This window comes from Telmatherina bonti (genome assembly GCF_933228915.1).
Source record: "Telmatherina bonti genome assembly, chromosome: 22".
NCBI lineage: Eukaryota > Metazoa > Chordata > Actinopteri > Atheriniformes > Telmatherinidae > Telmatherina > Telmatherina bonti.
This window is the reverse complement of record NC_136631.1, coordinates 207256-279344: the sequence shown is the minus strand read 5'-3', so window position 1 is coordinate 279344 and position 72089 is coordinate 207256. Positions and strand designations below refer to the sequence as shown.

Here is a 72089-nt window from a genome sequence, read left to right as displayed (position 1 = left end):
CACATCCAAGTTAGAACCAGAACCAGGTTCTGGTCCTGGTCCAAGCTACAACCAGGTCCTGGTCCTGGTCCAAGCTAGAAAAAGAACCAGGTCCTGGTCCAAGCTAAAACCAGAACGAGGTCCTGGTCCTGGTCCAAGCTAGAACCAGGTCCTGGTCAAAGCTAAAACCAGAACGAGGTCCTGGTCCAAGCTAAAACCAGAACTACGTCCAAGTTAGAACCAGAACCAGGTGCTGGTCCAAGCTAAAACCAGGTCCTGGTCCAAGCGAGAACCAGAACTACATGCAAGTTAGAACCAGAACCAGGTTGTTCTCCTGGTCCAAGCTAGAACCAAGTCCTGGTCCTGGACCAAGCTAAAACCAGAAATAGGTCCTGGTCCAAGCTAGAACCTGAACCAGGTTCCGGTCCAAGCTAAAACCAGGTCCTGGTCAAAGCTAGAAACAGAGCCATATCCAAGTTAGAACCAGAACATGGTTCTTGTACTGGTCCAGCTAGAACCAAGTCCTGGTCCTGGTCCAAGCTAAAACCAGAACCAGATACTGGTCCAAGCTAGAACCGAAACCAGGTCCTGGTCCAAGCTAAAACCAGGTCCTGGTCCTGGTCCAAGCTAGAAAAAGAACCAGGTCCTGGTCCAAGCTAATACCAGAACGAGGTCCTGGTCCAAGCTAGAACCAGAACCAGGTACTGGTCCAATCTAAAACCAGAACTACGTCCAAGCTAGAACCAGAACCAGGTGCTGGTCCAAGCTAAAACCAGGTCCTGGTCTAAGCTAGAACCAGAACGACATGCAAGTTTGAACCACAACCAGGTTCTTGTCCTGGTCCAAGCTAGAACCAAGTCCTGGTCCTGGTTAAAGCTAAAACCAGAAGCAGGTCCTAGTCCAAGCAAGAACCAGAACCAGGTTCCGGTCCAAGCTAAAACCAGGTCCTGGTCCAAGCTAGAACCAGAGCCACATCCAAGTTAGAAACAGAACCAGGTTCTTGTCCTGGTCCAAGCTAGAACCAGAACCAGGTCCTGGTTCAAGCTAAAAGCAGAACCACGTCCAAGTTAGAACCACAACCAGGTGCTGGTCCAAGCGAAAACCAAGTCCTAGTCCAAGCTAGAACCAGAACGACATGCAGGTTAGAACCAGAACCATGTTGTTTTCCTGGTCCAAGCTAGTACCAAGTCCTGGTCCTGGTCCAATCGAAAACCAGAACCAGGTACTGGTCCAAGCAAGAACCAGAACCAGGTTCTGGTCCAAGCTAAAACCAGGTCCTGGTCCAAGCTAGAACCAGAGCCACATCCAAGTTAGAACCAGAACCAAGTTCTTGTCCTGGTCCAAGCTAGAATCAGAACCACATCCAAGTTAGAACCAGAACCAGGTCCTGGTCCAAGCTTGAACCAGAACCAGGTCCTTGTCTAAACTATAACCAGAACCAAGTCCTGGTCCAAGCTAGAACCAGAACCACATCCAAGTTAGAACAATAACCAGGTTCTTGTCCTGGTCCAAGCTAAAACCAGATCCAGATCCTGATCCAAGCTATAACCAGAACCAGGATCCGGTCCGAGCTAAAACCAGGTACTGGTCCTGGTCAAAGCTAGAACATCAACAAGAGTCAGGTCCAAGCTATAACCAGAAACAGGTCCTGGTCCATCTAAATCCAGAACTACGTCCAAAATAGAACCAGAGCCAGGTCCTGGTCCAAGCTTGAACCAGAACCAGGTCCTTGTCTAAACTATAACCAGAACCAAGTCCTGGTCCAAGCTAGAACCAGAACCACATCCAAGTTAGAACCATAACCAGGTTCTTGTCCTGGTCCAAGCTAAAACCAGAACCAGATCCTGATCCAAGCTATAACCAGAACCAGGATCCGGTCCGAGCTAAAACCAGGTCCTGGTCCTGGTTCAAGCTAGAACCAGGTTCTTGTCCTGGTCCAAGCTAGAACAAGAACCAGGTCCTGGTCCAAGCTAAAAGCAGAACCACGTCCAAGTTAGAACCAGAACCAGGTGCTGGTCCAAGCTAAAACCAGGTCCTAGTCCAAGCTAGAACCAGAACGACATGCAGGTTAGAACCAGAACCATGTTGTTTTCCTGGTCCAAGCTAGAACCAAGTCCTGGTCCTGGTCCAAGCCAAAACCAGGTACTGGTCCAAGCAAGAACCAGAACCAGGTTCTGGTCCAAGCTAAAACCAGGTCCTGGTCCAAGCTAGAACCAGAGCCACATCCAAGTTAGAACCAGAACCAGGTTCTTGTCCTGGTCCAAGCTAGAATCAGAACCACATCCAAGTAAGAACCAGAACCAGGTCCTGGTCCAAGCTTGAACCAGAACCAGGTCCTTGTCTAAACTATAACCAGAACCAAGTCCTGGTCCAAGCTAGAACCAGAACCACATCCAAGTTAGAACCATAACCAGGTTCTTGTCCTGGTCCAAGCTAAAACCAGAACCAGATCCTGATCCAAGCTATAACCAGAACCAGGATCCGGTCCGAGCTAAAACCAGGTCCTGGTCCTGGTCAAAGCTAGAACAACAACAAGAATCAGGTCCAGGCTATAACCAGAAACAGGACCTTGTCCAAGCTCAATCCAGAACTACGTCCAACTTAGAACCAGAGCCAAGTCCTGGTCAAAGCTAGAACCAGAACCAGAACCAGGTCCAAGTTAGAACCAGAACCAAGTCCTGGTCCAAGCTAGAACCAGAACCACATCCAAGTTAGAACAAGAACCAGTTTCTGGTCCTGGTCCAAGCTAGAACCAGGTCCTGGTCCTGGTCCAAGCTAGAAAAAGAACCAGGTCCCGGTCCAAGCTAGAACCAGAACCAGGGTCCTTCCAAGCTAAAACCAGGTCCTGGTCCTGGTCCAAGCTAAAACCAGAACCAGGTTCCGTCCAAGCTAAAACCAGGTCCTGGTCCTGGTCCAAGCTAGAAAAAGAACCAGGTCCTGGTCCAGGCTAAAACCAGAACGAGGGCCTGGTCCAAGCTAGAACCAGAACCAGGTCCTGGTCCAAGCTAAAACAAGAATTACGTCCAAGTTAGAACCAGAACCAGGTGCTGGTCCAAGCTAAAACCAGGTCCTGGTCAAAGCTAGAACCAGGTCCTGTTCCTGGTCCAAGCTAGAAAAAGAACCAGGTCCTGGTCCAAGCTAAAACCAGGTCCTGAACCAGAACAACATGCAGGTTAGAACCAGAACCAGGTTGTTGTCCTGGTCCAAGCTAGAACCAAGTCCTGTTCCTGGTCCAAGCTAAAACCAGAACCAGGTCCTGGTCCAAGCTAGAACCAGAACCAGGTTCTGGTCCAAGCTAAAACCAGGTCCTGGTCCAAGCTGGAACCAGAGCCACATCTAAGTTAGAACCAGAACCAGGTTCTTGTCTTGGTCCAAGCTAAAACCAGGTCCGGGTCCTGGTCCAAGCTAGAACCATAACCAGGTCCTGTTCAAAGCTAGAACCAGAACCAGGTACAAGCTAGAACCAGAGCCAGTTCCTGGTCCAAGCTAGAACCAGAACCACATCCAAGTTAGAACCAGAACCAGGTCCTGGTCCAAGCTTGAACCAGAACCAGGTCCTTGTCTAAGCTATAACCAGAACCAAGTCCTGGTCCAAGCTAGAACCAGAACCACATCCAAGTTAGAACCATAACCACGTTCTCTTGCTGGTCCAAGCTAAAACCAAAAACAGATCCTGGTCCAAGCTAAAACCAGAACCAGATCCTGGTCCAAGCTATAACCAGAACCAGGTTCCGGTCCGAGCTAAAAACCAGGTCCTGGTCCTGGTCAAACCTAGAACAACAACAAGAATCAGGTCCAAGCTATAACCAGAAACAGGTCCTGGTCCAAGCAAAATCTAGAACTACGTCCAACCTAGAACCAGAGCCAGGTCCTGGTCAAAGCTAGAACCAGAACCAAGAGCAGGTCCAAGTTAGAAACAGAACCAAGTCCTGGTCCAAGCAAGAACCAGAACCACATCCAAGTTAGAACCAGAACCAGGTTCAGGTTCTGGTCCAAGATAGAACCGGGTCCTGGTCCTGGTCCAAGCTAGAAAACGAACCAGGTCCTGGTCCAGGCTAAAACCAGGTCCGGGTCCAAGCTAAAACCAGAGCTACATCCAAGTTAGAACCAGAACCAGGTTCTTGTCCTGTTCCAGGCCAGAACCAAGTCCTGGTCCTGGTCCAAGCTAAAACCAGAACCAGGTCCTGGTCCAAGCTAGAAAAAGAACCAGGTCCTGGTCCAAGCTAGAACCAGAGCCACATCCAAGTTAGAACCAGAAGCAGGTTCTTGTCTTGGTCCAAGCTAGAACCAGAACCAGGTCCCGGTCCAAGCTAAAACCAGAACTACGTCCAAGTTAGAACCAGAACCAGGTGCTGGTCCAAGCTAAAACCAGGTCCTGGTACTGGACCAAGCTAAAACCAGAACCAGATCCTGGTCCAAAAAAGAACCAGAACCAGGTTCCGGTCCAAGCTAAAACCAGGTCCTGGTCCAAGCTAGAACCAGAGCCACATCCAAGTTAGAACCAGAACCAGGTCCTGGTCATGGTCAGAGCTAGAACAAGAACCAGGTCCTGGTCTAAGCTAAAACGAGATCCAAGTCCTGGTACAAGTTAGAACCAGAACCAGGTTCTGGTCCTGGTCCAAGCTAGAACCAGGTCCTGGTCCTGGTCCAAGCTAGAAAAAGAATCAGGTCCTGGTCCAAGCTAAAACCAGGTCCTGGTCCAAGCTAGAACCAGAGCCACATCCAAGTCAGAACCAGAACCAGGTTGTTGTCCTGGTCCAAGCTAGAACCAGGTCCTAGTCCTGGATCAACCTAGAACCAGGTCCAGGTCCTGGTCCAAGCTTGAACCAGAACCAGGTACTGGTCCAAGCAAGAACCAGAACCAGGTTCTGGTCCAAGCTAAAACCAGGTCCTGGTCCAAGCTAGAACCAGAGCCACATCCAAGTTAGAACCAGAACCAAGTTCTTGTCCTGGTCCAAGCTAGAATCAGAACCACATCCAAGTTAGAACCAGAACCAGGTCCTGGTCCAAGCTTGAACCAGAACCAGGTCCTTGTCTAAACTATAACCAGAACCAAGTCCTGGTCCAAGCTAGAACCAGAACCACATCCAAGTTAGAACAATAACCAGGTTCTTGTCCTGGTCCAAGCTAAAACCAGATCCAGATCCTGATCCAAGCTATAACCAGAACCAGGATCCGGTCCGAGCTAAAACCAGGTACTGGTCCTGGTCAAAGCTAGAACATCAACAAGAGTCAGGTCCAAGCTATAACCAGAAACAGGTCCTGGTCCATCTAAATCCAGAACTACGTCCAAAATAGAACCAGAGCCAGGTCCTGGTCCAAGCTTGAACCAGAACCAGGTCCTTGTCTAAACTATAACCAGAACCAAGTCCTGGTCCAAGCTAGAACCAGAACCACATCCAAGTTAGAACCATAACCAGGTTCTTGTCCTGGTCCAAGCTAAAACCAGAACCAGATCCTGATCCAAGCTATAACCAGAACCAGGATCCGGTCCGAGCTAAAACCAGGTCCTGGTCCTGGTTCAAGCTAGAACCAGGTTCTTGTCCTGGTCCAAGCTAGAACAAGAACCAGGTCCTGGTCCAAGCTAAAAGCAGAACCACGTCCAAGTTAGAACCAGAACCAGGTGCTGGTCCAAGCTAAAACCAGGTCCTAGTCCAAGCTAGAACCAGAACGACATGCAGGTTAGAACCAGAACCATGTTGTTTTCCTGGTCCAAGCTAGAACCAAGTCCTGGTCCTGGTCCAAGCCAAAAACAGGTACTGGTCCAAGCAAGAACCAGAACCAGGTTCTGGTCCAAGCTAAAACCAGGTCCTGGTCCAAGCTAGAACCAGAGCCACATCCAAGTTAGAACCAGAACCAGGTTCTTGTCCTGGTCCAAGCTAGAATCAGAACCACATCCAAGTAAGAACCAGAACCAGGTTCTGGTCCAAGCTAAAACCAGGTCCTGGTCCAAGCTAGAACCAGAGCCACATCCAAGTTAGAACCAGAACCAGGTTCAGGTTCTGGTCCAAGATAGAACCGGGTCCTGGTCCTGGTCCAAGCTAGAAAACGAACCAGGTCCTGGTCCAGGCTAAAACCAGGTCCGGGTCCAAGCTAAAACCAGAGCTACATCCAAGTTAGAACCAGAACCAGGTTCTTGTCCTGTTCCAGGCCAGAACCAAGTCCTGGTCCTGGTCCAAGCTAAAACCAGAACCAGGTCCTGGTCCAAGCTAGAAAAAGAACCAGGTCCTGGTCCAAGCTAGAACCAGAGCCACATCCAAGTTAGAACCAGAAGCAGGTTCTTGTCTTGGTCCAAGCTAGAACCAGAACCAGGTCCCGGTCCAAGCTAAAACCAGAACTACGTCCAAGTTAGAACCAGAACCAGGTGCTGGTCCAAGCTAAAACCAGGTCCTGGTACTGGACCAAGCTAAAACCAGAACCAGATCCTGGTCCAAAAAAGAACCAGAACCAGGTTCCGGTCCAAGCTAAAACCAGGTCCTGGTCCAAGCTAGAACCAGAGCCACATCCAAGTTAGAACCAGAACCAGGTCCTGGTCATGGTCAGAGCTAGAACAAGAACCAGGTCCTGGTCTAAGCTAAAACGAGATCCAAGTCCTGGTACAAGTTAGAACCAGAACCAGGTTCTGGTCCTGGTCCAAGCTAGAACCAGGTCCTGGTCCTGGTCCAAGCTAGAAAAAGAATCAGGTCCTGGTCCAAGCTAAAACCAGGTCCTGGTCCAAGCTAGAACCAGAGCCACATCCAAGTCAGAACCAGAACCAGGTTGTTGTCCTGGTCCAAGCTAGAACCAGGTCCTAGTCCTGGATCAACCTAGAACCAGGTCCAGGTCCTGGTCCAAGCTTGAACCAGAACCAGATCCTTCTCTAAGCTATAACCAGAACCAAGTCCTGGTCCAAGCTAGAACCAGAACCACATCCAAGTTAGAACCATAACCAGGTTCTTGTTCTGGTTCAAGCTAAAACCAGGTCCTAGTCCTGGTTCAACCTAGAACCAGGTCCTGGTCCTGGTCCAAGCTAGAAAAAGAACCAGGTCCTGGTCCAAGCTAGAACCAGAACCAGGTTCCGGTCCAAGCTAAAACCAGGTCCTGGTCAAAGCTATAACCAGTGCCACATCTAAGTTAGAACCAGAAACAGGTTCTTGTCTTGGTCCAAGCTAGAACCAGGTCCTGGTCCTGGTCCAAGCTAGAACCATAACCAGGTCCTAGTCAAAGTTAGAACCAGAACCAGGTCCAAGCTAGAACCAGAACCAGTTCCTGGTCCAAGCTAGAACCAGAACCACATCCAAGTCAGAACCAGAACCAGGTCCTGGTCCAAGCTTGAACCAGAACCAGGTCCTTGTCTAAGCTATAACCAGAACCATGTCCTGGTCCAAGCTAGAACTAGAACCACATCCAAGTTAGAACCATAACCAGGTTCTTGTCCTGGTCCAAGCTAAAACCAGAACCAGATCCTGGTCCAAGCTATAACCAGAACCAGGTTCCGGTCCGAGCTAAAACCAGGTCCTGGTCCTGGTCAAAGCTAGAACAACAACAAGAATCAGGTCCAAGCTATAACCAGAAATAGGTCCTGGTCCAAGCTCAATCCAAAACTACGTCCAAAATAGAACCAGAGCCAGGTCCTGGTCAAAGCTAGAACCAGAACCAGAACCAGAACCAGGTCCAAGTTAGAAACAGAACCAAGTCCTGGTCCAAGCTAGAACCAGAACCACATCCAAGTTAGAACCAGAACCAGGTTCTGGTCCTGGTCCAAGCTACAACCAGGTCCTGGTCCTGGTCCAAGCTAGAAAAAGAACCAGGTCCTGGTCCAAGCTAAAACCAGAACGAGGTCCTGGTCCTGGTCCAAGCTAGAACCAGGTCCTGGTCAAAGCTAAAACCAGAACGAGGTCCTGGTCCAAGCTAAAACCAGAACTACGTCCAAGTTAGAACCAGAACCAGGTGCTGGTCCAAGCTAAAACCAGGTCCTGGTCCAAGCGAGAACCAGAACTACATGCAAGTTAGAACCAGAACCAGGTTGTTCTCCTGGTCCAAGCTAGAACCAAGTCCTGGTCCTGGACCAAGCTAAAACCAGAAATAGGTCCTGGTCCAAGCTAGAACCTGAACCAGGTTCCGGTCCAAGCTAAAACCAGGTCCTGGTCAAAGCTAGAAACAGAGCCATATCCAAGTTAGAACCAGAACATGGTTCTTGTACTGGTCCAGCTAGAACCAAGTCCTGGTCCTGGTCCAAGCTAAAACCAGAACCAGATACTGGTCCAAGCTAGAACCGAAACCAGGTCCTGGTCCAAGCTAAAACCAGGTCCTGGTCCTGGTCCAAGCTAGAAAAAGAACCAGGTCCTGGTCCAAGCTAATACCAGAACGAGGTCCTGGTCCAAGCTAGAACCAGAACCAGGTACTGGTCCAATCTAAAACCAGAACTACGTCCAAGTTAGAACCAGAACCAGGTGCTGGTCCAAGCTAAAACCAGGTCCTGGTCTAAGCTAGAACCAGAACGACATGCAAGTTTGAACCACAACCAGGTTCTTGTCCTGGTCCAAGCTAGAACCAAGTCCTGGTCCTGGTTAAAGCTAAAACCAGAAGCAGGTCCTGGTCCAAGCAAGAACCAGAACCAGGTTCCGGTCCAAGCTAAAACCAGGTCCTGGTCCAAGCTAGAACCAGAGCCACATCCAAGTTAGAAACAGAACCAGGTTCTTGTCCTGGTCCAAGCTAGAACCAGAACCAGGTCCTGGTCCAAGCTAAAAGCAGAACCACGTCCAAGTTAGAACCACAACCAGGTGCTGGTCCAAGCGAAAACCAGGTCCTAGTCCAAGCTAGAACCAGAACGACATGCAGGTTAGAACCAGAACCATGTTGTTTTCCTGGTCCAAGCTAGTACCAAGTCCTGGTCCTGGTCCAATCGAAAACCAGAACCAGGTACTGGTCCAAGCAAGAACCAGAACCAGGTTCTGGTCCAAGCTAAAACCAGGTCCTGGTCCAAGCTAGAACCAGAGCCACATCCAAGTTAGAACCAGAACCAGGTTCTTGTCCTGGTCCAAGCTAGAATCAGAACCACATCCAAGTTAGAACCAGAACCAGGTCCTGGTACAAGCTTGAACCAGAACCAGGTCCTTGTCTAAACTATAACCAGAACCAAGTCCTGGTCCAAGCTAGAACCAGAACCACATCCAAGTTAGAACCATAACCAGGTTCTTGTCCTGGTCCAAGCTAAAACCAGATCCAGATCCTGATCCAAGCTATAACCAGAACCAGGATCCGGTCCGAGCTAAAACCAGGTACTGGTCCTGGTCAAAGCTAGAACATCAACAAGAGTCAGGTCCAAGCTATAACCAGAAACAGGTCCTGGTCCATCTAAATCCAGAACTACGTCCAAAATAGAACCAGAGCCAGGTCCTGGTCCAAGCTTGAACCAGAACCAGGTCCTTGTCTAAACTATAACCAGAACCAAGTCCTGGTCCAAGCTAGAACCAGAACCACATCCAAGTTAGAACCATAACCAGGTTCTTGTCCTGGTCCAAGCTAAAACCAGAACCAGATCCTGATCCAAGCTATAACCAGAACCAGGATCCGGTCCGAGCTAAAACCAGGTCCTGGTCCTGGTCAAAGCTAGAACGACAACAAGAATCAGGTCCAGGCTATAACCAGAAACAGGACCTTGTCCAAGCTCAATCCAGAACTACGTCCAACCTAGAACCAGAGCCAGGTCCTGGTCAAAGCTAGAACCAGAACCAGAACCAGGTCCAAGTTAGAACCAGAACCAAGTCCTGGTCAAAGCTAGAACCAGAACCACATCCAAGTTAGAACAAGAACCAGTTTCTGGTCCTGGTCCAAGCTAGAACCAGGTCCTGGTCCTGGTCCAAGCTAGAGAAAGAACCAGGTCCCGGTCCAAGCTAGAACCAGAACCAGGTTCCTTCCAAGGTAAAACCAGGTCCTGGTCCTGGTCCAAGCTAAAACCAGAACCAGGTTCCGTCCAAGCTAAAACCAGGTCCTGGTCCTGGTCCAAGCTAGAAAAAGAACCAGGTCCTGGTCCAGGCTAAAACCAGAACGAGGGCCTGGTCCAAGCTAGAACCAGAACCAGGTCCTGGTCCAAGCTAAAACAAGAACTACGTCCAAGTTAGAACCAGAACCAGGTGCTGGTCCAAGCTAAAACCAGGTCCTGGTCAAAGCTAGAACCAGAACGACATGCAAGTTAGAACCAGAACCAGGTCCTGTTCCTGGTCCAAGCTAGAAAAAGAACCAGGTCCTGGTCCAAGCTAGAACCAGAACCAGGTTCTAGTCCAAGCTAAAACCAGGCCCTGGTCTAAGCTAGAACCAGAGCAACATCCAAGTTAGAAACAGAACCAGGTCCTGGTCCTGGTTCAAGCTAGAACCAGGTTCTTGTCCTGGTCCAAGCTAGAACAAGAACCAGGTCCTGGTCCAAGCTAAAAGCAGAACCACGTCCAAGTTAGAACCAGAACCAGGTGCTGGTCCAAGCTAAAACCAGGTCCTAGTCCAAGCTAGAACCAGAACGACATGCAGGTTAGAACCAGAACCATGTTGTTTTCCTGGTCCAAGCTAGAACCAAGTCCTAGTCCTGGTCCAAGCCAAAACCAGGTACTGGTCCAAGCAAGAACCAGAACCAGGTTCTGGTCCAAGCTAAAACCAGGTCCTGGTCCAAGCTAGAACCAGTGCCACATCCAAGTTAGAACCAGAACCAGGTTCTTGTCCTGGTCCAAGCTAGAATCAGAACCACATCCAAGTAAGAACCAGAACCAGGTCCTGGTCCAAGCTTGAACCAGAACCAGGTCCTTGTCTAAACTATAACCAGAACCAAGTCCTGGTCCAAGCTAGAACCAGAACCACATCCAAGTTAGAACCATAACCAGGTTCTTGTCCTGGTCCAAGCTAAAACCAGAACCAGATCCTGATCCAAGCTATAACCAGAACCAGGATCCGGTCCGAGCTAAAACCAGGTCCTGGTCCTGGTCAAAGCTAGAACAACAACAAGAATCAGGTCCAGGCTATAACCAGAAACAGGACCTTGTCCAAGCTCAATCCAGAACTACGTCCAACTTAGAACCAGAGCCAAGTCCTGGTCAAAGCTAGAACCAGAACCAGAACCAGGTCCAAGTTAGAACCAGAACCAAGTCCTGGTCCAAGCTAGAACCAGAACCACATCCAAGTTAGAACAAGAACCAGTTTCTGGTCCTGGTCCAAGCTAGAACCAGGTCCTGGTCCTGGTCCAAGCTAGAAAAAGAACCAGGTCCCGGTCCAAGCTAGAACCAGAACCAGGGTCCTTCCAAGCTAAAACCAGGTCCTGGTCCTGGTCCAAGCTAAAACCAGAACCAGGTTCCGTCCAAGCTAAAACCAGGTCCTGGTCCTGGTCCAAGCTAGAAAAAGAACCAGGTCCTGGTCCAGGCTAAAACCAGAACGAGGGCCTGGTCCAAGCTAGAACCAGAACCAGGTCCTGGTCCAAGCTAAAACAAGAATTACGTCCAAGTTAGAACCAGAACCAGGTGCTGGTCCAAGCTAAAACCAGGTCCTGGTCAAAGCTAGAACCAGGTCCTGTTCCTGGTCCAAGCTAGAAAAAGAACCAGGTCCTGGTCCAAGCTAAAACCAGGTCCTGAACCAGAACAACATGCAGGTTAGAACCAGAACCAGGTTGTTGTCCTGGTCCAAGCTAGAACCAAGTCCTGGTCCTGGTCCAAGCTAAAACCAGAACCAGGTCCTGGTCCAAGTTAGAACCAGAACCAGGTTCTTGTCTTGGTCCAAGCTAAAACCAGGTCCTGGTCCTGGTCCAAGCTAGAACCATAACCAGGTCCTGTTCAAAGCTAGAACCAGAACCAGGTACAAGCCAGAACCAGAGCCAGTTCCTGGTCCAAGCTAGAACCAGAACCACATCCAAGTAAGAACCAGAACCAGGTCCTTGTCTAAGCTATAACCAGAACCAAGTCCTGGTCCAAGCTAGAACCAGAACCACATCCAAGTTAGAACCATAACCAGGTTCTCTTGCTGGTCCAAGCTAAAACCAAAAACAGATCCTGGTCCAAGCTAAAACCAGAACCAGATCCTGGTCCAAGCTATAACCAGAACCAGGTTCCGGTCCGAGCTAAAACCAGGTCCTGGTCCTGGTCAAAGCTAGAACGACAACAAGAATCAGGTCCAGGCTATAACCAGAAACAGGACCTTGTCCAAGCTCAATCCAGAACTACGTCCAACCTAGAACCAGAGCCAGGTCCTGGTCAAAGCTAGAACCAGAACCAGAACCAGGTCCAAGTTAGAACCAGAACCAAGTCCTGGTCAAAGCTAGAACCAGAACCACATCCAAGTTAGAACAAGAACCAGTTTCTGGTCCTGGTCCAAGCTAGAACCAGGTCCTGGTCCTGGTCCAAGCTAGAGAAAGAACCAGGTCCCGGTCCAAGCTAGAACCAGAACCAGGTTCCTTCCAAGGTAAAACCAGGTCCTGGTCCTGGTCCAAGCTAAAACCAGAACCAGGTTCCGTCCAAGCTAAAACCAGGTCCTGGTCCTGGTCCAAGCTAGAAAAAGAACCAGGTCCTGGTCCAGGCTAAAACCAGAACGAGGGCCTGGTCCAAGCTAGAACCAGAACCAGGTCCTGGTCCAAGCTAAAACAAGAACTACGTCCAAGTTAGAACCAGAACCAGGTGCTGGTCCAAGCTAAAACCAGGTCCTGGTCTAAGCTAGAACCAGAACGACATGCAAGTTAGAACCAGAACCAGGTCCTGTTCCTGGTCCAAGCTAGAAAAAGAACCAGGTTCTGGTCAAAGCTAAAACCAGGTCCTGGTCCAAGATAGAACCAGAGCCACATCCAAGTTAGAACCAGAACCAGGTTCTTGTCCTGGTCCAAGCTAGAATCAGAACCACATCCAAGTAAGAACCAGAACCAGGTCCTGGTCCAAGCTTGAACCAGAACCAGGTCCTTGTCTAAACTATAACCAGAACCAAGTCCTGGTCCAAGCTAGAACCAGAACCACATCCAAGTTAGAACCATAACCAGGTTCTTGTCCTGGTCCAAGCTAAAACCAGAACCAGATCCTGATCCAAGCTATAACCAGAACCAGGATCCGGTCCGAGCTAAAACCAGGTCCTGGTCCTGGTCAAAGCTAGAACAACAAGAAGAATCAGGTCCAGGCTATAACCAGAAACAGGACCTTGTCCAAGCTCAATCCAGAACTACGTCCAACTTAGAACCAGAGCCAAGTCCTGGTCAAAGCTAGAACCAGAACCAGAACCAGGTCCAAGTTAGAACCAGAACCAAGTCCTGGTCCAAGCTAGAACCAGAACCACATCCAAGTTAGAACAAGAACCAGTTTCTGGTCCTGGTCCAAGCTAGAACCAGGTCCTGGTCCTGGTCCAAGCTAGAAAAAGAACCAGGTCCCGGTCCAAGCTAGAACCAGAACCAGGGTCCTTCCAAGCTAAAACCAGGTCCTGGTCCTGGTCCAAGCTAAAACCAGAACCAGGTTCCGTCCAAGCTAAAACCAGGTCCTGGTCCTGGTCCAAGCTAGAAAAAGAACCAGGTCCTGGTCCAGGCTAAAACCAGAACGAGGGCCTGGTCCAAGCTAGAACCAGAACCAGGTCCTGGTCCAAGCTAAAACAAGAATTACATCCAAGTTAGAACCAGAACCAGGTGCTGGTCCAAGCTAAAACCAGGTCCTGGTCAAAGCTAGAACCAGGTCCTGTTCCTGGTCCAAGCTAGAAAAAGAACCAGGTCCTGGTCCAAGCTAAAACCAGGTCCTGAACCAGAACAACATGCAGGTTAGAACCAGAACCAGGTTGTTGTCCTGGTCCAAGCTAGAACCAAGTCCTGGTCCTGGTCCAAGCTAAAACCAGAACCAGGTCCTGGTCCAAGTTAGAACCAGAACCAGGTTCTTGTCTTGGTCCAAGCTAAAACCAGGTCCTGGTCCTGGTCCAAGCTAGAACCATAACCAGGTCCTGTTCAAAGCTAGAACCAGAACCAGGTACAAGCCAGAACCAGAGCCAGTTCCTGGTCCAAGCTAGAACCAGAACCACATCCAAGTAAGAACCAGAACCAGGTCCTGGTCCAAGCTTGAACCAGAACCAGGTCCTTGTCTAAGCTATAACCAGAACCAAGTCCTGGTCCAAGCTAGAACCAGAACCACATCCAAGTTAGAACCATAACCAGGTTCTCTTGCTGGTCCAAGCTAAAACCAAAAACAGATCCTGGTCCAAGCTAAAACCAGAACCAGATCCTGGTCCAAGCTATAACCAGAACCAGGTTCCGGTCCGAGCTAAAACCAGGTCCTGGTCCTGGTCAAAGCTAGAACGACAACAAGAATCAGGTCCAGGCTATAACCAGAAACAGGACCTTGTCCAAGCTCAATCCAGAACTACGTCCAACCTAGAACCAGAGCCAGGTCCTGGTCAAAGCTAGAACCAGAACCAGAACCAGGTCCAAGTTAGAACCAGAACCAAGTCCTGGTCAAAGCTAGAACCAGAACCACATCCAAGTTAGAACAAGAACCAGTTTCTGGTCCTGGTCCAAGCTAGAACCAGGTCCTGGTCCTGGTCCAAGCTAGAGAAAGAACCAGGTCCCGGTCCAAGCTAGAACCAGAACCAGGTTCCTTCCAAGGTAAAACCAGGTCCTGGTCCTGGTCCAAGCTAAAACCAGAACCAGGTTCCGTCCAAGCTAAAACCAGGTCCTGGTCCTGGTCCAAGCTAGAAAAAGAACCAGGTCCTGGTCCAGGCTAAAACCAGAACGAGGGCCTGGTCCAAGCTAGAACCAGAACCAGGTCCTGGTCCAAGCTAAAACAAGAACTACGTCCAAGTTAGAACCAGAACCAGGTGCTGGTCCAAGCTAAAACCAGGTCCTGGTCTAAGCTAGAACCAGAACGACATGCAAGTTAGAACCAGAACCAGGTCCTGTTCCTGGTCCAAGCTAGAAAAAGAACCAGGTCCTGGTCCAAGCTATAACCAGAACCAGGTTCCGGTCCGAGCTAAAACCAGGTCCTGGTCCTGGTCAAAGCTAGAACGACAACAAGAATCAGGTCCAGGCTATAACCAGAAACAGGACCTTGTCCAAGCTCAATCCAGAACTACGTCCAACCTAGAACCAGAGCCAGGTCCTGGTCAAAGCTAGAACCAGAACCAGAACCAGGTCCAAGTTAGAACCAGAACCAAGTCCTGGTCAAAGCTAGAACCAGAACCACATCCAAGTTAGAACAAGAACCAGTTTCTGGTCCTGGTCCAAGCTAGAACCAGGTCCTGGTCCTGGTCCAAGCTAGAGAAAGAACCAGGTCCCGGTCCAAGCTAGAACCAGAACCAGGTTCCTTCCAAGGTAAAACCAGGTCCTGGTCCTGGTCCAAGCTAAAACCAGAACCAGGTTCCGTCCAAGCTAAAACCAGGTCCTGGTCCTGGTCCAAGCTAGAAAAAGAACCAGGTCCTGGTCCAGGCTAAAACCAGAACGAGGGCCTGGTCCAAGCTAGAACCAGAACCAGGTCCTGGTCCAAGCTAAAACAAGAACTACGTCCAAGTTAGAACCAGAACCAGGTGCTGGTCCAAGCTAAAACCAGGTCCTGGTCTAAGCTAGAACCAGAACGACATGCAAGTTAGAACCAGAACCAGGTCCTGTTCCTGGTCCAAGCTAGAAAAAGAACCAGGTCCTGGTCCAAGCTAGAACCAGAACCAGGTTCTAGTCCAAGCTAAAACCAGGCCCTGGTCTAAGCTAGAACCAGAGCCACATCCAAGTTAGAAACAGAACCAGGTCCTGGTCCTGGTTCAAGCTAGAACCAGGTTCTTGTCCTGGTCCAAGCTAGAACAAGAACCAGGTCCTGGTCCAAGCTAAAAGCAGAACCACGTCCAAGTTAGAACCAGAACCAGGTGCTGGTCCAAGCTAAAACCAGGTCCTAGTCCAAGCTAGAACCAGAACGACATGCAGGTTAGAACCAGAACCATGTTGTTTTCCTGGTCCAAGCTAGAACCAAGTCCTAGTCCTGGTCCAAGCCAAAACCAGGTACTGGTCCAAGCAAGAACCAGAACCAGGTTCTGGTCCAAGCTAAAACCAGGTCCTGGTCCAAGATAGAACCAGAGCCACATCCAAGTTAGAACCAGAACCAGGTTCTTGTCCTGGTCCAAGCTAGAATCAGAACCACATCCAAGTAAGAACCAGAACCAGGTCCTGGTCCAAGCTTGAACCAGAACCAGGTCCTTGTCTAAACTATAACCAGAACCAAGTCCTGGTCCAAGCTAGAACCAGAACCACATCCAAGTTAGAACCATAACCAGGTTCTTGTCCTGGTCCAAGCTAAAACCAGAACCAGATCCTGATCCAAGCTATAACCAGAACCAGGATCCGGTCCGAGCTAAAACCAGGTCCTGGTCCTGGTCAAAGCTAGAACAACAACAAGAATCAGGTCCAGGCTATAACCAGAAACAGGACCTTGTCCAAGCTCAATCCAGAACTACGTCCAACTTAGAACCAGAGCCAAGTCCTGGTCAAAGCTAGAACCAGAACCAGAACCAGGTCCAAGTTAGAACCAGAACCAAGTCCTGGTCCAAGCTAGAACCAGAACCACATCCAAGTTAGAACAAGAACCAGTTTCTGGTCCTGGTCCAAGCTAGAACCAGGTCCTGGTCCTGGTCCAAGCTAGAAAAAGAACCAGGTCCCGGTCCAAGCTAGAACCAGAACCAGGGTCCTTCCAAGCTAAAACCAGGTCCTGGTCCTGGTCCAAGCTAAAACCAGAACCAGGTTCCGTCCAAGCTAAAACCAGGTCCTGGTCCTGGTCCAAGCTAGAAAAAGAACCAGGTCCTGGTCCAGGCTAAAACCAGAACGAGGGCCTGGTCCAAGCTAGAACCAGAACCAGGTCCTGGTCCAAGCTAAAACAAGAATTACGTCCAAGTTAGAACCAGAACCAGGTGCTGGTCCAAGCTAAAACCAGGTCCTGGTCAAAGCTAGAACCAGGTCCTGTTCCTGGTCCAAGCTAGAAAAAGAACCAGGTCCTGGTCCAAGCTAAAACCAGGTCCTGAACCAGAACAACATGCAGGTTAGAACCAGAACCAGGTTGTTGTCCTGGTCCAAGCTAGAACCAAGTCCTGGTCCTGGTCCAAGCTAAAACCAGAACCAGGTCCTGGTCCAAGCTAGAACCAGAACCAGGTTCTGGTCCAAGCTAAAACCAGGTCCTGGTCCAAGCTGGAACCAGAGCCACATCTAAGTTAGAACCAGAACCAGGTTCTTGTCTTGGTCCAAGCTAAAACCAGGTCCTGGTCCTGGTCCAAGCTAGAACCATAACCAGGTCCTGTTCAAAGCTAGAACCAGAACCAGGTACAAGCTAGAACCAGAGCCAGTTCCTGGTCCAAGCTAGAACCAGAACCACATCCAAGTAAGAACCAGAACCAGGTCCTGGTCGAAGCTTGAACCAGAACCAGGTCCTTGTCTAAGCTATAACCAGAACCAAGTCCTGGTCCAAGCTAGAACCAGAACCACATCCAAGTTAGAACCATAACCAGGTTCTCTTGCTGGTCCAAGCTAAAACCAAAAACAGATCCTGGTCCAAGCTAAAACCAGAACCAGATCCTGGTCCAAGCTATAACCAGAACCAGGTTCCGGTCCGAGCTAAAACCAGGTCCTGGTCCTGGTCAAAGCTAGAACGACAACAAGAATCAGGTCCAGGCTATAACCAGAAACAGGACCTTGTCCAAGCTCAATCCAGAACTACGTCCAACCTAGAACCAGAGCCAGGTCCTGGTCAAAGCTAGAACCAGAACCAGGTCCAAGTTAGAACCAGAACCAAGTCCTGGTCAAAGCTAGAACCAGAACCACATCCAAGTTAGAACAAGAACCAGTTTCTGGTCCTGGTCCAAGCTAGAACCAGGTCCTGGTCCTGGTCCAAGCTAGAGAAAGAACCAGGTCCCGGTCCAAGCTAGAACCAGAACCAGGTTCCTTCCAAGGTAAAACCAGGTCCTGGTCCTGGTCCAAGCTAAAACCAGAACCAGGTTCCGTCCAAGCTAAAACCAGGTCCTGGTCCTGGTCCAAGCTAGAAAAAGAACCAGGTCCTGGTCCAGGCTAAAACCAGAACGAGGGCCTGGTCCAAGCTAGAACCAGAACCAGGTCCTGGTCCAAGCTAAAACAAGAACTACGTCCAAGTTAGAACCAGAACCAGGTGCTGGTCCAAGCTAAAACCAGGTCCTGGTCTAAGCTAGAACCAGAACGACATGCAAGTTAGAACCAGAACCAGGTCCTGTTCCTGGTCCAAGCTAGAAAAAGAACCAGGTCCTGGTCCAAGCTAGAACCAGAACCAGGTTCTAGTCCAAGCTAAAACCAGGCCCAGGTCTAAGCTAGAACCAGAGCCACATCCAAGTTAGAAACAGAACCAGGTCCTGGTCCTGGTTCAAGCTAGAACCAGGTTCTTGTCCTGGTCCAAGCTAGAACAAGAACCAGGTCCTGGTCCAAGCTAAAAGCAGAACCACGTCCAAGTTAGAACCAGAACCAGGTGCTAGTCCAAGCTAAAACCAGGTCCTAGTCCAAGCTAGAACCAGAACGACATGCAGGTTAGAACCAGAACCATGTTGTTTTCCTGGTCCAAGCTAGAACCAAGTCCTGGTCCTGGTCCAAGCCAAAACCAGGTACTGGTCCAAGCAAGAACCAGAACCAGGTTCTGGTCCAAGCTAAAACCAGGTCCTGGTCCAAGCTAGAACCAGAGCCACATCCAAGTTAGAACCAGAACCAGGTTCTTGTCCTGGTCCAAGCTAGAATCAGAACCACATCCAAGTAAGAACCAGAACCAGGTCCTGGTCCAAGCTTGAACCAGAACCAGGTCCTTGTCTAAACTATAACCAGAACCAAGTCCTGGTCCAAGCTAGAACCAGAACCACATCCAAGTTAGAACCATAACCAGGTTCTTGTCCTGGTCCAAGCTAAAACCAAAAACAGATCCTGGTCCAAGCTAAAACCAGAACCAGATCCTGGTCCAAGCTATAACCAGAACCAGGTTCCGGTCCGAGCTAAAACCAGGTCCTGGTCCTGGTCAAAGCTAGAACGACAACAAGAATCAGGTCCAGGCTATAACCAGAAACAGGACCTTGTCCAAGCTCAATCCAGAACTACGTCCAACCTAGAACCAGAGCCAGGTCCTGGTCAAAGCTAGAACCAGAACCAGAACCAGGTCCAAGTTAGAACCAGAACCAAGTCCTGGTCAAAGCTAGAACCAGAACCACATCCAAGTTAGAACAAGAACCAGTTTCTGGTCCTGGTCCAAGCTAGAACCAGGTCCTGGTCCTGGTCCAAGCTAGAGAAAGAACCAGGTCCCGGTCCAAGCTAGAACCAGAACCAGGTTCCTTCCAAGGTAAAACCAGGTCCTGGTCCTGGTCCAAGCTAAAACCAGAACCAGGTTCCGTCCAAGCTAAAACCAGGTCCTGGTCCTGGTCCAAGCTAGAAAAAGAACCAGGTCCTGGTCCAGGCTAAAACCAGAACGAGGGCCTGGTCCAAGCTAGAACCAGAACCAGGTCCTGGTCCAAGCTAAAACAAGAACTACGTCCAAGTTAGAACCAGAACCAGGTGCTGGTCCAAGCTAAAACCAGGTCCTGGTCTAAGCTAGAACCAGAACGACATGCAAGTTAGAACCAGAACCAGGTCCTGTTCCTGGTCCAAGCTAGAAAAAGAACCAGGTCCTGGTCCAAGCTAGAACCAGAACCAGGTTCTAGTCCAAGCTAAAACCAGGCCCTGGTCTAAGCTAGAACCAGAGCCACATCCAAGTTAGAAACAGAACCAGGTCCTGGTCCTGGTTCAAGCTAGAACCAGGTTCTTGTCCTGGTCCAAGCTAGAACAAGAACCAGGTCCTGGTCCAAGCTAAAAGCAGAACCACGTCCAAGTTAGAACCAGAACCAGGTGCTGGTCCAAGCTAAAACCAGGTCCTAGTCCAAGCTAGAACCAGAACGACATGCAGGTTAGAACCAGAACCATGTTGTTTTCCTGGTCCAAGCTAGAACCAAGTCCTAGTCCTGGTCCAAGCCAAAACCAGGTACTGGTCCAAGCAAGAACCAGAACCAGGTTCTGGTCCAAGCTAAAACCAGGTCCTGGTCCAAGCTAGAACCAGAGCCACATCCAAGTTAGAACCAGAACCAGGTTCTTGTCCTGGTCCAAGCTAGAATCAGAACCACATCCAAGTAAGAACCAGAACCAGGTCCTGGTCCAAGCTTGAACCAGAACCAGGTCCTTGTCTAAACTATAACCAGAACCAAGTCCTGGTCCAAGCTAGAACCAGAACCACATCCAAGTTAGAACCATAACCAGGTTCTTGTCCTGGTCCAAGCTAAAACCAGAACCAGATCCTGATCCAAGCTATAACCAGAACCAGGATCCGGTCCGAGCTAAAACCAGGTCCTGGTCCTGGTCAAAGCTAGAACAACAACAAGAATCAGGTCCAGGCTATAACCAGAAACAGGACCTTGTCCAAGCTCAATCCAGAACTACGTCCAACTTAGAACCAGAGCCAAGTCCTGGTCAAAGCTAGAACCAGAACCAGAACCAGGTCCAAGTTAGAACCAGAACCAAGTCCTGGTCCAAGCTAGAACCAGAACCACATCCAAGTTAGAACAAGAACCAGTTTCTGGTCCTGGTCCAAGCTAGAACCAGGTCCTGGTCCTGGTCCAAGCTAGAAAAAGAACCAGGTCCCGGTCCAAGCTAGAACCAGAACCAGGGTCCTTCCAAGCTAAAACCAGGTCCTGGTCCTGGTCCAAGCTAAAACCAGAACCAGGTTCCGTCCAAGCTAAAACCAGGTCCTGGTCCTGGTCCAAGCTAGAAAAAGAACCAGGTCCTGGTCCAGGCTAAAACCAGAACGAGGGCCTGGTCCAAGCTAGAACCAGAACCAGGTCCTGGTCCAAGCTAAAACAAGAATTACGTCCAAGTTAGAACCAGAACCAGGTGCTGGTCCAAGCTAAAACCAGGTCCTGGTCAAAGCTAGAACCAGGTCCTGTTCCTGGTCCAAGCTAGAAAAAGAACCAGGTCCTGGTCCAAGCTAAAACCAGGTCCTGAACCAGAACAACATGCAGGTTAGAACCAGAACCAGGTTGTTGTCCTGGTCCAAGCTAGAACCAAGTCCTGGTCCTGGTCCAAGCTAAAACCAGAACCAGGTCCTGGTCCAAGCTAGAACCAGAACCAGGTTCTGGTCCAAGCTAAAACCAGGTCCTGGTCCAAGCTGGAACCAGAGCCACATCTAAGTTAGAACCAGAACCAGGTTCTTGTCTTGGTCCAAGCTAAAACCAGGTCCTGGTCCTGGTCCAAGCTAGAACCATAACCAGGTCCTGTTCAAAGCTAGAACCAGAACCAGGTACAAGCTAGAACCAGAGCCAGTTCCTGGTCCAAGCTAGAACCAGAACCACATCCAAGTAAGAACCAGAACCAGGTCCTGGTCGAAGCTTGAACCAGAACCAGGTCCTTGTCTAAGCTATAACCAGAACCAAGTCCTGGTCCAAGCTAGAACCAGAACCACATCCAAGTTAGAACCATAACCAGGTTCTCTTGCTGGTCCAAGCTAAAACCAAAAACAGATCCTGGTCCAAGCTAAAACCAGAACCAGATCCTGGTCCAAGCTATAACCAGAACCAGGTTCCGGTCCGAGCTAAAACCAGGTCCTGGTCCTGGTCAAAGCTAGAACGACAACAAGAATCAGGTCCAGGCTATAACCAGAAACAGGACCTTGTCCAAGCTCAATCCAGAACTACGTCCAACCTAGAACCAGAGCCAGGTCCTGGTCAAAGCTAGAACCAGAACCAGGTCCAAGTTAGAACCAGAACCAAGTCCTGGTCAAAGCTAGAACCAGAACCACATCCAAGTTAGAACAAGAACCAGTTTCTGGTCCTGGTCCAAGCTAGAACCAGGTCCTGGTCCTGGTCCAAGCTAGAGAAAGAACCAGGTCCCGGTCCAAGCTAGAACCAGAACCAGGTTCCTTCCAAGGTAAAACCAGGTCCTGGTCCTGGTCCAAGCTAAAACCAGAACCAGGTTCCGTCCAAGCTAAAACCAGGTCCTGGTCCTGGTCCAAGCTAGAAAAAGAACCAGGTCCTGGTCCAGGCTAAAACCAGAACGAGGGCCTGGTCCAAGCTAGAACCAGAACCAGGTCCTGGTCCAAGCTAAAACAAGAACTACGTCCAAGTTAGAACCAGAACCAGGTGCTGGTCCAAGCTAAAACCAGGTCCTGGTCTAAGCTAGAACCAGAACGACATGCAAGTTAGAACCAGAACCAGGTCCTGTTCCTGGTCCAAGCTAGAAAAAGAACCAGGTCCTGGTCCAAGCTAGAACCAGAACCAGGTTCTAGTCCAAGCTAAAACCAGGCCCAGGTCTAAGCTAGAACCAGAGCCACATCCAAGTTAGAAACAGAACCAGGTCCTGGTCCTGGTTCAAGCTAGAACCAGGTTCTTGTCCTGGTCCAAGCTAGAACAAGAACCAGGTCCTGGTCCAAGCTAAAAGCAGAACCACGTCCAAGTTAGAACCAGAACCAGGTGCTAGTCCAAGCTAAAACCAGGTCCTAGTCCAAGCTAGAACCAGAACGACATGCAGGTTAGAACCAGAACCATGTTGTTTTCCTGGTCCAAGCTAGAACCAAGTCCTGGTCCTGGTCCAAGCCAAAACCAGGTACTGGTCCAAGCAAGAACCAGAACCAGGTTCTGGTCCAAGCTAAAACCAGGTCCTGGTCCAAGCTAGAACCAGAGCCACATCCAAGTTAGAACCAGAACCAGGTTCTTGTCCTGGTCCAAGCTAGAATCAGAACCACATCCAAGTAAGAACCAGAACCAGGTCCTGGTCCAAGCTTGAACCAGAACCAGGTCCTTGTCTAAACTATAACCAGAACCAAGTCCTGGTCCAAGCTAGAACCAGAACCACATCCAAGTTAGAACCATAACCAGGTTCTTGTCCTGGTCCAAGCTAAAACCAGAACCAGATCCTGATCCAAGCTATAACCAGAACCAGGATCCGGTCCGAGCTAATACCAGGTCCTGGTCCTGGTCAAAGCTAGAACAACAAGAAGAATCAGGTCCAGGCTATAACCAGAAACAGGACCTTGTCCAAGCTCAATCCAGAACTACGTCCAACTTAGAACCAGAGCCAAGTCCTGGTCAAAGCTAGAACCAGAACCAGAACCAGGTCCAAGTTAGAACCAGAACCAAGTCCTGGTCCAAGCTAGAACCAGAACCACATCCAAGTTAGAACAAGAACCAATTTCTGGTCCTGGTCCAAGCTAGAACCAGGTCCTGGTCCTGGTCCAAGCTAGAAAAAGAACCAGGTCCCGGTCCAAGCTAGAACCAGAACCAGGGTCCTTCCAAGCTAAAACCAGGTCCTGGTCCTGGTCCAAGCTAAAACCAGAACCAGGTTCCGTCCAAGCTAAAACCAGGTCCTGGTCCTGGTCCAAGCTAGAAAAAGAACCAGGTCCTGGTCCAGGCTAAAACCAGAACGAGGGCCTGGTCCAAGCTAGAACCAGAACCAGGTCCTGGTCCAAGCTAAAACAAGAATTACGTCCAAGTTAGAACCAGAACCAGGTGCTGGTCCAAGCTAAAACCAGGTCCTGGTCAAAGCTAGAACCAGGTCCTGTTCCTGGTCCAAGCTAGAAAAAGAACCAGGTCCTGGTCCAAGCTAAAACCAGGTCCTGAACCAGAACAACATGCAGGTTAGAACCAGAACCAGGTTGTTGTCCTGGTCCAAGCTAGAACCAAGTCCTGGTCCTGGTCCAAGCTAAAACCAGAACCAGGTCCTGGTCCAAGCTAGAACCAGAACCAGGTTCTGGTCCAAGCTAAAACCAGGTCCTGGTCCAAGCTGGAACCAGAGCCACATCTAAGTTAGAACCAGAACCAGGTTCTTGTCTTGGTCCAAGCTAAAACCAGGTCCTGGTCCTGGTCCAAGCTAGAACCATAACCAGGTCCTGTTCAAAGCTAGAACCAGAACCAGGTACAAGCTAGAACCAGAGCCAGTTCCTGGTCCAAGCTAGAACCAAGTCCTGGTCCTGGTCCAAGCTAAAACCAGAACCAGGTCCTGGTCCAAGCTAGAACCAGAACCAGGTCCTGGTCTAAGCTAAAACAAGAACCAAGTCCTGGTACAAGCTAGAACCAGAACCAGGTTCTGGTCCTGGTCCAAGCTAGAACCAGGACCTGGTCGTGGTCCAAGCTAGAAAACGAACCAGGTCCTGTTCCAAGCTAAAACTAGGTCCTGGTCCAAGCTAGAACCAGAGCCACATCCAAGTTAGAACCAGAACCAGGTTCTTGTCCTGGTCCAAGCTAGAATCAGGTCCTGGTCCTGGTTCAAGCTAGAACCAGGTCCTGGTCATGGTCCAAGCTAGAACAAGAACCAGGTCCTGGTCCAAGCTAAAACCAGAACCACGTCCAAGTTAGAACCAGAACCAGTTGCTGGTCCAAGCTAAAACCAGGTCCTGGTCCAAGCTAGAACCAGAACGACATGCAAGTTAGAACCAGAACCAGGTTGTTGTCCTGGCCCAAGCTAGAACCACGTCCTGGTCCTGGTCCAAGCTAAAACCAGAATCAGGTCCTGGTTCAAGCTAGAACCAGAACCAGGTTCCGGTCCTAGCTAAAACCAGGTCCTGGTCCAAGCTAAAACCAGAACCACATCCAAGTTAGAACCAGAACCAGGTCCTGGTCCAAGCTAGAACCAGAAGCACATCCACGTTAGAACCAGAACCAGGTCCTGGTCCAAGCTAGAACAAGATCCTGGTCATGGTCCAAGCTAGAACCAGAACCACATCCAAGTTAGAACCAGAACCAGGTCCTGGTCCAAGCTAGAACCAGATCCTGGTCATGGTCCAAGCTAGAAGAACCAAGCCAAAGCTAGAACCAGAACCTGGTCCTAGTCCAAGCTAAAACCAGAACCATGTCCAACCTAGAACCAGAATCAGGTCCTGGTCCAAGCTATAACCAGAACCAGGTCCTGATCTAAGCTAAAACGAGAACCAAGTCCTGGTACAAGCTAGAACCAGAACCAGGTCCAAGCTAGAACCAGAACCAGGTCCTGGTCCAAGCTATAACCAGAATCAAGTCCTGGTCCAAGCTAAAACCAGAACCAGGTCTTGATTCAATCTAGAACCATAACCAAAACCAGGTCCAAACTATAACCAGAACCAGGTCCTGTATTAGCAGCTGCTCAAACGGATTCTGTCACATCACAGACAGAAAGTGAAATAACCAACACTTTAGCAGGTCAGTGAAGTGTCCTCTGCCTTACACGTGATCCTGAAGGGTTATTGGGTCCTGGTCCTGGTCCTGGAGGATCAGAATCCTGCAGGGTTAGAGGGGTCCTGGTCCTGGTGTTGGTGGGTCAGAGTCCTTCAGAGGTAAGAGGGGTCCTGCTCCCGGACCAGGACCAGGACCTGACCCTGCAGGAGGTCATCATGCTCCACTGTAAACAGGATGGACCTGGCAGATCCTGATCTGTCCATCTGAATGTGGAGCTGAACTGGAGACCCACCAGCCCAGTCAGACCAGTTTTTCCATCCACTATGTGGTCCAGTTCTTGTGAGTCTGAATTTGGCTTCGGTTTGCGTTGAAAGTCCCTTAAATCTGCTTTCCTCGTCATCCTGATGCTGTTTGAGGTGCAGCCTGTCCATATGCTGCCCTCTGATTGGCTGGCTGGATGTCAGCGCCAACGGGAGTTTCCAGGACAAACAAGGACCCGGAGGTGGCGGGTCTGGGTTCGATTCCCGGCCAGCCGCTCTTCCCTGAAACAGCTGATCAGTTGCTAAGCAACATAATGTGATCGAGAATGTCTCCTTCATAACTCACACTCACACAGTTACAGTAAAATAGTTTTATTTAGAAATGATTATTCATTTGAAAATAAGTTTTAGAAATCCAGTGATACATGTCAATAATTAATAATCAGGTTAAAGTGCAAAAATACATTTTGATATAATCTGTACAAAAATAAGGTGGTACTGGAAACGGGAAGGAAGTGTGTGTCTAACATGGATTCAATCATTCTGAAAGCATATATTGCAAACATGTGCGTCCCTCTTTGGATTCTCAGCTTCTGGACAATCACACTCGCAGGTTCTAAAGGTCCGCTTCACATTCCTCACATCTGCTGGGTTCTCTGCCGGGTCAGGCTTCCAGAACTGAATTTCTCCTCTAAGGCTTATGGCTGACTTGTTCCTGCTTCCTGGAGGAATGCTGGGAAAAGAAACAGGTTGTCTTTGGTTGTTTTTCCCCCAGGCTGCTGAACTCCATCACTTCATCTTGGCTGGCTTCACCTCCTTTACCTGCATGTGTAACGTTTTGTGGACAGCCAGCGTCCTGGACTGGCAAAATCCCTTCCCACACTCCAGACATTTGAAGGGTTTCTCTTTGGAATGGATATATCTGCAGAGAAGAACAGAATGCCGTTACAACGTTCCCAACAAGCTAAACATCTGATTCATCAGGAGTTCACAGCAACTGTTTAAACAATGAATATATGGATGGATGGATGGATGGATAGATGGATGGGTGGATGGATGGAAGGATGGATGGATGGATGGATGGATGGATCGATCGATGGAAGGATGGATGGATGGATGATTGATGGATGGATGGATGGATGGATGGATGGATGGATGGAAGCATGGATGGATGGATGGATGAGTGGATGGACGGATGGAAGCATGCATGGCTGGATTAGTGGATGGATGAATGGAAGGATGGATGGATGAGTGGATAGATGGATGGATGACGGTTGGATGGATGGATGACGGTTGGATGGATGGATGACAGTTGGATGAATGGATGGGTGGAAGGATGGCTGGATGGCTGGATGGATGGGTGGACGAATGATGGGTGGGTGGAAGGATGGATGGATGGATGAACGGTTGGATGGATGGATGGATTGGTGGATGCATGAGCAGATGGATGGATGATGGATGGGTGGATGGATGGATGATTGGTGGGTAGATGGATGGATGGATGGATGGATGGATAGATGGATGGATGAACAGTTGGATGAATGGATAGATTGGTGGATGGATGAGTAGATGGATGGGTGGATGACGGTTGGATGAATGGATGGATGGAAGGATGACAGTTGGATGAATGGATGGGTGGAAGGATGGCTGGATGGGTGGGTGGAAGATAAATGGATGAGTGGATGGATGGATGGATGGATGGGTGGGTGAGTGAATGAATGGATGGATGGATGGATGGGTGGACGAATGATGGGTGGGTGGAAGGATGGATGGATGGATGGACAGTTGGATGGATGGAAGCATGGATGGATGGATGAGTGGATGGATGGACGGATGGAAGCATGCATGGCTGGATTAGTGGATGGATGGACGGATGGAAGCATACATGGCTGGATTAGTGGATGGATGGATGGAAGGATGGGTGGATGGATGAGTGGATGGATGGATGAATGACGGTTGGATGGATGGATGGATGACAGTTGCATGAATGGATGAGTGGAAGGATGGCTGGATGGGTGGGTGGGTGACAAATGGTTTGGTAGATGGAAGCATGGATGGACGGATTGGTGGATGGATGGATGAATGGGTGGATGGATGGATGGATGGATGGATGGATGGATGGGTGGACGAATGATGGGTGGGTGGAAGGATGGATGGATGGATGAACAGTTGGATGGATGGATGGATTGGTGGATGGATGAGCAGATGGATGGATGGATGGATGGATGATGGATGGATGGATGATGGATGGTTGGAAGGATGATGGATGAATGATGGATGGATGGATGATGGATGGATGGATGAATAAATGGGTGGATGGATGATGGATGGATGGATGATGGATGGATTAATGGATGGATGGATGGACGATGGATGGATGGATGATGGATGGATTGATGATGGATGGATGATGGATGGATGGATGATAGATGGATGACGGATGGATGGATGATGGATGGATGGATGATGGATGGATGGATGATGGATGGATTGATGATGGATGGATGATGGATGATAGATGGATGATGGATGAATGATGGATGGATGGATGATGGATGGATGGATGGATGATGGATGGATAATGGATGGATGGATGATGGATGGATGATGATGATGGATGGATGGATGGATGGATGGATGGATGATGGATGGATGGATGGATAGGTGGATGATGGATGGATGGATGATGGATGGATTGATGATGGATGGATGATGGATGGATGGATGATGGATGGATGATAGATGGATGACGGATGGATGGATGATGGCTGGGTGGATGGATAAATGGGTGGATGGATGATGGATGGATGGATGATAGATGGATTAACGGATGGATGGATGGACGATGGATGATGGATGGATGGCTGGATGGATGATGGATGGATGGATGACGGATGGATGGATGGATGGATGGATGATGGATGGATGGATGGATGGACGGATGATGGACGGATGATGGACGGATGATAGCTAGATGGATGATGGATGGATGGATGATGGATGGATGATGGATGGATGGATGATGGATGGATGATGGATGGAAGGATGATGGATGGTTGGAAGGATGATGGATGAATGATGGATGGATGGATGATGGATGGATAATGGATGGATGGATGGATGGATGGATGATGGGTGGATGGATGATTGATGGATGGATGGATGGATGGATGGATGGATGATGGATGGATGGATTGATGGATGGATTAATGGATGGGTGGATGATGGATGGATGATGGATGGATGATGGATGGATGGATGATGGACGGATGATGGAGGGATGATAGCTGGATGGATGATGGATGGATGATGGACGGATGATAGCTGGATGGATGATGGATGGATGATGGATGGATGGATGAATGGATGATGGATGGGTGGATGGATAAATGGGTGGATGAATGGATGGATGGATAGGTGGACGGATGGATGATGGGTGGGTGGATGATGGATGGATGGATGGATAGACGATGATGGATGGATGGATGGAAGGATGGATTATGGGTGGGTGGATGATGGATGGATGGATGGATGGATGGGTGGATGGATGGATTATGGGTGGGTGGATGATGGATGTATGGATGGATGGAAAGATGGATGGATGTATGGGTCGATGGATGGGTGGATGGATGATGATGGGTCGATGATGGATGGATGGATTAATGGATGGGTGGATGATGGATGGATGATGGATTGGTGATGGATGGATGATGGATGGATAATGGACGTATGATGGAAGGATGATAGCTGGATGGATGATGGATGGATGATGGCTGGATGATGGATAGATGGATGGATGGATGATGGATTGATGGATGATGGATGGATTAATGGATGGATGGATGGACGATGGATGGATGGATGATGGATGGATGATGGATGGATGGATGATGGATTGATGGATGATGGATGGATTAATGGATGGATGGATGGACAATGGATGGATGGACGATGGATGGATGGATGATGGATGGATGGATGATAGATGGATGACGGATGGATGGATGGATGGATGGATGATGGACGGATGATGGACGGATGATAGCTAGATGGACGATGGATGGATGATGATGGATGGATGATGATGGATGGATGGTTGATGGATGGATGATTGATGGATGGAGGATGGATGGATGATTGATGGATGGATGGATGATGGATGGATGATTGATGGATAGATGATGGGTGGGTGGATGATGGATGGATGGATTAATGGATGGGTGGATGATGGATGGATGATGGATGGATGATGGATTGGTGATGGATGGATGATGGATGGATGGATGATGGATGGATGATGGATGGATGATGGCTGGATGGATGGATGGATGGATGATGGACTGGTGATGGATGGATGATGGATGGATGGATGATGGACGGATGATAGCTGGATGGATGATGGATGGATGGGTGGATGGGTGGATGGATAAATGGGTGGATGAATGGATGGATGGATAGGTGGACGGATGGATGATGGATGGATGGATGGATGGATAGACGATGATGGATGGATGGATGGATTATGGGTGGGTGGATGATGGATGGATGGATGGATGGATTATGGCTGGGTGGATGGATAAATGGGTGGATGGATGATGGATGGATGGATGATGGATGGATTAATGGATGGATGGATGGACGATGGATGGATGGATGATGGATGGATTGATGATGGATGGATGATGGATGGATGGATGATAGATGGATGCCGGATGGATGGATGATGGATGGATGATGGATGGATGGATGATAGATGGATTAACGGATGGATGGATGGACGATGGATGATGGATGGATGGATGGATGGATGATGGATGGATGGATGACGGATGGATGGATGGATGAATGGATGGATGATGGATGGATGGATGGATGGATGATGGACGGATGATGGACGGATGATAGCTAGATGGATGATGGATGGATGGATGATGGATGGATGATGGATGGATGGATGATGGATGGATGATGGATGGAAGGATGATGGATGGTTGGAAGGATGATGGATGAATGATGGATGGATGGATGATGGATGGATAATGGATGGATGGAAGGATGGATGATGGGTGGATGGATGATGGATGGATGGATGGATGGATGGATGATGGGTGGGTGGATGATGGATGGATGGATTGATGGATGGATTAATGGATGGGTGGATGATGGATGGATGATGGATGGATGATGGATGGATGATGGACGGACGATGGAGGGATGATAGCTGGATGGATGATGGATGGATGATGGATGGATGATGGACGGATGATAGCTGGATGGATGATGGATGGATGATGGATGGATGGATGAATGGATGATGGATGGGTGGATGGATAAATGGGTGGATGAATGGATGGATGGATAGGTGGACGGATGGATGATGGGTGGGTGGATGATGGATGGATGGATGGATAGACGATGATGGATGGATGGATGGGTGGATGGATGGATTATGGGTGGGTGGATGATGGATGGATGGATGGATGGATGGATGGGTGGATGGATGGATTATGGGTGGGTGGATGATGGATGTATGGATGGATGGATAGATGGATGGACAATGAATGGATAGATGGATGGATGTATGGGTCGATGGATGGGTTGATGGATGATGATGGGTCGATGATGGATGGATGGATTAATGGATGGGTGGATGATGGATGGATGATGGATTGGTGATGGATGGATGATGGATGGATAATGGACGTATGATGGACGGATGATAGCTGGATGGATGATGGATGGATGATGGCTGGATGATGGATAGATGGGTGGATGGATGATGGATTGATGGATGATGGATGGATTAATGGATGGATGGATGGACGATGGATGGATGGATGATGGATGGATTGATGATGGATGGATGATGGATGGATGGATGATGGATTGATGGATGATGGATGGATTAATGGATGGATGGATGGACAATGGATGGATGGACGATGGATGGATGGATGATGAATGGATGGATGATGGATGGATGGATGATAGATGGATGACGGATGGATGGATGGATGGATGGATGATGGACGGATGATGGATGGATGATAGCTAGATGGATGATGGATGGATGATGATGGATGGATGGTTGATGGATGGATGATTGATGGATGGAGGATGGATGGATGATTGATGGATGGATGGATGATGGATGGATGATTGATGGATAGATGATGGGTGGGTGGATGATGGATGGATGGATTAATGGATGGGTGGATGATGGATGGATGATGGATGGATGATGGATTGGTGATGGATGGATGATGGATGGATGGATGATGGACGGATGATGGAGGGATGATAGCTGGATGGATGATGGATGGATGGTGGCTGGATGGATGGATGGATGGATGATGGACTGGTGATGGATGGATGATGGATGGATGGATGATGGACGGATGATAGCTGGATGGATGATGGATGGATGGGTGGATGGGTGGATGGATAAATGGGTGGATGAATGGATGGATGGATAGGTGGACGGATGGATGATGGATGGATGGATGGATAGACGATGATGGATGGATGGATGGATTATGGGTGGGTGGATGATGGATGGATGGATGGATAGACGATGATGGATGGATGGATGGATAAATGGGTGGATGGATGATGGATGGATGGATGATGGATGGATTAATGGATGGATGGATGGACGATGGACGGATGGATGATGGATGGATTGATGATGGATGGATGATGGATGGATGGATGATAGATGGATGACGGATGGATGGATGATGGATGGATGATGGATGGATGGATGGATGGATGATGGATGGATGATGGATGGATGGATGATGGATGTATGATGATGGATGGATGATGGATGGATAATGGATGGATGGATGATGATGGATGGATGGATGATGGATGGATAATGGATGGATGGATGACGGATAGATGGATGATGGATAGATGGATGATGGATGGATGATGGATGGATGGATGATGGATGGATGGATGGATGGATGATGGATTGTTGATGGATGGATGATGGATGGATGGATAGATGGATGATGGATGCATGATGGATGGATGGATGATGGATGGATGGATGATGGATGCATGATGGATAGATGGATGATGGATGGATTATGGATGGATGGATGATGGATGTATGATGGATGTATGATGGATGGATGGAAAATGGATGGATGGATGATGGATGGATGGATGATGGATGGATGATGGAAGGATGATGAATGGAAGATGGATGGATGATGGATGGTTGGATGGATAATGGATAAATGATGGATGGAAGGATGGATGGATGATGGAAGGATGGATGATGGATGAATGATGATGGATGGATGATGGATGGATGGATCGATGGATGGATGATGGATGATGGATGGATGATGGATGGATGGATGATGGATGGATGATGGATGGATGGATGATGGATGCATGATGGATAGATGGATGATGGATGGATGGATGATGGATGGATGATGGATGGATGATGGATGGATGGATGATGGATGCATGATGGATAGATGGATGATGGATGGATTATGGATGGATGGATGATGGATGGATGATGGATGGATGGATGATGGATGGATGATGGATGGATGGATGATGGATGCATGATGGATAGATGGATGATGGATGCATGATGGATAGATGTATGATGGATGGATGATGGATGGATGATGGATGCATGATGGATGTATGATGGATGGATGGAAAATGGATGGATGGATGATGGATGGATGATGGAAGGATGATGAATGGAAGATGGATGGATGATGGATGGTTGGATGGATGATGGATGAATGATGGATGGATGGATGGATGATGGAAGGATGGATGATGGATGAATGATGATGGATGGATGATGGATGGATGGATCGATGGATGGATCGATGGATGGATGATGGATGGATGGATGATGGATGAATGATGATGGATGGATGATGGATGGATGGATGGATGGATGGATGGATGATGGATGATGGAAATGGATGGATGGATGGAAATGGATGGATGGATGATAGATGGATGATGGATGGATGATGGATGGATGGATGGATGGATGATTGATGGATGATGGATGGATGGATGATGGATGTATGATGATGGATGGATGGATGGATGATGGATGAATGATGGATGGATGGATGATGGATGGATAGATGGATGATGGATGGATAATGGATGGATGGATGGATGGATGATGGATGGATGATGATGGATGGATGGATGATGGATGAATGATGGATGGATGGATGATGGATGGATGGATGGATGATGGATGGATAATGGATGGATGGATGATAGATGGATGGATGATGGATGGATGATGGAAGGATGATGAATGGAAGATGGATGGATGATGGATGGTTGGATGGATGATGGATGAATGATGGATGGATGGATGGATGATGGAAGGATGGATGATGGATGAATGATGATGGATGGATGATGGATGGATGGATCGATGGATGGATCGATGGATGGATGATGGATGAATGATGATGGATGGATGATGGATGGATGGATCGATGGATGGATGATGGATGATGGAAATGGATGGATGGATGGAAATGGATGGATGGATGATAGATGGATGATGGATGGATGATGGATGGATGGATGGATGGATGATTGATGGATGATGGATGATGGATGTATGATGATGGATGGATGGATGGATGATGGATGAATGATGGATGGATGGATGATGGATGGATGATGGATGGATGGATGATGGATGTATGATGATGGATGGATGATGGATGGATAATGGATGGATGGATGATGATGGATGGATGGATGATGGATGGATAATGGATGGATGGATGATGGATAGATGGATGATGGATAGATGGATGGATGATGGATGGATGGATGGATGATGGATGGATGGATGGATGATGGATTGTTGATGGATGGATGATGGATGGATGGATAGATGGATGATGGATGGATGATGGATGCATGATGGATGGATGGATGATGGATGGATGGATGATGGATGCATGATAGATAGATGGATGATGGATGGATTATGGATGGATGGATGATGGATGTATGATGGATGTATGATGGATGGATGGAAAATGGATGGATGGATGATGGATGGATGGATGATGGATGGATGATGGAAGGATGATGAATGGAAGATGGATGGATGATGGATGGTTGGATGGATGATGGATAAATGATGGATGGATGGATGGATGATGGAAGGATGGATGATGGATGAATGATGATGGATGGATGATGGATGGATGGATCGATGGATGGATCGATGGATGGATGATGGATGGATGGATGATGGATGAATGATGATGGATGGATGATGGATGGATGGATCGATGGATGGATGATGGATGATGGATGGATGATGGATGGATGGATGATGGATGGATGATGGATGGATGGATGATGGATGCATGATGGATAGATGGATGATGGATGGATGATGGATGGATGATGATGGATGGATGATGGATGGATGATGGATGGATGGATGATGGATGCATGATGGATAGATGGATGATGGATGGATTATGGATGGATGGATGATGGATGGATGATGGATGGATGGATGATGGATGGATGATGGATGGATGGATGATGGATGCATGATGGATAGATGGATGATGGATGCATGATGGATAGATGGATGATGGATGGATGATGGATGGATGATGGATGGATGGATGATGGATGCATGATGGATGTATGATGGATGGATGGAAAATGGATGGATGGATGATGGATGGATGGATGATGGATGGATGGATGATGGATGCATGATGGATGTATGATGGATGGATGGAAAATGGATGGATGGATGATGGATGGATGGATGATGGATGGATGATGGAAGGATGATGAATGGAAGATGGATGGATGATGGATGGTTGGATGGATGATGGATGAATGATGGATGGATGGATGGATGATGGAAGGATGGATGATGGATGAATGATGATGGATGGATGATGGATGGATGGATCGATGGATGGATCGATGGATGGATGATGGATGGATGGATGATGGATGAATGATGATGGATGGATGATGGATGGATGGATCGATGGATGGATGATGGATGATGGAAATGGATGGATGGATGGAAATGGATGGATGGATGATAGATGGATGATGGATGGATGATGGATGGATGGATGGATGGATGATTGATGGATGATGGATGGATGGATGATGGATGTATGATGATGGATGGATGGATGGATGATGGATGAATGATGGATGGATGGATGATGGATGGATAGATGGATGATGGATGCATGATGGATAGATGTATGATGGATGGATGATGGATGGATGATGGATGCATGATGGATGTATGATGGATGGATGGAAAATGGATGGATGGATGATGGATGGATGATGGAAGGATGATGAATGGAAGATGGATGGATGATGGATGGTTGGATGGATGATGGATGAATGATGGATGGATGGATGGATGATGGAAGGATGGATGATGGATGAATGATGATGGATGGATGATGGATGGATGGATCGATGGATGGATCGATGGATGGATGATGGATGGATGGATGATGGATGAATGATGATGGATGGATGATGGATGGATGGATGGATGGATGGATGGATGATGGATGATGGAAATGGATGGATGGATGGAAATGGATGGATGGATGATAGATGGATGATGGATGGATGATGGATGGATGGATGGATGGATGATTGATGGATGATGGATGGATGGATGATGGATGTATGATGATGGATGGATGGATGGATGATGGATGAATGATGGATGGATGGATGATGGATGGATAGATGGATGATGGATGGATAATGGATGGATGGATGGATGGATGATGGATGGATGATGATGGATGGATGGATGATGGATGAATGATGGATGGATGGATGATGGATGGATGGATGGATGATGGATGGATAATGGATGGATGGATGATAGATGGATGGATGATGGATGGATGATGGAAGGATGATGAATGGAAGATGGATGGATGATGGATGGTTGGATGGATGATGGATGAATGATGGATGGATGGATGGATGATGGAAGGATGGATGATGGATGAATGATGATGGATGGATGATGGATGGATGGATCGATGGATGGATCGATGGATGGATGATGGATGAATGATGATGGATGGATGATGGATGGATGGATCGATGGATGGATGATGGATGATGGAAATGGATGGATGGATGGAAATGGATGGATGGATGATAGATGGATGATGGATGGATGATGGATGGATGGATGGATGGATGATTGATGGATGATGGATGATGGATGTATGATGATGGATGGATGGATGGATGATGGATGAATGATGGATGGATGGATGATGGATGGATGATGGATGGATGGATGATGGATGTATGATGATGGATGGATGATGGATGGATAATGGATGGATGGATGATGATGGATGGATGGATGATGGATGGATAATGGATGGATGGATGATGGATAGATGGATGATGGATAGATGGATGGATGATGGATGGATGGATGGATGATGGATGGATGGATGGATGATGGATTGTTGATGGATGGATGATGGATGGATGGATAGATGGATGATGGATGGATGATGGATGCATGATGGATGGATGGATGATGGATGGATGGATGATGGATGCATGATAGATAGATGGATGATGGATGGATTATGGATGGATGGATGATGGATGTATGATGGATGTATGATGGATGGATGGAAAATGGATGGATGGATGATGGATGGATGGATGATGGATGGATGATGGAAGGATGATGAATGGAAGATGGATGGATGATGGATGGTTGGATGGATGATGGATAAATGATGGATGGATGGATGGATGATGGAAGGATGGATGATGGATGAATGATGATGGATGGATGATGGATGGATGGATCGATGGATGGATCGATGGATGGATGATGGATGGATGGATGATGGATGAATGATGATGGATGGATGATGGATGGATGGATCGATGGATGGATGATGGATGATGGATGGATGATGGATGGATGGATGATGGATGGATGATGGATGGATGGATGATGGATGCATGATGGATAGATGGATGATGGATGGATGATGGATGGATGGATGATGGATGGATGATGGATGGATGATGGATGGATGGATGATGGATGCATGATGGATAGATGGATGATGGATGGATTATGGATGGATGGATGATGGATGGATGATGGATGGATGGATGATGGATGGATGATGGATGGATGGATGATGGATGCATGATGGATAGATGGATGATGGATGCATGATGGATAGATGGATGATGGATGGATGATGGATGGATGATGGATGGATGGATGATGGATGCATGATGGATGTATGATGGATGGATGGAAAATGGATGGATGGATGATGGATGGATGGATGATGGATGGATGATGGAAGGATGATGAATGGAAGATGGATGGATGATGGATGGTTGGATGGATGATGGATGAATGATGGATGGATGGATGGATGATGGAAGGATGGATGATGGATGAATGATGATGGATGGATGATGGATGGATGGATCGATGGATGGATCGATGGATGGATGATGGATGGATGGATGATGGATGAATGATGATGGATGGATGATGGATGGATGGATCGATGGATGGATGATGGATGATGGAAATGGATGGATGGATGGAAATGGATGGATGGATGATAGATGGATGATGGATGGATGATGGATGGATGGATGGATGGATGATTGATGGATGATGGATGGATGGATGATGGATGTATGATGATGGATGGATGGATGGATGATGGATGAATGATGGATGGATGGATGATGGATGGATAGATGGATGATGGATGGATAATGGATGGATGGATGGATGGATGATGGATGGATGATGATGGATGGGTGGATGATGGATGAATGATGGATGGATGGATGATGGATGGATGGATGGATGATGGATGGATAATGGATGGATGGATGATGGATGGATGGATGATGGATGGATGATGGAAGGATGATGAATGGAAGATGGATGGATGATGGATGGTTGGATGGATGATGGATGAATGATGGATGATGGATGAATGATGATGGATGGATGATGGATGGATGGATCGATGGATGGATCGATGGATGGATGATGGATGGATGGATGATGGATGAATGATGATGGATGGATGATGGATGGATGGATCGATGGATGGATGATGGATGATGGAAATGGATGGATGGATGGAAATGGATGGATGGATGATAGATGGATGATGGATGGATGATGGATGGATGGATGGATGATGGATGATGGATGTATGATGATGGATGGATGGATGGATGATGGATGAATGATGGATGGATGGATGATGGATGGATAGATGGATGATGGATGGATAATGGATGGATGGATGGATGGATGGATGATGGAATGATGATGAAGGATGGATGGATGATGGATGAATGATGGATGGATGGATGATGGATGGATGGATGGATGATGGATGGATAATGGATGGATGGATGATGGATGGATGATGATGATGGATGGATGGATGGATGGATGGATGGATGATGGATGGATGGATGGATGGATGGATAGGTGGATGATGGATGGTTGATGGATGGATGATGGATGGATGACAGATGGATGGATGAGAGATAGATGGATGATGGATGGATGATGGATGGATGGATGATGGATGGATGATGGATGGATGGATGATGGATGCATGATGGATGGATGGATGATGGATGGGTTATGGATGGATGGATGATGGATGTATGATGGATGAATGATGGATGGATGGATGATGGATGGATGATGGAAGGATGGATGATGGATGAATGATGATGGATGGATGATGGATGGATGGATCGATGGATGGATCGATGGATGGATGATGGATGAATGATGATGGATGGATGATGGATGGATGGATCGATGGATGGATGATGGATGATGGAAATGGATGGATGGATGGAAATGGATGGATGGATGATAGATGGATGATGGATGGATGGATGGATGATTGATGGATGATGGATGATGGATGTATGATGATGGATGGATGGATGGATGATGGATGAATGATGGATGGATGGATGATGGATGGATGATGGATGGATGGATGATGGATGTATGATGATGGATGGATGATGGATGGATAATGGATGGATGGATGATGATGGATGGATGGATGATGGATGGATAATGGATGGATGGATGATGGATAGATGGATGATGGATAGATGGATGGATGATGGATGGATGGATGGATGGATGATGGATGGATGGATGGATGATGGATTGTTGATGGATGGATGATGGATGGATGGATAGATGGATGATGGATGCATGATGGATGGATGGATGATGGATGGATGGATGATGGATGCATGATGGATAGATGGATGATGGATGGATTATGGATGGATGGATGATGGATGTATGATGGATGTATGATGGATGGATGGAAAATGGATGGATGGATGATGGATGGATGGATGATGGATGGATGATGGAAGGATGATGAATGGAAGATGGATGGATGATGGATGGTTGGATGGATGATGGATAAATGATGGATGGATGGATGGATGATGGAAGGATGGATGATGGATGAATGATGATGGATGGATGATGGATGGATGGATCGATGGATGGATCGATGGATGGATGATGGATGGATGGATGATGGATGAATGATGATGGATGGATGGATCGATGGATGGATGATGGATGATGGATGGATGATGGATGGATGGATGATGGATGGATGATGGATGGATGGATGATGGATGCATGATGGATAGATGGATGATGGATGGATGATGGATGGATGGATGATGGATGGATGATGGATGGATGGATGATGGATGCATGATGGATAGATGGATGATGGATGGATTATGGATGGATGGATGATGGATGGATGATGGATGGATGGATGATGGATGGATGATGGATGGATGGATGATGGATGCATGATGGATAGATGGATGATGGATGCATGATGGATAGATGGATGATGGATGGATGATGGATGGATGATGGATGGATGGATGATGGATGCATGATGGATGTATGATGGATGGATGGAAAATGGATGGATGGATGATGGATGGATGGATGATGGATGGATGATGGAAGGATGATGAATGGAAGATGGATGGATGATGGATGGTTGGATGGATGATGGATGAATGATGGATGGATGGATGGATGATGGAAGGATGGATGATGGATGAATGATGATGGATGGATGATGGATGGATGGATCGATGGATGGATCGATGGATGGATGATGGATGGATGGATGATGGATGAATGATGATGGATGGATGATGGATGGATGGATCGATGGATGGATGATGGATGATGGAAATGGATGGATGGATGGAAATGGATGGATGGATGATAGATGGATGATGGATGGATGATGGATGGATGGATGGATGGATGATTGATGGATGATGGATGGATGGATGATGGATGTATGATGATGGATGGATGGATGGATGATGGATGAATGATGGATGGATGGATGATGGATGGATAGATGGATGATGGATGGATAATGGATGGATGGATGGATGGATGATGGATGGATGATGATGGATGGGTGGATGATGGATGAATGATGGATGGATGGATGATGGATGGATGGATGGATAATGGATGGATGGATGATGGATGGATGGATGATGGATGGATGATGGAAGGATGATGAATGGAAGATGGATGGATGATGGATGGTTGGATGGATTATGGATGAATGATGGATGGATGGATGGATGATGGAAGGATGGATGATGGATGAATGATGATGGATGGATGATGGATGGATGGATCGATGGATGGATCGATGGATGGATGATGGATGGATGGATGATGGATGAATGATGATGGATGGATGATGGATGGATGGATTGATGGATGGATAGATGGATGATGGAAATGGATGGATGGATGGAAATGGATGGATGGATGATAGATGGATGATGGATGGATGATGGATGGATGGATGGATGGATGATTGATGGATGATGGATGATGGATGTATGATGATGGATGGATGGATGGATGATGGATGAATGATGGATGGATGGATGATGGATGGATAGATGGATGATGGATGGATAATGGATGGATGGATGGATGGATGGATGATGGAATGATGATGATGGATGGATGGATGATGGATGAATGATGGATGGATGGATGATGGATGGATGGATGGATGATGGATGGATAATGGATGGATGGATGATGGATGGATGATGATGATGGATGGATGGATGGATGGATGGATGGATGGATGATGGATGGATGGATGGATGGATGGATAGGTGGATGATGGATGGTTGATGGATGGATGATGGATGGATGACAGATGGATGGATGAGAGATAGATGGATGATGGATGGATGATGGATGCATGATGGATGGATGGATGATGGATGGATGATGGATGGATGGATGATGGATGCATGATGGATGGATGGATGATGGATGGGTTATGGATGGATGGATGATGGATGTATGATGGATGAATGATGGATGGATGGATGATGGATGGATGATGGATGAATGATGGATGGATGGATGGATGATGGATGGAAAATGGATGGATGGATGATGGAAGGATGGATGATGGATGAATGATGATGGATGGATGATGGATGGATGGATGATGGACGGATGATTGATGGATGGATGGGTGGATGGGTGGATGGATAAATGGGTGGATGAATGGATGGATGGATAGGTGGACGGATGGATGGATGGGTGGGTGGATGATGGATGTATGGATGGATAGACGATGATGGATGGATGGATGATTATGGATGGATGGATGATGGATGGATAATGGATGGATGGATGATGGATAGATGGATGATGGATGGATGATGGATAGATGGATGATGGATGGATGATGGATGGATGGATGGATGGATGGATGATGGATGGATGGATAGATGATGGATGGTTGATGGATGGATGATGGCTGGATGGATGATGGATGGATGATGGATGCATGATGGATGGATGGATGATGGATGATTGATGGATGATGGATGGATGGATGATGGATCATGGATGGATGGATGATGGATGGATGGATGATGGATAGATGGATGATGGATGGATGGATGATGGATAGATGGATGATGGATAGATGGATCATGGATGGATGGATGATGGATAGATGGATGATGGATGGATGATGGATGGATGGATGATGGATGGATGATGGATGGATGTATGATGATGGATGGATGGATGGATGATGGATGAATGATGGATGGATGGATAGATGGATGGATAGATGGATGATGGATGGATAATGGATGGATGGATGGATGGATGATGGATGGATGATGATGGATGGATGGATGATGGATGAATGATGGATGGATGGATGATGGATGGATGGATGGATGATGGATGGATAATGGATGGATGGATGATGGATGGATGGATGATGGATGGATGATGATGATGGATGGATGGATGGATGGATGGATGGATGATGGATGGATGGATGGATGGATGGATGGATAGGTGGATGATGGATGGTTGATGGATGGATGATGGATGGATGACAGATGGATGGATGATGGATAGATGGATGATGGATGGATGATGGATGCATGATGGATGGATGGATGATGGATGGATGATGGATGGATGGATGATGGATGGATGATGGATGGATGGATGATGGATGGGTTATGGATGGATGATGGATGGATGTATGATGGATGGATGATGGATGGATGGATGGATGATGGATGGAAAATGGATGGATGGATGATGGAAGGATGGATGATGGATGAATGATGATGGATGGATGATGGATGGATGGATGATGGACTGGTGATGGATGGATGATGGATGGATGGATGATGGACGGATGATTGATGGATGGATGGGTGGATGGGTGGATGGATAAATGGGTGGATGAATGGATGGATGGACAGGTGGACGGATGGATGGATGGGTGGGTGGATGATGGATGGATGGATGGATAGACGATGATGGATGGATGGATGGATTATGGGTGGGTGGATGATGGATGGATGGATGGATGATGGCTGGGTGGATGGATGGATGGATGGATGGCTGGATGATGGACTGGTGATGGATGGATGATGGATGGATGGATGATGGACGGATGATTGATGGATGGATGGGTGGATGGGTGGATGGATAAATGGGTGGATGAATGGATGGATGGATAGGTGGACGGATGGATGATGGGTGGGTGGATGATGGATGGATGGATGGATAGACGATGATGGATGGATGGATGGATGGATTATGGGTGGGTGGATGATGGATGGATGGATGGATGGATGGATGGACGATGGATGGATGGATGATGGATGGATTGATGATGGATGGATGATGGATGGATGGATTTTGGATGGATGATGGATGGATGGAAATGGATGGATGGATGATAGATGGATGGATGGATGGATGGATGATGGATGGATGGATGATGGATGGATGGATGGATGGATGGATGGATGATTGATGGATGGATGGATGTATGATGATGGATGGATGATGGATGGATGGATGATGGATGAATGATGGATGGATGGATGATGGATGGATGGATGGATGATGGTAATGGATGGATGGATGATAGATGGATGATGGATGGATGATGGATGGATGGATGATGGATGGATGGATGATGGATGAATGATGGATGCATGATGGATGGATGGATGATGGATGCATGATGGATGGATGGATGATGGATGGATAATGGATGGATGGATGATGGATGGAGGGATGATGATGGATGGATGGATGATGGATGGATGATGGATGGATGGATGGATGATGGATGGATGGATGATGGATGGATGGATGGATGATGGATGGATGGATGGATGGATGGGTGGATGATTGATGGTTGATGGATGGATGATAGATGGATGGATGATGGATAGATGGATGATGGATGGATGATGGATGCATGATGGATGGATGGATGATGGATGCATGATGGATGGATGGATGATGGATGCATGATGGATGGATGGATAATGGATGGGTTATGGATGGATGGATGATGGATGTATGATGGATGGATGATGGATGGATGGATGATGGATGGATAGATGATGGATGGATGGTTGGATGGATGATGGATGGAAGATGGATGGATGATGGATGGTTGGATGGATGATGGATGAATGATGGATGGATGGATGGATGATGGATGGAAAATGGATGGATGGATGAATGATGGATGGATGGATGGATGATGGATGGATGGATGATGGAAGGATGGATGATGGATGAATGATGATGGATGGATGATGGATGGATGGATGGATGATGGATGAATGATGATGGATGGATGATGGATGGATGGATGGATGGATGGATGACGGATGGATGGATAATGGATGGATTATGGATGGATGATGGATGGATTGATGATGGATGGATAGATGATGGATGGATGGATGATGGATGGATAATGGATGGATGGATGGAAGATGGATGGATAATGGATGGATGGATGATGGATGGATGGATGGATGATGGATAGATGGATGATGGATGGATGATGGATGGATAATGGATGGATGGATGATTGATGGATGGATGGATGGATGATGGATAGATGGATGATGGATGGATGATGGATGGATGATGGATGAATGATGGATGGATAATGGATGGATGGATGATGGATCGATGGATGATGGATGGATGATGGATGGATTGATGAATGGATGATGGATGGATAATGGATGGATGGATGATGGATGGATGGATGGATGATGGATAGATGGATGATGGATGGATGATGGATGGATAATGGATGGATGGATGATGGATGGATGGATGGATGGATGATGGATAGATGGATGATGGATGGATGATGGATGGATGATGGATGAATGATGGATGGATAATGGATGGATGGATGATGGATCGATGGATGATGGATGGATGATGGATGGATTGATGGATGGATGATGGATGGATGATGGATGGATGGATGATGGATAGATGATGGATGGAAGATGGATGGATGGATGATGGCTAGATGATGGATGGATGATGGATGGATGGATGGATGGATGGATGATGGATAGATGGATGATGGATGGGTGGATGATGGATGGATGATTTGATGGATGATGGATGGATGATGGATGGATGGATGGAAGATGGATGGATGGAGGATGGATGGATGGATGGATGATGGATGGATGGATGATGGATGGATGATGGATGATGGATGGATGATGGATGGAAGATGGATGGATGGATGGTGGATGGATGGATGATGATGGATGGATGATGGATGGATGGATGATGGATGGATGATGGATAGATGGATGAATGGATGATGGATGGATGGATGATGATGGATGGATGATGGCTAGATGATGGATGGATGATGGATGGATGGATGGATGGATGATGGATGGATGGATGATGGATAGATGGATGATGGATGGATGATGGATGATGGATAGATGGATGATTGATGGATGATGGATGGATGGATGATGGATCATGGATGGATGGATGATGGATAGATGGATGATGGATGGATGGATGATGGATAGATGGATGATGGATAGATGGATCATGGATGGATGGATGATGGATAGATGGATGATGGATGGATGATGGATGGATGGATGATGGATGGATGATGGATAGATGGATGATGAATGGATGATGATGGATGGATGATGGATAGATGGATGATGGATGGATGGATGATGGATGGATGGATAGATGGATGATGGATGGATGGATGATGGATAGATGGATGATGGATGGATGGATGGATGGATGGATGGATGATGATGGATGGATGATGATAGATGGTGATGGATGGATGGATAGATGGATGATGGATGAATGATGGATGATGGATGGATGGATGGTGGATAGATGGATGATGGATGGATGGATGATGGATGGATGGATGATGGATGGATGGATGATGGATGGATGATGGATAGATGGATGATGGATGGATGGATAGATGGATGATGGATGGATGGATGGATGAATGATGGATAGATGGATGATGGATGATGGATGGATGATGGATGATGGATAGATGGATGATGGATGGATGATGGATGGATGATGGATAGATGGATAGATGGATGATGGATGGATGATGGATGATGGATGATGGATAGATGGATGATGGATGATGGATGGATGGATGATGGATGATGGATGGATGGATGATGGATGGATGGATGATAGATGGATGATGAATGGATGATGGATGGATGGATGATGATCGATGGATGATGGATAGATGGATGATGGATGGATGGATGATGGATGGATGATGGATGGATAGATGGATGATGGATGGATGATGGATGGATGGATGATGATGGATGGATGATGGATAGATGGATGATGGATGGATGGATGATGGATGATGGATGATGGATGGATGATGGATAGATGGATAGATGGATGATGGATGGATGGATGATGGATGATGGATGGATGATGGATGGATGATGGATGATGGATAGATGGATGATGGATGGATGATGGATGGATGGATGATGGATGATGGATGGATGATGGATGATGGATAGATGGATGATGGATGGATGATGGATAGATGGATGATGGATGGATGGATGATGGATGATGGATGGATGATGGATAGATGGATGATGGATGATGGATAGATGGATGATGGATGGATGATGGATGGATGATGGATGATGGATGGATGATGGATGATGGATGGATGATGGATGGATGATGGATGATGGATGGATGATGGATAGATGGATTGATGGATGATGGATGATGGATGGATGATGGATAGATGGATAGATGGATGATGGATGGATGATGGATGATGGATGATGGATGGATGATGGATGATGGATGGATGATGGATGGATGGATGATGGATGGATGATGGATGATGGATGGATGATGGATGGATGATGGATGATGGATGGATGATGGATAGATGGATAGATGGATGATGGATGATGGATGGATGATGGATGATGGATGGATGATGGATAGATGGATAGATGGAGGATGGATGGATGATGGATGATGGATGGATGATGGATGATGGATGGATGATGGATGGATGGATGATGGATGGATGATGGATGATGGATGGATGATGGATGGATGATGGATGATGGATGGATGATGGATAGATGGATAGATGGATGATGGATGATGGATGGATGATGGATAGATGGATAGATGGATTGATGGATGATGGATGATGGATGGATGATGGATGATGGATGGATGATGGATAGATGGATAGATGGATGATGGATGATGGATGGATGATGGATGATGGATGGATGATGGATGGATGGATGATGGATGGATGATGGATGGATGGATGATGGATGATGGATGGATGATGGATAGATGGATAGATGGATGATGGATGATGGATGGATGATGGATGATGGATGGATGATGGATGGATGGATGATGGATGGATGATGGATGGATGATGGATGATGGATGGATGATGGATGATGGATGGATGATGGATAGATGGATAGATGGATGATGGATGGATGGGTGTAGAAATGTAAATCAATCCGTTCTTCATGCAGGAGTTACGGGAAATATTCGAGTTAATCTGATTACTTATCATCAGATTATGACTGGACTAATCTGATCAGGACCAGTTTTCTGGTGGGTCTAAAGGAGTCCGTGGGAAGAGGATCTGACAAAGCGGAGACTCACCTGTGGTCCCTGAGGTGGTCCTGCCTTCTGAAGGCCTTGTGGCAGATATCACACGTGTACGGCCTCTCATCCGTGTGCGTCCTCTCATGGATCAAAAGGTTGTAGGATTTGGTAAAATGTCGGCCACAGAACTTGCAGACGAACTCCTTCTTGGTCTTGGAGGGCAGTCGTCCCCGGCTGCACTTCCGCTCCGCCGAGGACAGCTTGGAGACGTCCAGCAGGCAGCCCAGCCCGGCAGAGGTCTGGTGCTGAGACGAGGCCGTCGCCGTGGCGGCTGTCATGCTCAGATCCTCCACCTTCAGATGGTCTTCCTGTGTGGCGGCTGCGGCTAGGTTGGCAAAGTCGAAGCGGGGTTTGTTCTTGGAGCTCTGCAGCAGCCCCACTGAGTCCAGCTTGGGCTGCAGGAGATGAGGGAAGATGGGGATGGACGTCATGGAGGTGAACTGGGGGGGTAGCTTGGAGATGGTGCAGCGGGGCAGGGCCAGGGGCTGATAGCCCAGGGTCCACTGGTGGAGGTGGATGGCATGGAGGGCACTGAAGCTGTAGATACTGTGGAAATGATCAGCTGGAAGCTGCAGACCTGTGGAGCTCTGGATCAGGGAGCAGTTAGCCAGCTGAAGGGATGGGTGAAGGGGGACGGGGGCAGGCAGAGTTTTACTGCCCATGGTGGATCCTCCAAGTCCAGCTGGTCTACTGCTGGAGACAGAAAACACATCACTGACTTTGCAGTTGGTACTTTATGGTTAGCATACAGCTAGCATTGCTAGCATGTGGTTATCAAACGGTTAGCAAGTGGTTAGCATGCTGTTAGCAAGTGGTTGTTTCCCTGTCCAGTCCAGCATCACAGCATACAGAACAGTTTGTGTGCATATTTAGCCCGGCAGATTTTCTCTACCAAAAGAGACATGTCTTATATATGGCTGCCCTTGATATTCTAAATATTTTATTCTTTTTTTTTATTGTAATCATCGGTCCTGACATGGCGATGCTAAACCTGGCAGAGGAGGGGAAGGAAGGAAGAGAGAAAATAAGAAGAGAGAAAAGTGGAGAAATTGTGAAGTAAAAATTTGTCTAGCTGCCAAAATCAGTTTACACACACACACACTATGGTACTACAGGATACCTAGTATAGAATATTAAAGGTACGTAAGAACACACGTAAACAGACCTGCAGGGAACCTGACAACACATAAACATCAGAAACATTCATTAGAAAGCAGATGGAAAGCTTTGTGGGCGCACACGTATGAATGTGCACGTGTGACCATGCAGCAACAGTGAACTGTGTATTTGTAAGGGGACCACAGCCAGACATCGAAGCGTCAGGAAGGAGCCCGAGATCCCCAGGGCCCGGCAGGCCACCAAGTTCAGAGCCGAGGAAGCCCCCGGACGGGACCCAAAGGCACGAGGGGGCACCGAGTACAGGCCGCAGGACCACCCCCTCCTTCGGCAGAGCCCCAAACTAGGCCACTAGGGACCAGCCCACCCAGAGCAAAACCACTGCAGGCCAGCGCCACCCCAACACCAGGGCTGGGCACCCTAAGGACTAGAACCCATCTACAGCCCCCCTCCCCTGACCAGTCCCTCATCCCCCCTGTCCGCCTACCCACCATCCCGCCACCTCCTCAAATCCCCCACCCTCCCCAACCAACCCTCCCTTCCACCCCCTCCCGCTGACAAACACTCCCTACCTGTCCACTGACCCCCCCTCCTCCTACTATCCCCTCAGCCCAGCAACCACTAACCACCTCCAAAACTGTCCCTCCCTACTCATCCAGAACTAACCAGGCCACCCACCAACACCCCACCCCAGCGCAGAGGGGCCAGACACCTGCAGGCTTCAGACCCGGCCTCCACATTCACCCACCAATACAGACATACACATACAACCGGAAGTCCTGCCAGCCCCCACATGGGGCACCAAGGACCCCCTCACAGTGAAATGGCTTCCAGCAGCGCAGATTTAGCAAGCAGTTAGCACACTGTAAGCACGCTGTTAGCATGTGTTAGCACACAGTTCACAAGCTGTTAGCACACTGTTAACAAGTTGTTAGCACGTTGTTTGCACGCTGTTAACAAGCTCTTAGCATGCAGTTAGCATACTGTTAGCATGCTGTTGACAAGATGTTAGCACGCTGTTAACACGCAGTTAGCATGCTGTTAACAAGTTGTTAGCACGTTGTTCACACGCTGTTAACAAGCTCTTAGCATGCAGTTAGCATACTGTTAGCATGCTGTTGACAAGATGTTAGCACACTGTTAACACGCAGTTAGCATGCTGTTAACACGCAGTTAGCATGCTGTTAACAAGATGTTAGCAAGCTGTTAACAAGATGTTAGCATGCTGTTAACAAGATGTTAACATGTTGCTAGCCTGCTGTTAACAAGCTGTAAGCACATGGAGAGGAGGTTCATAGGTTGATGTAAATGTCGTTATTAGCTGTGGCTGTGAAGGTGTTGAAGCGGATCATTTAGCTTTGAAATGGAATGAAGCGTTAAATAAACGGAGGTTGTGCCTCTCCAGGGTACCGAACATGCTGGCAGCTGCTGGGAACGCCAGGCAGATGAATCATAAAGCAGCAGTGTGTGTTTCCTGGTCTCTGATCCTGCCTGAGGCTGGATGACAGAAATACCTGCAGCTGTTAAAGCAGGTTTGATAAGCTCCAACAACAATGGACAATGAAGCATCTTTGTGTGCACCAGACATGATGCAAGCCGCAGCAGCTCCGAGATGAGGCCACGCCACGCCTCGGCTCGTCGCCACGCCTCGGCTCGTCGCCACGCCACACCTCGGCTTCACTTCCAGCTGCACGTTTTACTCCTAAAAGCCTCGAAAAGAACATTTTTCTGTTGTAAGCCGACAGCCTGACACGTGTGCCGTTTGCTTCCCTTACATCCTCATATTCTAACATCACAGACTGGTACTGATTGACGTAGACATCATACACATAGACGCGTCATTGGAGGGTGAACCAGTGCCGCCACCATGTTGGATCTGCTTTCGGGTCTTGCTACAGGGTGGCGGGAAGCTGGAGCCTATCCCAGCAGTCTCTGGGTGAAAGGCAGGGTACACCCTGGACAGCTCGCCGGTCCATCGCAGGACTAAACAGAGACAACAACCAGTCAGTCCTACGGGAGCTGCAGAGTAACCAGTTCACATCATGTCTTCGGACGGTGGGAGGAAGCCGGAGAACCCAGAAAGAACCCACGCATAGGTGGATGAGGTCTTGTTCAGGTCTCTAGGTGGATCAGGTCTGGTTCTGGTCTCTAGGTGGATCAGGTCTGGTTCTGTTCTCTAGGTGGACCAGGTCCGGTACAGGTGCTTAGGTGGACCAGGTCTGGTTCTGGTCTGTAGGTGAATCAGGTCTGGTTCAGGTCTCTAGGTGGATCAGGTCTGGTTCAGGTCTCTAGGTGGATCAGGTCTCTAGGTGGATCAGGTCTGGTTCTGGTCTCTAGGTGGACCAGGTCTGGTTCTGTTCTCTAGGTGGATCAGGTCTGGTTCTGGTCTGTAGGTGGACCAGGTCCGGTACAGGTCCTTAGGTGGACCAGGTCTGGTTCTGGTCTCGGGGTGGACCAGTTCAGGCTCAGGTCTCTAGGTGGATCAGGTCTGGTTCAGGTCTCTAGATGGATCAGGTCTGGTTCAGGTCTGTAGGTGGATCAGGTCTGGTTCAGGTCTCTAGGTGGATCAGGTCTGGTTCAGGTCTCTAGGTGGACAAGGTCTGGTTCTGGTCTCTAGGTGGATCAGGTCTGGTTCAGGTCTCTAGGTGGATCAGGTCTGGTTCTGGTCTGTAGGTGGATCAGGTCTGGTTCAGGTCTCTAGGTGGATCAGGTCTGGTTCAGGTCTCTAGGTGGATCAGGTCTGGTTCAGGTCTCTAGGTGGATCAGGTCTTGTTCAGGTCTCTAGGTGGAGCAGTTCTGGTTCTGGTCTCTAGGTGGACCAGGTCCGGTACAGGTCCTTAGGTGGACCAGGTCTGGTTCTGGTCTCTAGGTGGATCAGGTCTGATTCAGGTCTCTAGGTGGATCAGGTCTGGTTCTGGTCTCTAGGTGGATCAGGTCTGGTTCAGGTCTAAGTTGGATCAGGTCTGGTTCTCGTCTCTAGGTGGACCAGGTCCGGTACAGGTCCTTAGGTGGACCAGGTCTGGTTCTGGTCTCTAGGTGGACCAGGTCTGGTTCTGGTCTGTAGGTGGATCAGGTATGGTTCTCGTCTCTAGGTGGATCAGGTCTGGTTCTGGTCTCTAGGTGGACCAGGTCTGGTTCAGGTCTCTAGGTGGATCAGGTCTTGTCGTGGTCTGTAGGTGGACCAGGTCCGGTACAGGTCCTTAGGTGGACCAGGTCTGGTTCTGGTCTCTAGGTGGATCAGGTCTGGTTCTGGTCTCTAGGTGGATCAGGTCTGGTTCTGGTCTGTAGGTGGATCAGGTCTGGTTCAGGTCTCTAGGTGGATCAGGTCTGGTTCAGGTCTCTAGGTGGATCAGGTCTGGTTCAGGTCTCTAGGTGGACCAGGTCTGGTTCAGGTCTCTAGGTGGACCAGGTCTGGTTCAGGTCTCTAGGTGGATCAGGTCTGGTTCAGGTCTCTAGGTGGATCAGGTCTAATTCAGGTCTCTAGGTGGATCAGGTCTGGTTCTGGTCTCTAGGTGGATCAGGTCTGGTTCAGGGCTCTAGGTGGATCAGGTCTGGTTCAGGTCTGTAGGTGGATCAGGTCTGGTTCTGGTCTGTAGGTGGATCAGGTCTTGTCGTGGTCTGTAGGTGGATCAGGTCTGGTTCAGGTCTGTAGGTGGATCAGGTCTTGTTCAGGTCTCTAGGTGGATCAGGTCTGGTTCTGGTCTCTAGGTGGACCAGGTCTGGTTCAGGTCTCTAGGTGGATCAGGTCTGGTTCAGGTCTCTAGGTGGATCAGGTCTGGTTCAGGTCTCTAGGTGGATCAGGTCTGGTTCAGGTCTCTAGGTGGATCAGGTCTGGTTCTGGTCTCTAGGTGGACTAGGTCTGGTTCTGGTCTCTAGGTGGATCAGGTCTGGTTCAGGTCTCTAGGTGGATCAGGTCTGGTTCTGGTCTCTAGGTGGATCAGGTCTGGTTCAGGTCTCTAGGTGGATCAGGTCTGGTTCAGGTCTCTAGGTGGACCAGGTCTGGTTCAGGTCTCTAGGTGGATCAGGTCTGGTTCAGGTCTCTAGGTGGATCAGGTCTGGTTCAGGTCTCTAGGTGGATCAGGTCTGGTTCTGGTCTCTAGGTGGATCAGGTCTGGTTCAGGTCTCTAGGTGGATCAGGTCTGGTTCTGGTCTCTAGGTGGATCAGGTCTGGTTCAGGTCTCTAGGTGGATCAGGTCTGGTTCAGGTCTCTAGGTGGATCAGGTCTGGTTCAGGTCTCTAGGTGGATCAGGTCTGGTTCAGGTCTCAAAGGTGGATCAGGTCTTGTTCAGGTCTCTAGGTGGATCAGTTCTGGTTCTGGTCTCTAGGTGGACCAGGTCCGGTACAGGTCCTTAGGTGGACCAGGTCTGGTTCTGGTCTCTAGGTGGATCAGGTCTGATTCAGGTCTCTAGGTGGATCAGGTCTGGTTCTGGTCTCTAGGTGGATCAGGTCTGGTTCAGGTCTTTAGGTGGATCAGGTCTGGTTCTCGTCTCTAGGTGGACCAGGTCCGGTACAGGTCCTTAGGTGGACCAGGTCTGGTTCTGGTCTCTAGGTGGACCAGGTCTGGTTCTGGTCTCTAGGTGGATCAGGTCTTGTCGTGGTCTGTAGGTGGATCAGGTCTGGTTCAGGTCTGTAGGTGGATCAGGTCTTGTTCAGGTCTCTAGGTGGATCAGGTCTGGTTCTGGTCTCTAGGTGGATCAGGTCTGGTTCTGGTCTGTAGGTGGATCAGGTCTGGTTCAGGTCTCTAGGTGGATCAGGTCTAATTCAGGTCTCTAGGTGGATCAGGTCTGGTTCAGGTCTCTAGGTGGATCAGGTCTGGTTCAGGTCTCTAGGTGGATCAGGTCTGGTTCTGGTCTGTAGGTGGATCAGGTCTGGTTCTGGTCTCTAGGTGGATCAGGTCTGGTTCAGGTCTCTAGGTGGACCAGGTCTGGTACAGGTCCTTAGGTGGACCAGGTCTGGTTCTGGTCTCTAGGTGGATCAGGTCTGATTCAGGTCTCTAGGTGGATCAGGTCTGGTTCTCGTCTCTAGGTGGACCAGGTCTGATTCAGGTCTCTAGATGGATCAGGTCTGGTTCTGGTCTCTAGATGGATCAGGTCTGGTTCTCGTCTCTAGGTGGATCAGGTCTGGTTCAGGTCTCTAGGTGGATCAGGTCTGGTTCTCGTCTCTAGGTGGACCAGGTCCGGTACAGGTCTCTAGGTGGATCAGGTCTGGTTCAGGTCTCTAGATGGATCAGGTCTGGTTCAGGTCTCTAGGTGGATTAGGTCTGGTTCAGGTCTGTAGGTGGATCAGGTCTGGTTCAGGTCTCTAGGTGGATCAGGTCTGGTTCAGGTCTCTAGGTGGACAAGGTCTGGTTCTGGTCTCTAGGTGGATCAGGTCGGGTTCAGGTCTCTAGGTGGATCAGGTCTGGTTCTGGTCTGTAGGTGGATCAGGTCTGGTTCTGGTCTCTAGGTGGATCAGGTCTGGTTCAGGTCTCTAGGTGGATCAGGTCTGGTTCAGGTCTCTAGGTGGATCAGGTCTGGTTCAGGTCTCTAGGTGGATCAGGTCTGGTTCAGGTCTCTAGGTGGACCAGGTCCGGTACAGGTCCTTAGGTGGACCAGGTCTGGTTCTGGTCTCTAGGTGGATCAGGTCTGATTCAGGTCTCTAGGTGGATCAGGTCTGGTTCTGGTCTCTAGGTGGATCAGGTCTGGTTCAGGTCTCTAGGTGGACCAGGTCTGGTTCTGGTCTCTAGGTGGATCAGGTCTGGTTCAGGTCTCTAGGTGGATCAGGTCTGGTTCAGGTCTCTAGGTGGATCAGGTCTGGTTCTCGTCTCTAGGTGGATCAGGTCTTGTCGTGGTCTGTAGGTGGATCAGGTCTTGATCAGGTCTCTAGGTGGATCAGGTCTGGTTCTGGTCTCTAGGTGGATCAGGTCTGGTTCTGGTCTGTAGGTGGATCAGGTCTGGTTCTGGTCTCTAGGTGGATCAGGTCTGGTTCAGGTCTCTAGGTGGATCAGGTCTGGTTCTGGTCTCTAGGTGGATCAGGTCTGGTTCTGGTCTGTAGGTGGATCAGCTCTGGTTCTGGTCTCTAGGTGGATCAGGTCTGGTTCAGGTCTCTAGGTGGATCAGTTCTGGTTCTGGTCTGTACGTGGACCAGGTCCGGTACAGGTCCTTAGGTGGATCAGGTCTGGTTCTGGTCTCTAGATGGATCAGGTCTGGTTCAGGTCTCTAGGTGGATCAGGTCTGGTTCTCGTCTCTAGGTGGACCAGGTCCGGTACAGGTCCTTAGGTGGACCAGGTCTGGTTCTGGTCTCTAGGTGGACCAGGTCTGGTTCTGGTCTCTAGGTGGATCAGGTCTTGTCGTGGTCTGTAGGTGGATCAGGTCTGGTTCAGGTCTGTAGGTGGATCAGGTCTTGTTCAGGTCTCTATGTGGATCAGGTCTGGTTCTGGTCTCTAGGTGGATCAGGTCTGGTTCTGGTCTGTAGGTGGATCAGGTCTGGTTCTGGTCTCTAGGTGGATCACGTCTGGTTCAGGTCTCTAGGTGGATCAGGTCTGGTTCAGGTCTCTAGGTGGATCAGGTCTGGTTCTGGTCTGTAGGTGGATCAGGTCTGGTTCTGGTCTGTAGGTGGATCAGGTCTGGTTCTGGTCTCTAGGTGGATCAGGTCTGGTTCAGGTCTCTAGGTGGATCAGGTCTGGTTCTGGTCTCTAGGTGGATCAGGTCTGGTTCTGGTCTCTAGGTGGACCAGGTCATGTTCTGGTCTCTAGGTGGATCAGGTCTTGTCGTGGTCTGTAGGTGGACCAGGTCCGGTACAGGTCCTTAGGTGGACCAGGTCTGGTTCTGGTCTCTAGGTGGATCAGGTCTGGTTCTGGTCTGTAGGTGGATCAGGTCTGGTTCAGGTCTCTAGGTGGATCAGGTCTGGTTCAGGTCTCTAGGTGGATCAGGTCTTGTTCAGGTCTGTAGGTGGATCAGGTCTGGTTCAGGTCTGTAGGTGGATCAGGTCTGGTTCTGGTCTCTAGGTGGATCAGGTCTGGTTCAGGTCTCTAGGTGGATCAGGTCTTGTTCAGGTCTCTAGGTGGATCAGGTCTGGTTCAGGTCTCTAGGTGGATCAGGTCTTGTTCAGGTCTCTAGGTGGATCAGGTCCGGTACAGGTCCTTAGGTGGATCAGGTCCGGTTCAGGTCTCTAGGTGGATCAGGTCTGGTTCAGGTCTCTAGGTGGATCAGGTCTGGTTCTGGTCTCTAGGTGGATCAGGTCTGGTTCTGGTCTCTAGGTGGATCAGGTCTGGTTCTGGTCTGTAGGTGGATCAGGTCTGGTTCTGGTCTGTAGGTGGATCAGGTCTGGTTCAGGTCTCTAGGTGGATCAGGTCTGGTTCTGGTCTCTAGGTGGATCAGGTCTGGTTCTGGTCTCTAGGTGGACCAGGTCTGGTTCAGGTCTCTAGGTGGATCAGGTCTGGTTCAGGTCTCTAGGTGGATCAGGTCTGGTTCTGGTCTCTAGGTGGATCAGGTCTGGTTCTGGTCTCTAGGTGGATCAGGTCTGGTTCTGGTCTCTAGGTGGATCAGGTCTGGTTCAGGTCTCTAGGTGGACCAGGTCTGGTTCAGGTCTCTAGGTGGATCAGGTCTGGTTCAGGTCTCTAGGTGGATCAGGTCTGGTTCTGGTCTCTAGGTGGATCAGGTCTGGTTCAGGTCTCTAGGTGGACCAGGTCTGGTTCAGGTCTCTAGGTGGATCAGGTCTGGTTCAGGTCTCTAGGTGGATCAGGTCTGGTTCTGGTCTCTAGGTGGATCAGGTCTGGTTCAGGTCTCTAGGTGGATCAGGTCTGGTTCAGGTCTCTAGGTGGATCAGGTCTGGTTCAGGTCTCTAGGTGGATCAGGTCTTGTTCAGGTCTCTAGGTGGATCAGGTCTGGTTCTGGTCTCTAGGTGGATCAGGTCTGGTTCAGGTCTCTAGGTGGATCAGGTCTGGTTCAGGTCTCTAGGTGGATCAGGTCTTGTTCAGGTCTCTAGGTGGATCAGGTCTTGTTCTGGTCTCTAGGTGGATCAGGTCTGGTTCAGGTCTCTAGGTGGATCAGGTCTTGTTCAGGTCTCTAGGTGGATCAGGTCTGGTTCTGGTCTCTAGGTGGATCAGGTCTGGTTCAGGTCTCTAGGTGGATCAGGTCTGGTTCAGGTCTCTAGGTGGATCAGGTCTTGTTCAGGTCTCTAGGTGGATCAGGTCTGGTTCTGGTCTCTAGGTGGATCAGGTCTGGTTCAGGTCTCTAGGTGGATCAGGTCTGGTTCAGGTCTCTAGGTGGATCAGGTCTTGTTCAGGTCTCTAGGTGGATCAGGTCTGGTTCTGGTCTCTAGGTGGATCAGGTCTGGTTCAGGTCTCTAGGTGGATCAGGTCTTGTTCAGGGCTCTAGGTGGATCAGCTCTGGTTCTGGTCTCTAGGTGGATCAGGTCTGGTTCAGGTCTCTAGGTGGATCAGGTCTGGTTCAGGTCTCTAGGTGGATCAGGTCTGGTTCAGGTCTCTAGGTGGATCAGGTCTGGTTCAGGTCTCTAGGTGGATCAGGTCTGGTTCTGGTCTCTAGGTGGATCAGGTCTGGTTCAGGTCTCTAGGTGGATCAGGTCTTGTTCAGGTCTCTAGGTGGATCAGGTCTTGTTCAGGGCTCTAGGTGGATCAGGTCTGGTTCTGGTCTCTAGGTGGATCAGGTCTGGTTCAGGTCTCTAGGTGGATCAGGTCTTGTTCAGGGCTCTAGGTGGATCAGGTCTGGTTCTGGTCTCTAGGTGGATCAGGTCTGGTTCAGGTCTCTAGGTGGATCAGGTCTTGTTCAGGTCTCTAGGTGGATCAGGTCTGGTTCAGGTCTCTAGGTGGATCAGGTCTGGTTCAGGTCTCTAGGTGGATCAGGTCTGGTTCAGGTCTCTAGGTGGATCAGGTCTTGTTCAGGTCTCTAGGTGGATCAGGTCTGGTTCTGGTCTCTAGGTGGATCAGGTCTGGTTCAGGTCTCTAGGTGGATCAGGTCTTGTTCAGGGCTCTAGGTGGATCAGGTCTGGTTCTGGTCTCTAGGTGGATCAGGTCTGGTTCAGGTCTCTAGGTGGATCAGGTCTTGTTCAGGTCTCTAGGTGGATCAGGTCTGGTTCTGGTCTCTAGGTGGATCAGGTCTGGTTCAGGTCTCTAGGTGGATCAGGTCTTGTTCAGGTCTCTAGGTGGATCAGGTCTTGTTCAGGGCTCTAGGTGGATCAGGTCTGGTTCTGGTCTCTAGGTGGATCAGGTCTGGTTCAGGTCTCTAGGTGGATCAGGTCTTGTTCAGGTCTCTAGGTGGATCAGGTCTTGTTCAGGTCTCTAGGTGGATCAGGTCTGGTTCAGGTCTCTAGGTGGATCAGGTCTTGTTCAGGTCTCTAGGTGGATCAGGTCTGGTTCAGGTCTCTAGATGGATCAGGTCTTGTTCAGGTCTCTAGGTGGATCAGGTCTTGTTCAGGTCTCTAGGTGGATCAGGTCTGGTTCAGGTCTATAGTAAGAACTTACCGGTAAAAGTTTCCAGCCGCACGGTGAGGATGATGAAGCTGAGGATGAAGGTGAGGATGATGATGTCCGCGCACTCCGGTCCGCGGGTTCTTCTCTACGTTTCTGCGCTCGCGCTGCTCTGCGGCCCTTTTTAAAGCCGCGCGACTCCAACACCTCCTGACGTCACACGGCCAGCCCACATCACACAGAGCAGGACGGCAGCGCGCGCGCACAGCTGCAGGATGCTGCACGAGGAGGCGGCGCGCACGCGCACCTGGAGTCATTGGGACGTGCTAAGTGATGACAGAATGACGTAAAGCCGCGGGTCACGTGACAATGTTTCGACAGACTGGCAGGTAAAGATTGATCTGTGTAAGGCAGCCAATCAGCACACTAATGCAGAGGCGCGAGCGCGGAAACATGTGCGAGCAGCGCCGCCCGCAGGCGCGATGCGGGACTGCACGCGGATCCTGCCGTGCGGAGCGTTCATGGCGCGCGTAATGTTACAAGGTTCAGGTGTTGCAACCAGATCCTGCGCGCGCTCGACCTTTAACCCCCCGTTTCCCACCAGAAGCGGCTTCCAGTTCCAGCCGCACCAGCTGACATGAAGATGAAAGAAACTTCAAAAGTTTCCAGGAATGAAATGATTTGTTTCCCTTTCAGCTCAGAAACGTTTTTCCTGTTAGTTCCTGAAACTCAGATAGAAACCACTTTGTTTTGATGAAGAACTGATCAAACTGATTGACGACAGAAAAAAATTATCAAGATTTTATTTCAGGTTTTCTTCTCGGCAGAAAACAAGGAGAGAAACCCGTCCCATTTGGACCAACGAGACCTGATCTGGTCTAAGACCCGCAGACCCTGATCTGGTCTGAGACTCGCAGACCCTGAGCCGGCCGTCTGGGACCCGTGGACCCTGATACGGTCAGAGACGCCCAGACCGAAACACGGCATGTTACAACGTAACACGGAGCGTCGGTACGGAGCGTCGACACAGAGCGTCGACACAGAGCGTCAACATGGAGCGTCAACACGGAGCGTCAACACGGAGAGTTAACAGGGAGAGTTAACAGGGAGCGTTAACACGGAGAGTTAACACAGAGCGTTAACAAGGAGCGTTGACACGAAGCGTCGACACGGAGCGTCGACACGGAGCGTCAACACGGAGAGTTAACACGGAGAGTTAACAGGGAGCGTTAACACGGAGAGTTAACAGGGAGCGTTACCACAGAGCGTTAACACAGAGCGTTGACACGAGGTGTCGACACGGAGCATCAACACGGAGAGTTAGCACAGAGATTGAACACGGAGAGTTAACAGGGAGCGTTAACACGGAGCGTCGACACGGAGCGTCAACACGGAGCGTTGACACGGGGCGTCAACACGGAGCGTTGACACGGGGCGTTAACACAGAGAGTTAACAGGGAGCATTAACAGGGAGCGTTCACACGGAGAGTTAACAGGGAGCGTTAACAGGGAGCGTTAACACGGAGCGTTAACACGGAGAGTTAACAGGGAGAGTTAACAGGGAGCATTAACACGGAGAGTTAACACGGAGAGTTAACAGGGAGCGTTAACACGGAGAGTTAACAGGGAGAGTTAACAGGGAGCATTAACACGGAGAGTTAACACGGAGAGTTAACAGGGAGCGTTAACACGGAGAGTTAACAGGGAGTGTTAACAGGGAGCGTTAACACGGAGAGTTTACATGGAGAGTTAACAGGGAGCGTTAACAGGGAGCGTTATCATGGAGAGTTAACAGGGAGCGTTAACACGGAGAGTTAACAGGGAGCGTTAACACGGAGAGTTAACACGGAGAGTTAACATGGAGAGTTAACAGGGAGCGTTAACAGGGAGCGTTATCATGGAGAGTTAACAGGGAGCGTTAACACGGAGAGTTAACAGGGAGCATTAACACGGAGAGTTAACACGGAGAGTTAACAGGGAGCGTTAACACGGAGAGTTAACAGGGAGTGTTAACAGGGAGCGTTAACAGGGAGCGTTAACACAGAGAGTTAACATGGAGAGTTAACTGGGTGCGTTAACAGGGAGCGTTATCACGGAGAGTTAACAGGGAGCGTTAACACGGAGAGTTAACACGGAGAGTTAACAGGGAGCATTAACACGGAGAGTTAACACGGAGAGTTAACATGGAGAGTTAACAGGGAGCGTTAACAGGGAGCATTATCATGGAGAGTTAACAGGGAGCGTTAACACGGAGAGTTAACAGGGAGCATTAACACGGAGAGTTAACACGGAGAGTTAACAGGGAGCGTTAACACGGAGAGTTAACAGGGAGCGTTAACACGGAGAGTTAACACGGAGAGTTAACAGGGAGCGTTAACACGGAGAGTTAACACAGAGAGTTAACATGGAGAGGTAACAGGGAGCGTTATCATGGAGAGTTAACAGGGAGCGTTAACACGGAGAGTTAACACGGAGAGTTAACAGGGAGCGTTAACACGGAGAGTTAACACAGAGAGTTAACACGGAGAGTTAACAGGGAGCGTTAACAGGGAGAGTTAACAGGGAGCATTAACACGGAGAGTTAACACGGAGAGTTAACAGGGAGCGTTAACACGGAGCGTCGACACGGAGCTTCAACACGGAGCGTTGACACGGGGCGTTAACACAGAGAGTTAACAGGGAGCATTAACAGGGAGCGTTCACACGGAGAGTTAACATGGAGAGTTAACAGGGAGCGTTAACACAGAGAGTTAACACGGAGAGTTAACAGGGAGAGTTAACAGGGAGTGTTAACAGGGAGCGTTAACACGGAGAGTTAACATGGAGAGTTAACAGGGAGCGTTAACAGGGAGCGTTATCATGGAGAGTTAACAGGGAGCGTTAACACGGAGAGTTAACAGGGAGCGTTAACACGGAGAGTTAACACGGAGAGTTAACATGGAGAGTTAACAGGGAGCGTTAACAGGGAGCGTTATCATGGAGAGTTAACAGGGAGCGTCAACACGGAGAGTTAACAGGGAGCATTAACACGGAGAGTTAACACGGAGAGTTAACAGGGAGCGTTAACACGGAGAGTTAACAGGGAGCGTTAACAGGGAGCGTTAACATGGAGAGTTAACAGGGAGCATTAACACGGAGAGTTAACACGGAGAGTTAACAGGGAGCATTAACACGGAGAGTTAACACGGAGAGTTAACAGGGAGCGTTAAAACGGAGAGTTAACAGGGAGTGTTAACAGGGAGCGTTAACAGGGAGCGTTAACACAGAGAGTTAACATGGAGAGTTAACTGGGTGCGTTAACAGGGAGCGTTAACAGGGAGCGTTAACACAGAGAGTTAACATGGAGAGTTAACTGGGTGCGTTAACAGGGAGCGTTATCACGAAGAGTTAACAGGGAGCGTTAACACGGAGAGTTAACACGGAGAGTTAACAGGGAGCATTAACACGGAGAGTTAACACGGAGAGTTAACATGGAGAGTTAACAGGGAGGGTTAACAGGGAGCATTATCATGGAGAGTTAACAGGGAGCGTTAACACGGAGAGTTAACAGGGAGCGTTAACACGGAGAGTTAACACAGAGAGTTAACATGGAGAGTTAACAGGGAGCGTTAACAGGGAGCGTTATCATGGAGAGTTAACAGGGAGCGTTAACACAGAGAGTTAACAGGGAGCATTAACACGGAGAGTTAACAGGGAGCATTAACACGGAGAGTTAACACGGAGAGTTAACAGGGAGCGTTAACAGGGAGCGTTAACACAGAGAGTTAACATGGAGAGTTAACAGGGAGCGTTAACAGGGAGCGTTAACACAGAGAGTTAACAGGGAGCGTTAACGGGGAGCGTTAACAGGGAGCGTTAACACAGAGAGTTAACATGGAGAGTTAACAGGGAGCGTTAACAGGGAGCGTTAACACAGAGAGTTAACAGGGAGCGTTAACGGGGAGCGTTAACAGGGAGCGTTAACACAGAGAGTTAACATGGAGCGTTAACGGGGTGCGTTAACAGGGAGCGTTAACACAGAGAGTTAACAGGGAGCGTTAACGGGGTGCGTTAACAGGGAGCGTTAACACAGAGAGTTAACACAGAGAGTTAACATGGAGAGGTAACAGGGAGCGTTAACAGGGAGCGTTAACAAAGAGCGTTAACAGGGAGCGTTAACACGGAGCGTTAACACGGAGAGTTAACACGGAGAGTTAACAGGGAGCATTAACACGGAGAGTTAACACGGAGAGTTAACAGGGAGCGTTAACACGGAGAGTTAACAGGGAGCGTTAACAGGGAGCGTTAACAGGGAGCGTTGACACGAAGCGTCGACACGGAGCGGCGACACGGAGCGTCAACACGGAGCGTCAACACGGAGTGTTAACACGGAGAGTTAACAGGGAGAGTTAACACGGAGCGTTAACACAGAGCGTTAACACAGAGCGTTAACACAGAGCGTTGACACGAAGCGTCGACATGGAGCGTCGACACGGAGCGTCGACACGGAGCGTCGACACGGAGCGTTAACACGGAGCGTTAACACGGAGAGTTAACAGGGAGCGTTAACACGGAGCGTCAACAGGGAGCGTCAACAGGGAGCGTTAACACGGAGAGTTAACACGGAGAGTTAACATGGAGAGTTAACAGGGAGCATTAACAGGGAGAGTTAACACGGAGAGTTAACAGGGAGCATTAACAGGGAGCATTAACAGCGAGCGTTATCACGGAGAGTTAACACGGAGAGTTAAAAGGGAGCATTAACAGGGAGCGTTATCACGGAGAGTTAACGGGGAGCATTAACAGGGAGCGTTATCACGGAGAGTTAACAGGGAGCGTTAACACGGAGAGTTAACAGGGAGCGTTAACACGGAGAGTTAACACGGAGAGTTAACATGGAGAGTTAACAGGGAGCGTTAACACGGAGAGTTAACATGGAGACTTAACAGGGAGCATTAACAGGGAGAGTTAACAGGGAGCGTTAACACGGAGAGTTAACACAGAGAGTTAACATGGAGAGGTAACAGGGAGCGTTAACAGGGAGCGTTATCATGGAGAGTTAACAGGGAGCGTTAACAGGGAGAGTTAACAGGGAGCATTAACACGGAGAGTTAACACGGAGAGTTAACAGGGAGCGTTAACACGGAGCGTCGACACGGAGCGTCAACACGGAGCGTTGACACGGGGCGTTAACACAGAGAGTTAACAGGGAGCATTAACAGGGAGCGTTCACACGGAGAGTTAACATGGAGAGTTAACAGGGAGCGTTAACACAGAGAGTTAACACGGAGAGTTAACAGGGAGAGTTAACAGGGAGTGTTAACAGGGAGCGTTAACACGGAGAGTTAACATGGAGAGTTAACAGGGAGCGTTAACAGGGAGCGTTATCATGGAGAGTTAACAGGGAGCGTTAACACGGAGAGTTAACAGGGAGCGTTAACACGGAGAGTTAACACGGAGAGTTAACATGGAGAGTTAACAGGGAGCGTTAACAGGGAGCGTTATCATGGAGAGTTAACAGGGAGCGTCAACACGGAGAGTTAACAGGGAGCATTAACACGGAGAGTTAACACGGAGAGTTAACAGGGAGCGTTAACACGGAGAGTTAACAGGGAGCGTTAACAGGGAGCGTTAACAGGGAGCGTTAACATGGAGAGTTAACAGGGAGCATTAACACGGAGAGTTAACACGGAGAGTTAACAGGGAGCATTAACACGGAGAGTTAACACGGAGAGTTAACAGGGAGCGTTAAAACGGAGAGTTAACAGGGAGTGTTAACAGGGAGCGTTAACAGGGAGCGTTAACACAGAGAGTTAACATGGAGAGTTAACAGGGAGCGTTAACACGGAGAGTTAACAGGGAGCGTTAACACGGAGAGTTAACACAGAGAGTTAACATGGAGAGTTAACAGGGAGCGTTAACAGGGAGCGTTATCATGGAGAGTTAACAGGGAGCGTTAACACGGAGAGTTAACAGGGAGCATTAACACGGAGAGTTAACAGGGAGCATTAACACGGAGAGTTAACACGGAGAGTTAACAGGGAGCGTTAACACGGAGAGTTAACAGGGAGTGTTAACAGGGAGCGTTAACAGGGAGCGTTAACACAGAGAGTTAACATGGAGAGTTAACAGGGAGCGTTAACAGGGAGCGTTAACACAGAGAGTTAACAGGGAGCGTTAACGGGGAGCGTTAACAGGGAGCGTTAACACAGAGAGTTAACATGGAGCGTTAACGGGGTGCGTTAACAGGGAGCGTTAACACAGAGAGTTAACAGGGAGCGTTAACGGGGTGCGTTAACAGGGAGCGTTAACACAGAGAGTTAACACAGAGAGTTAACATGGAGAGGTAACAGGGAGCGTTAACAGGGAGCGTTAACAAAGAGCGTTAACAGGGAGCGTTAACACGGAGCGTTAACACGGAGAGTTAACACGGAGAGTTAACAGGGAGCATTAACACGGAGAGTTAACACGGAGAGTTAACAGGGAGCGTTAACACGGAGAGTTAACAGGGAGCGTTAACAAGGAGCGTTAACAGGGAGCGTTGACACGAAGCGTCGACACGGAGCGGCGACACGGAGCGTCAACACGGAGCGTCAACACGGAGAGTTAACACGGAGAGTTAACAGGGAGAGTTAACACGGAGCGTTAACACAGAGCGTTAACACAGAGCGTTGACACGAAGCGTCGACACGGAGCGTCGACACGGAGCGTCGACACGGAGCGTCGACACGGAGCGTCGACACGGAGCGTTGACACGGAGCGTTAACACGGAGAGTTAACAGGGAGCGTTAACACGGAGCGTCAACAGGGAGCGTCAACAGGGAGCGTTAACACGGAGAGTTAACACGGAGAGTTAACATGGAGAGTTAACAGGGAGCATTAACAGGGAGAGTTAACACGGAGAGTTAACAGGGAGCATTAACAGGGAGCATTAACAGCGAGCGTTATCACGGAGAGTTAACACGGAGAGTTAAAAGGGAGCATTAACAGGGAGCGTTATCACGGAGAGTTAACGGGGAGCATTAACAGGGAGCGTTATCACGGAGAGTTAACAGGGAGCGTTAACACGGAGAGTTAACAGGGAGCGTTAACACGGAGAGTTAACACGGAGAGTTAACATGGAGAGTTAACAGGGAGCGTTAACACGGAGAGTTAACATGGAGACTTAACAGGGAGCATTAACAGGGAGCATTAACAGGGAGCGTTATCACGGAGAGTTAACAGGGAGCGTTATCACTGAGAGTTAACAGGGAGCGTTAACACGGAGAGTTAACAGGGAGCGTTAACAGGGAGCGTTAACACGGAGAGTTAACACAGAGAGTTAACATGGAGAGTTAACAGGGAGCGTTAACACGGAGAGTTAACAGGGAGCATTAACACGGAGAGTTAACATGGAGAGTTAACAGGGAGCGTTAACAGGGAGCATTAACACGGACAGTTAACACGGAGAGTTAACAGGGAGCGTTAACACGGAGAGTTAACATGGAGAGTTAACAGGGAGCGTTAACAGGGAGCATTAACACGGACAGTTAACACGGAGAGTTAACAGGGAGCATTAACACGGAGAGTTAACACGGAGAGTTAACAGGGAGCGTTAACATGGAGAGTTAACAGGGAGCATTAACACGGAGAGTTAACATGGAGAGTTAACAGGGAGAGTTAACAGGGAGCGTTAACACGGAGAGTTAACAGGGAGCATTAACACGGAGAGTTAACACGGAGAGTTAACAGGGAGCGTTAACACGGAGAGTTAACAGGGAGTGTTAACAGGGAGCGTTAACAGGGAGCGTTAACACAGAGAGTTAACATGGAGAGTTAACAGGGAGCGTTAACAGGGAGCGTTAACACAGAGAGTTAACATGGAGAGTTAACAGGGTGCGTTAACAGGGAGCGTTAACACAGAGAGTTAACACAGAGAGTTAACATGGAGAGTTAAAAGGGAGCGTTAACAGGGAGCGTTAACACAGAGCGTTAACAGGGAGCGTTAACACGGAGCGTTAACACGGAGAGTTAACACGGAGAGTTAACAGGGAGCGTCAACACGGAGAGTTAACACGTAGAGTTAACAGGGAGCGTTAACACGGAGAGTTAACAGTGAGCGTTAACACAGAGCGTTAACACAGAGCGTTGACACGAGGTGTCGACATGGAGCATCAACACGGAGCGTCAACACGGAGAGTTAACACAGAGATTGAACATGGAGAGTTAACAGGGAGCGTTAACACGGAGCGTCGACACGGAGCGTCAACACGGAGCGTCGACACGGAGCGTCAACACGGAGCGTCGACACGGAGCGTCGACACACAGCGTCGACACGGAGCGTCAACACGGAGAGTTAACACGGAGAGTTAACAGGGAGCGTTAACACGGAGAGTTAACAGGGAGCGTTACCACAGAGCGTTAACACAGAGCGTTGACACGAGGTGTCGACACGGAGCATCAACACGGAGAGTTAGCACAGAGATTGAACACGGAGAGTTAACAGGGAGCGTTAACACGGAGCGTCGACACGGAGCGTCAACACGGAGCGTTGACACGTTGCGTTAACACAGAGAGTTAACAGGGAGCGTTCACACGGAGAGTTAACATGGAGAGTTAACAGGGTGCGTTAACAGGGAGCGTTAACACAGAGAGTTAACAGGGTGCGTTAACAGGGAGCGTTAACACAGAGAGTTAACACAGAGAGTTAACATGGAGAGTTAACAGGGAGCCTTAACAGGGAGCGTTAACACAGAGAGTTAACAGGGAGCGTTAACAGGGAGCGTTAACACGGAGCATTAACACGGAGAGTTAACACGGAGAGTTAACAGGGAGAGTTAACAGGGAGCATTAACACGGAGAGTTAACACGGAGAGTTAACAGGGAGCGTTAACACGGAGAGTTAACAGGGAGTGTTAACAGGGAGCGTTAACACGGAGAGTTAACATGGAGAGTTAACAGGGAGCGTTAACAGGGAGCGTTATCATGGAGAGTTAACAGGGAGCGTTAACACGGAGAGTTAACAGGGAGCGTTAACACGGAGAGTTAACACGGAGAGTTAACATGGAGAGTTAACAGGGAGCGTTAACAGGGAGCGTTATCATGGAGAGTTAACAGGGAGCGTTAACACGGAGAGTTAACAGGGAGCATTAACACGGAGAGTTAACACGGAGAGTTAACAGGGAGCGTTAACACGGAGAGTTAACAGGGAGTGTTAACAGGGAGCGTTAACAGGGAGCGTTAACATGGAGAGTTAACAGGGAGCATTAACACGGAGAGTTAACACGGAGAGTTAACAGGGAGCATTAACACGGAGAGTTAACACGGAGAGTTAACAGGGAGCGTTAACACGGAGAGTTAACAGGGAGTGTTAACAGGGAGCGTTAACAGGGAGCGTTAACACGAAGCGTCGACACGGAGCGGCGACACGGAGCGTCAACACGGAGCGTCAACACGGAGAGTTAACACGGAGAGTTAACAGGGAGAGTTAACACGGAGCGTTAACACAGAGCGTTAACACAGAGCGTTGACACGAAGCGTCGACACGGAGCGTCGACACGGAGCGTCGACACGGAGCGTCGACACGGAGCGTCGACACGGAGCGTTGACACGGAGCGTTAACACGGAGAGTTAACAGGGAGCGTTAACACGGAGCGTCAACAGGGAGCGTCAACAGGGAGCGTTAACACGGAGAGTTAACACGGAGAGTTAACATGGAGAGTTAACAGGGAGCATTAACAGGGAGAGTTAACACGGAGAGTTAACAGGGAGCATTAACAGGGAGCATTAACAGCGAGCGTTATCACGGAGAGTTAACACGGAGAGTTAAAAGGGAGCATTAACAGGGAGCGTTATCACGGAGAGTTAACGGGGAGCATTAACAGGGAGCGTTATCACGGAGAGTTAACAGGGAGCGTTAACACGGAGAGTTAACAGGGAGCGTTAACACGGAGAGTTAACACGGAGAGTTAACATGGAGAGTTAACAGGGAGCGTTAACACGGAGAGTTAACATGGAGACTTAACAGGGAGCATTAACAGGGAGCATTAACAGGGAGCGTTATCACGGAGAGTTAACAGGGAGCGTTATCACTGAGAGTTAACAGGGAGCGTTAACACGGAGAGTTAACAGGGAGCGTTAACAGGGAGCGTTAACACGGAGAGTTAACACAGAGAGTTAACATGGAGAGTTAACAGGGAGCGTTAACACGGAGAGTTAACAGGGAGCATTAACACGGAGAGTTAACATGGAGAGTTAACAGGGAGCGTTAACAGGGAGCATTAACACGGACAGTTAACACGGAGAGTTAACAGGGAGCATTAACACGGAGAGTTAACACGGAGAGTTAACAGGGAGCGTTAACATGGAGAGTTAACAGGGAGCATTAACACGGAGAGTTAACATGGAGAGTTAACAGGGAGAGTTAACAGGGAGCGTTAACACGGAGAGTTAACAGGGAGCATTAACACGGAGAGTTAACACGGAGAGTTAACAGGGAGCGTTAACACGGAGAGTTAACAGGGAGTGTTAACAGGGAGCGTTAACAGGGAGCGTTAACACAGAGAGTTAACATGGAGAGTTAACAGGGAGCGTTAACAGGGAGCGTTAACACAGAGAGTTAACATGGAGAGTTAACAGGGTGCGTTAACAGGGAGCGTTATCACAGAGAGTTAACAGGGAGCGTTAACAGTGAGCGTTAACAGGGAGCGTTAACACAGAGAGTTAACATGGAGAGTTAACAGGGTGCGTTAACAGGGAGCGTTAACACAGAGAGTTAACACAGAGAGTTAACATGGAGAGTTAAAAGGGAGCGTTAACAGGGAGCGTTAACACAGAGCGTTAACAGGGAGCGTTAACACGGAGCGTTAACACGGAGAGTTAACACGGAGAGTTAACAGGGAGCGTCAACACGGAGAGTTAACACGGAGAGTTAACAGGGAGCGTTAACACGGAGAGTTAACAGTGAGCGTTAACACAGAGCGTTAACACAGAGCGTTGACACGAGGTGTCGACATGGAGCATCAACACGGAGCGTCAACACGGAGAGTTAACACAGAGATTGAACATGGAGAGTTAACAGGGAGCGTTAACACGGAGCGTCGACACGGAGCGTCAACACGGAGCGTCGACACGGAGCGTCAACACGGAGCGTCGACACGGAGCGTCGACACACAGCGTCGACACGGAGCGTCAACACGGAGAGTTAACACGGAGAGTTAACAGGGAGCGTTAACACGGAGAGTTAACAGGGAGCGTTACCACAGAGCGTTAACACAGAGCGTTGACACGAGGTGTCGACACGGAGCATCAACACGGAGAGTTAGCACAGAGATTGAACACGGAGAGTTAACAGGGAGCGTTAACACGGAGCGTCGACACGGAGCGTCAACACGGAGCGTTGACACGTTGCGTTAACACAGAGAGTTAACAGGGAGCGTTCACACGGAGAGTTAACATGGAGAGTTAACAGGGTGCGTTAACAGGGAGCGTTAACACAGAGAGTTAACAGGGTGCGTTAACAGGGAGCGTTAACACAGAGAGTTAACACAGAGAGTTAACATGGAGAGTTAACAGGGAGCCTTAACAGGGAGCGTTAACACAGAGAGTTAACAGGGAGCGTTAACAGGGAGCGTTAACACGGAGCATTAACACGGAGAGTTAACACGGAGAGTTAACAGGGAGAGTTAACAGGGAGCATTAACACGGAGAGTTAACACGGAGAGTTAACAGGGAGCGTTAACACGGAGAGTTAACAGGGAGTGTTAACAGGGAGCGTTAACACGGAGAGTTAACATGGAGAGTTAACAGGGAGCGTTAACAGGGAGCGTTATCATGGAGAGTTAACAGGGAGCGTTAACACGGAGAGTTAACAGGGAGCGTTAACACGGAGAGTTAACACGGAGAGTTAACATGGAGAGTTAACAGGGAGCGTTAACAGGGAGCGTTATCATGGAGAGTTAACAGGGAGCGTTAACACGGAGAGTTAACAGGGAGCATTAACACGGAGAGTTAACACGGAGAGTTAACAGGGAGCGTTAACACGGAGAGTTAACAGGGAGTGTTAACAGGGAGCGTTAACAGGGAGCGTTAACATGGAGAGTTAACAGGGAGCATTAACACGGAGAGTTAACACGGAGAGTTAACAGGGAGCATTAACACGGAGAGTTAACACGGAGAGTTAACAGGGAGCGTTAACACGGAGAGTTAACAGGGAGTGTTAACAGGGAGCGTTAACAGGGAGCGTTAACACAGAGAGTTAACATGGAGAGTTAACTGGGTGCGTTAACAGGGAGCGTTATCACGGAGAGTTAACAGGGAGCGTTAACACGGAGAGTTAACACGGAGAGTTAACAGGGAGCATTAACACGGAGAGTTAACACGGAGAGTTAACATGGAGAGTTAACAGGGAGCGTTAACAGGGAGCATTATCATGGAGAGTTAACAGGGAGCGTTAACACGGAGAGTTAACAGGGAGCATTAACACGGAGAGTTAACACGGAGAGTTAACAGGGAGCGTTAACACGGAGAGTTAACAGGGAGCGTTAACACGGAGAGTTAACACGGAGAGTTAACAGGGAGCGTTAACACGGAGAGTTAACACAGAGAGTTAACATGGAGAGTTAACAGGGAGCGTTAACAGGGAGCGTTATCATGGAGAGTTAACAGGGAGCGTTAACACGGAGAGTTAACAGGGAGCATTAACACGGAGAGTTAACACGGAGAGTTAACAGGGAGCGTTAACACGGAGCGTCGACACGGAGCGTCAACACGGAGCGTTGACACGGGGCGTTAACACAGAGAGTTAACAGGGAGCATTAACAGGGAGCGTTCACACGGAGAGTTAACATGGAGAGTTAACAGGGAGCGTTAACACAGAGAGTTAACACGGAGAGTTAACAGGGAGTGTTAACAGGGAGCGTTAACACGGAGAGTTAACATGGAGAGTTAACAGGGAGCGTTAACAGGGAGCGTTATCATGGAGAGTTAACAGGGAGCGTTAACACGGAGAGTTAACAGGGAGCGTTAACACGGAGAGTTAACACGGAGAGTTAACATGGAGAGTTAACAGGGAGCGTTAACAGGGAGCGTTATCATGGAGAGTTAACAGGGAGCGTCAACACGGAGAGTTAACAGGGAGCGTTAACATGGAGAGTTAACAGGGAGCGTTAACAGGGAGCGTTAACAGGGAGCGTTAACAGGGAGCGTTAACATGGAGAGTTAACAGGGAGCATTAACAAGGAGAGTTAACACGGAGAGTTAACAGGGAGCGTTAACACGGAGAGTTAACAGGGAGCGTTAACAGGGAGCGTTAACAGGGAGCGTTAACATGGAGAGTTAACAGGGAGCATTAACACGGAGAGTTAACACGGAGAGTTAACAGGGAGCATTAACACGGAGAGTTAACACGGAGAGTTAACAGGGAGCGTTAACACGGAGAGTTAACAGGGAGTGTTAACAGGGAGCGTTAACAGGGAGCGTTAACACAGAGAGTTAACATGGAGAGTTAACAGGGAGC

The 72089-nt window shown here is 48.8% G+C and overlaps 1 protein-coding gene across 2 annotated transcripts; it reads right to left on the bottom strand.

The window, feature by feature from the left end:
- Positions 1 to 25768: 25768 nt before the first annotated feature.
- osr1 (odd-skipped related transcription factor 1) lies at positions 25769 to 58750 on the bottom strand. 2 transcript variants are annotated; one of them, XM_079261722.1, is made up of 3 exons: positions 58670 to 58750; positions 48091 to 48786; positions 25769 to 26268 (listed from the first exon to the last, which is right to left on the bottom strand). In XM_079261722.1, exons 2-3 carry the CDS (start codon positions 48753 to 48755, stop codon positions 26136 to 26138), a joined length of 798 nt encoding a protein of 265 aa, XP_079117848.1. In that variant the 5' UTR covers positions 48756 to 48786; positions 58670 to 58750; the 3' UTR covers positions 25769 to 26135. The 2 variants fall into 2 exon arrangements, with proteins under 2 accessions (XP_079117848.1, XP_079117849.1); XM_079261723.1 differs by having other exon boundaries at positions 48091 to 48783; positions 58670 to 58747.
- Between the last annotated feature and the right edge of the window lie 13339 nt (positions 58751 to 72089).

Coding starts and splice junctions, on each gene's coding strand:
- osr1 (XM_079261722.1), bottom strand. CDS start 48,755: ATGGGCAGTAAAACTCTGCCTGCCCCCGTCCCCCTTCACCCATCCCTT. Junction 26,269..48,090: donor GACCACCTCAGGGACCACAG/GTGAGTCTCCGC, acceptor TCTTCTCTGCAG/ATATATCCATTCCAAAGAGA.